The sequence below is a fragment of the Accipiter gentilis genome, chromosome 32 (assembly GCF_929443795.1).
Source record: "Accipiter gentilis chromosome 32, bAccGen1.1, whole genome shotgun sequence".
Taxonomy (NCBI): Eukaryota; Metazoa; Chordata; class Aves; order Accipitriformes; family Accipitridae; genus Astur; species Astur gentilis.
In genome coordinates, this window is record NC_064911.1 from 5,693,798 (window position 1) to 5,759,831 (window position 66,034).

The 66,034-nt window shown below is 41.4% G+C and overlaps 1 long non-coding RNA gene across 1 annotated transcript; it reads right to left on the reverse strand.

Moving 5' to 3' along the window:
* Positions 1-10,411: 10,411 nt before the first annotated feature.
* On the reverse strand, positions 10,412-56,463 carry LOC126053211 (uncharacterized). Its single transcript, XR_007510309.1, has 3 exons — positions 56,132-56,463; positions 12,335-12,579; positions 10,412-10,486 (listed from the first exon to the last, which is right to left on the reverse strand). It is a non-coding gene; the product is annotated as an uncharacterized LOC126053211 (long non-coding RNA).
* Between the last annotated feature and the right edge of the window lie 9,571 nt (positions 56,464-66,034).

A 66,034-nucleotide genomic window follows, 5' to 3' on the forward strand; every position in this document is an offset into this window, starting at 1 on the left:
TATCAAGGTTTAGGTGTAGTGTTTCCAAGACTGGAGTCTTCTGTCCTGCACATAGTCATACAGGCAGTCAGGCAAAGTAGATTTAGGGCTAGGTTTAGCAGCTAATGAAAAATGTTGTCACACACAATATACAATAGTGTTTCACTTTTTGATCATTTGTCATGCACCATTCTGGCCTGTGAGCTGCAATCTGAAGACTGAAGCGTCTCCCAAGGCAAGCAGAAGGGATAAAAGCAGTGTTTGAAAAGTGCCTAGAATGCTGGGGAGGATTCTTCCCTGAGATGTTTACCTAAATACCATTTTTATCTATCTTGGAGGCATTTATTTGGGCATTATGTTGTTCTCCGTGCAAGCCCAGGAGTAGTTTTTAAATTGTTGTTCCTTCTTCTTGTTATGCTATCACTGTGTTAACCTGACTAAAATGAAGGGAACAACCCTATGGTACTTCATCTTCCTTCCCTTTAAATAAAAAACCTATGAACACAGAGAATTAGAAGCCCTCCTTCTCTTGCCTTGTTACTTTGTGCTTATAGCTCAGTGTGGGGTAGTGGGCCTTTTTCTTCTGAGATATTCCTAATAATTGCCACAAACTTCTCCCACTAACAAGGCTGGATTTCACAGCAGAATTTGGTTGGAAAAGCACCACAGCAAAACCTGGGACACTGTCATTGCCCGTGGGAAATGCTCTTGTATCAGACCGAGCGTAGGCAGCCACATAAGGAACCAGAGGGCTGCACAGATTTGTTGCACAAGACAAGTGTCAGCCCTCAGCATGCAAGACCTCGGTCCCTACCACCTCCTCTTTGCTGAAACGGTTGTGGTTGGAAGCTGTTTACATATATTAAGTTTGCAATCAGCCCTATGTAAAATACCACCAGATTGTGGTCAGTGGTTGTATGCAGACTTTGTCATTTTGCTTACTGACCACACGTTCCCATTGATCAATTCTAAATTGGATTATTGTTAGGTTTAAAAGCGCCTCAACAGCAGAAAGTGGCGGTGGAGACTGGCAAAGCAGAGATGGATAGCAGAATAAACAGGGAAAGTGACAAGATTTCAGACTGAATTGATCACTGTCAGCGAGTTAGTGGTCAGCTGTCTGACCTTTGGTGCCCAAACCAAACATCAGAATAATGTTTAGACAAACACATTTGATTTTTGAGGTAATGGGTATGTCAACTAAATGACAAACCTTAGAAAGGTCAAAGGGATATCCATTTTTCAGACTTTTTTCAAGCATTAATCGTTCATTTGGGGAACAGTGTCTTTCTAAGCTGGGCAGAGAAAGAACTTCACTTTCTCTGTGTGTGCGTGTGTGCTCATAGGCACGGAAAATTGTTTAGCCACAGCCACCAGCCCCATCAAACCCAGCCCGTCACTAACCCCTGCCATTCACAGCCGCATTTTGCTGCACACAGAACTACCCTAAGTGCAGCGGAGTCCAGATTTTGGGCTGTGAAGGAGGCTCAGCAGAGCTTTAACCCTCCCACCGTTCCCCGTAGCAAGTGTGGGAAAGGCAGCTGTGCCGACCACCCGGGTGAGACCCGCGCCTTCCCCACTGGCACTGGGAGATGCCTACGGCACAGCGCGGCACAGCACCGCTCAGCCCCCCAAACCGGGCTCCCCCCGTGCCTTCTGCGCCAGCCCCTAGGGGCTGGTAGGATCTTGTGGCATGTATCTTCTGTACAGCGAGAAGTAGTAAATGAAAAAAACCTTGATAGATTTAGAAGAGGTTAATAAATAAGAAAGCCTAAAGGGACTGGCATGTCCTTGTGGTTTTGCAGTCCGGGATCTGGTCTTTGCTGCTGCTGTAGGGACAGTGCAGGGAAAGACACAAGAATGCTGATGATAAACTAAGAAGAATGAATAAAAATGCTAATCCAAACAACAAGAAGGCCTTTGAGATTTACCATTACTGGCTCTGGCTCTCAGACTGCTGTTTAAACAGTCTCTACTTACCTTTGTCCTCTTTTTTTCTAGATAATTTTCTTGACAAGGTGTGAAAGCAGCACAACATGTTCCTACAGAAAACACCAGCAGGGTCTTTTTCATGGTGTGTGTATTAGAAACACTTGGGAAACAAATTGTTTTTTCTTCTTCTTAACCGATTTCTTCACACATGCACCCTGCCCCCAAAAACCATTTGCAATACCATTGCCGTACTAAGGAAGGAAGAAATACTCTGGGACTGGGAATAAGAAGCACAAAGGGAAAGCGACTGTGAATTAAGAACAGGAGAAAGTTTTCCCAACCCTGCCATGAATTCCCTCTCTGTTGTTCTCTCTTCACCTTTCACTCTTGCATGACAACAGCATTATCTGTTACTCACCACAGAAGGATCGGCAGCAGCTACCCCCCTACTTTCAGCTCTGTGCCTGATTCCACTGTCGGATGCGAGAGGGTCAAATTCATCCTTTTAAAGTTCAACTCCACCTATTTGGATGACAGTTCATGATGATGCAGGCAATGCTCTTCACATGAGTTACTCTGCTATGCACAGAAATTCACCATATCCTGCATGTAATACCACTCTTCCAACAGGTAGGAAAACTAAAAGCAAGTTTTACATAGAAAGTGAGGGAATATTTGCTATATCCTAAATAACCAAATTAACTGTTTATCTTCAGGCATATAATATATGCCTGCGAATGAGAAGGAATATTTTTAATTTCATATTCTCAGTGCCTTGACATCTAGGCCCTGTCCTAGCTGCTGTAGCTAACAAAGTTTCATAGTAGAATTGACCAAGACAGAAGTTTTGTTTGGCAAGAAGACTTTAATCCAAAACAGAACATTATGAGACAGAAATATTCTTTTCTTAGAAAACTGAAACTTTACAATGCAGTACTTTTAAAGGCTGTACAAGGTAATTTCTCACAGTCTTGACATAATCATTCTCATAATCATGAAAATCTCACCTTTAAAGCATCATTCTCTGAAGATTATCTGTTTTGGCAAAACTTTTGTATCAACGTTTTGCGCACATTAATAATTGGAGAGGAAAACAGTGTTGAGAATAAGGAGTTTCCTCATTATTACTCCTACAGTCTCTATGTTTCAGCATAGGAATATTTTACCATGGCCAAGTGTTAGCTGAATTTAGCTCAAACTAAGAGGGAAAAGAGATGTAAATACTCGATATGAGATTCAGTGACAGGCCGTGACTTTTATTTATATCATATATACCTATATTTACAATCAGGTGTAGGTAGCGTGCACTGCAAGGGTATATGGAGCCCCCATGGTAATCCACAATGGGCATTACAAAGTGTTTCTTGTCTGTTAAGGGACTATGTTGGCAGAAGAGGTAAGGCACACAGCTTACTGGATCTGAAGTTTTCCAGCAGTTTTTCTAAAGCACAGTTTCCAACAAAACCAGATGGACCCTGGAGGTAGATGGACACCAAATTCAGATTATTACTGTTTAGACATGGCCTGTGGCCCTGCCTCCAGGCCCACCTCATCTCCACCCTGGTTAAGCACTGAAGTTGCACTTTTTGCTGGCAATTTGGGTCTGGTGGGGGAGGAGTTTCCCCAGCCTCAGTGCTGGCCCCAGCACTTCATGGGTGCCTCACAGTCCCTGAACTTTCCATCACGGAGCCTTGGTCACTGAACTGCAAGGCCCAGTACCTGCAGGCATCCTTCCTTGCCTAATCCTGGATCTGCATTTGACCACAAATGCTAGAATGTCTGTCTAGAAAAAAAATACATTCCATAAACATCCCAATATGGTTTCTCAAAACTTATCTAGGCAGATTACCCAAATCTTCCAATTTTTCAACTAGATCTCATAAGCGGGTGACTTTCAGAAAATGTCACAGTGAATATAGACCCTGCATACTCCTTGTATGTCCTAAAGGCTATAGATAAGAAACATTGAAAGCCCTATGATAATGGCACAAATTTTCATGTAGTGAGACATGCTAAAAGATGAAACCAGAGTGCAGTACTCCCCTTGATTTATTCAACATGGCCATGGTCACAAGGTCTGTGATAGCAATATGCCAGGCCCTTGAGTTGCTTTGTGGCCATCTGGCAGGACCAATGAAATGTCCTGATTCACTGGCCTCCCTATGGGATGGTGATATCTCGCATTAACAAAGGGATCCTTACTTGAGATTTCCCATCAGCCTACGGTGGTAATTAATGTCCCTGGGCTGCATACACTTGCTGGTGAGTTAAATATTGAGGGGTTTAACAGATGTAACTAAGCAGTGTGTGAAACTTGTCCTTGCCAAACTGAAACACAGGAGTGTCTGTCTGGATATCAGGAAACAATTTTACTGTGAGTGTGACTGAGGACTGGCACACATTGCTCAGGGAGGCTGTAGAGTCTCCGTCCTTGGGGAAACTTAAAACTGTCTGGACACAATCCTGGGAAACTGGCTGTCGGTGGCCCTGCTTGAGCGGAACAGTTGGACTAGATGACCTCCAGAAGTCCCTTCCAACCTCAGCCTTTCTGTGATTTTGTATCCAGAATACCAGTGAACTCTACTCAAGGCTGGAAATCACCCCAAACTTTCCACCAATTCAATTGCATGATTTTAACAAGGGTCTACAACCCGGCCTCTGCAGCACAGTGCTGTTATGGAAATAATTGACTCCACCATGGCCAAGAGTGTAACTTCCATCATCATACATTAGTCATCATCAGGACTACGACAAGCCTAACCATTAGTACCCCAAAAAGCCCTCTGGATCTGGAGCCCCCAGCAGCAATTTGCATTATAGGAGATCAAACTGACACTCTGAGTTTTCAGGCCAGATTTGGCTAATCCTTGTCCATTATGCCTTTGAAAAGGTCCTTGCAAATACAGAGGCTCTGTATTGATTGTCATTACTTGTATAGTGGCTAGTATGTAGCAAAGCATAGTGTAATATGAGAAAAAATATTGATTTCAAGAAAGTTAATATTATTAAAAGGTAGTTGTATTAATCTCTTTCTTGAATTTTAGTTGGGGGTTTTCCTCTTAGAAAATCAATGAAACTAATAGTCTTGTTATAGCAGGAGCACTTGTTAGACTATTTTTTCACTCCGACGCTTTTAAGTTATGTTAAGAGCAGAAGAGCTGAAAGGCTATAAACTTATTGACTGGGACTTAGAGGACTTGAATGACTGAAGGCATTATGTTCATTGTCTTTTTGCCACCTTATCTGGCAGAGAAAAATTTTAATTAAACAGAATTTGAATTTTATCTGGTTTCTGTTTGCACCAACAGTATTTCAGGGAAAATCTCATCACTCCAATTTACTTCAATGATACTAAATCGGATTTGTGTGAGGACTCAAGCATCCCCCAAAAAGAGTCAACCTTACACAAACCTACTTCTGCCAATGCCTGGCACATAGAAATAACTGATAAGTAAATGTTTAATACTTCACTTTATAAATCCAGTTTTCTATCTCAACAATTGCTCAGATTTTTTCCATAGTTTTTGTTGTGTATATAGGAACAGCTCATTTCACCTTCTCACCAATGCGTCCCTGCATAACTGACAAGACCAAAGCCAGATACAGTTTCAGCTGAAAATCAAAATCTCCAAGTTTAGCAATAAGCCGAGTAACCCTACGGTGGTGTCATAATGACCAATTTCTGTCTTGACTCCAACACAGAACCTGCCTCCTTAGCCAAAAACTTCTTTGCCTCATCTTTGCATCTAGGTTTTCCTGTACCTATTTTTAGTGAAAACAATTATATAGACAATAGATAATAGGTGTGCTAAAAGTCATTTTCACATGAAATATTGTAAAAATAGAGGCAACTGTGGGTTCTGCCAGTCTCATCTCATGAGGCAAGTGCCACAGATGCAACCATTTTATGTCACCCTTTCCCCCAGTCTCCTGCATACTCAGGTGTAGAAAATAACAGCAAAGAGGGCTGGCAGAGCTGTGATTTTTCTGGTTGGCCATCTTTTGTCACAAGACGATCATATGGTCTGTAGGCAGAATGACATGATAAAGCTGATTGATTGCTAAAATAACCGGGTCATGGAAGCTACATATTGTGATCTTCACCGAGCACTGTGGTTGAAGTGTCAACTAATACAAGTCATGGAGGAGCTTTCCAAAGGTGTAAACGGATGTTAGCTGCCTAGGCCCAGTGAAAGGCTGTCTCCCTGTGGCTGTTGTTTGTCAGTGAAACCAGTCTCCTCCTCCTTTTTCCTTCGTAACACTCTGCCTTGTAACTCTGCCTGATCTCTCTAAATCTGTCAGTGCAATTATCTGCCATCAGCTATATACTATCAACAGGAAATAAGTGTGCTCCATCTGATAAGAGGAACACTACAATAACATAATTTGGAGCCAGATGAGGCTTGACAATAGCCTATCTCCCCTGCCTTTGAAAATCAAAGGTATAATTGGCAGAACCACTTCCCTCATACCAATTTCATAGCCAAGTAAGTGGTTTGCTCATGTGTATGTGCACTCATAAGCACCATACACACCCTTATACTGAAAACTGGTCAGTTATTTTTGAAAAATAAGGTGATAAATGGCTCCTGATCTGAATCATCAATAATTAATTAAAAAAAAAAAATCTTAAAAAACCTTCTGCTTCCTGCAGTGCAAATTAAAGTGTTTCAAGATGCAGTAATTGCCTACAAATTAATTTATAGCAAAGATAAAGAGGGAGATATCATACTGTTCTTTTAACATGCTGTTTTCTTGCAGCCATCTAATAAGAATGTCTTGCAATGAACACAGTATGTAAACTCATGGCTATCAAAGCCGTACACACCAGTTATATTCTACACCCAAATTGCTTTTCCTGAGGATTTGTTGGCACAGGAGGTGCTGTAGCCAGGGCCAGTGTGTGACAACCTGGGAGAGTGAAGTGTATGGCCTTTCCAGTACTGATTGTTCTGCAGGGCCAGTAAAGCTGACACCGTTACACCAGAAAGGAAAGGAAGGCCACAGACAACCCTTCTTTTTTCTCTTATTTCCCCTACATAGTGGACCAAAAACTTAAACTGGAGGGATAATAGATGCAGTCTAACCTCTATGACCAACAGCATCTTGGAGGGTGCCAAGTCCATTGCAAAGTGTTGCCAAAATCTCCAGCATTTCCAGGAGAGTGTGCCTCTCCTGGTGCTCCCACACTCCCATGAGCGCATATTCAGTCCCTTCTCAGGGGATGGACAAGCTTCAGGAGCATAGTCTCCATTTTTCCTCTCCTCCTCCCTCTATGCTCACATTGAGCAGCTTGGCTTTCTCACTTGGTGATTGAGCAGGGTCACCAGAGCACTCCCTGCGGCAGCTGACTGGAAGCCAGGTATAACACGGCACAATTCTTATCTCCCACACGCGTCATGCTGAGGACACGAGGGATTAAGCAGCACATCCCAGCCCAAGTACTTTTGGTAGCATGTTGGGCCCCTGAGCCAATATATGTGACACAGTCCACCTTCGGACATATGTTTATGCCGTGACCCTTGCATGGACCTGCAGGGCTGTGGGCAGCTCTCAGGACACTTCCCACACACCAGGGGCCTGACAGCCCCTTGCTGTATGTACGAGGCGTGTCTGACAAAACACCCTCCTTCCATCCAGCAAAGCAGCTTTCCACTGCCAAAACACTGACAGTGCAGGGAGGTGAGGACAGAGGAGGATTAGCCATGCACCCATCAACTCAGACATGAGACGATGCCTTCTTCCACTGTCCTGTCCCATCCCATCCCAAGGAGCTCCACAAAGCACTGACACAAAAACCAAAGAGATCAGGCTCCTGGTGTGCAGGGATTTCACCTCTATGTAACATCTTTGGCTGCTGTGCGGTTAACCCCCACCAGAGCAGTGGCAGGATCAGGCCTGTGGCCAGTGGCAGGTTGCCCCAGACCTGCTGCCCAGGTGCTCATCCAGGGAGCCCCAGTTCTCATCTAGGACAGGAACTCCAGCTGAGGTGAGGTCCTTCTTTTTTTTTTTAAGTAAATACATTGAAAACACAAAATATGATTTGCAACCTGACTGTGAGTACCTTTATTGCTATCCCATGCCCGAGTCCAATAAAGCACACTACTAACCCCCTCACCCTCTCCCCATTTCTCCCCTGCCCCAAGTAATTAATTCCTTATGTCCACTGATCATCAAGAGACATGGTGCCCTTTGCAAAGAAAGATTTAGCAATATTAATAGTGCTCAGTTGCCCAATCTCTCAAGGGCTGCAGCTAGAGCTGGCGGGAATATTTTCAACAAAATGTCGTTTCATTAAAATATGTTGTTTATCAAAGCTGAAATATTCTGTGGAGACATACTGGTTTTGACAAAGATTTCTGAAGCCCAAGGTTTCAGACTAGAAGCATAGGGAGGCCTGTATCAAAACCTGGAGCTTTTCAATCTGAAAATAGTGATTTTTGACAAAATTCCAAGTCAGAAAAATGTTCTAAAGGTTTTGTTTTCATTCCAGTGTGGAACAAAAGAATTTCTGGAACCTTAAAAGTTTCATGACACTGAATTTTTACTCTCTGGGAAGCTCCAGCAAAAATTCTCTTCATGTGAGGTGATTCTGAATGAAACATAGGTGTTGATGTTCTTCTGTATGTGTGCATGTGTGTATTAATTCAATTTATATTGTTTATGCTTTTGTTTGTTTGGGCAGCTGGTTTCTGTAGCCATTTGTTAAGGTCTTGCTGTGGATCAGCTGCGAAAGACAGAATGACAGAAGAGCAATACCCCTCCCAGGAGTGGGTAAGAAAGAGAGGTCATTTAAGGCTTCCCTCCCCCTCCGCCCTTCTCCTCCCTTCTGTTCCCTATTGCTGGACTTAAGATTAATACTTCACGTGAGCTTTGGTCTCCCAATAGGCCATCTGAGGTCTTTTGCTACCTATGGCATGATCACTGTCTGAGTCGGGGGGGGGGGGGGGGGGGGTGTTTATTACTTTTCTCAAAATGCTATGATAGCTGAATTGATACAGAAGAAACTGGGCATTGACTCTTAAGTTTCAGCAGTGGATGATATGTGTTGATGGGTAATCATAGCTGTTTCTCCATTATGATCTGCTGGTTCCATTGTTCGCAAAGTTCAATGTACTTGACAACAACAAAAAACCTGTTCTCGAACATGTATAGTATCTATGCCATACTTGCAAAAGAAAATTACATAGCTCAGCAAGGATAGAAAGGATCATGGTTTAGGAAAGTCCATAAACCCTGTTGTTCCTCAGAAGTCCTGCTGAATTCAAAGCTTAAATATTTTCCCTGGACCAGGACCATGTTATGTTTTGTAAAATGGATAATACACAGACACCAGATATTTTTAAATTTGCCATCTCTGGAAAGTATTTTAATACAGTGATGGTAGTTAACATTCTTATAAGAAAAGGATGTCATCGACTGGGGAAAAAAAAAATCAGTAAGGGAAAAGAAACCATTTAAATGAGTTTCAGGAATTTCCCTTACTCCTGGATGCCTTTGCCCTTTACTTGTCCCTTAACAATCAGAATTATTTTAAATATGTCCTTCCACCATGTTGCTCTTTGAAACACTCATGCAAAGCAAAGGGGAAACAGACTAATATACCATGAAAGGATGACCATGAAGCTCATTAATCACAATCCACTGCCCAATACACAGTCTAAACAAGAGCTGTATTAAAATAAGTATCCTAAAAATCTTCCTTTTTTTCCCAATCATATTAGTACATAAAAATTGAACTGCTAGAGGATTGATTTTTAAGTTGATGATATGTCTTTCAAATGACCTCTGTTATGTATTGCAGTAATATTTACTTTGTCCCTTATCTTGACAAGTTACCCATAATAGCAGTGGTACAGCACTATAAAGTATTTCAGTAACACCTTTCTTTTAATCCTAACAAAAGCTTCTCCCAGAGTATTTATTTGGGCTGCTTGTTCCTGTAACTGGCAGAGCAGAACTGTTTCCAGCACATCCCAGAAGCCCTGACCAGCCCTTTGGACAATATCTCAGCATTAAATACCAACACCATTGACCCTGTAAAAAGGTTCATTTTATCAGTACCAACCTCACACTAACTCTATAATCACGCATATGGTATCAAGCCAGCATGCCGACTCAGAAGCACATTAGCAGTGGTAAGCACACAGCAGCTGGCAAGGGTTTCCACTGGCTGGGCCCGTGAGCACGGGAGTCCAGTGCAGAGGTTTCAGAGGGCTGGAGGGAGGTCAGGGACCCCTCTGACCTGTCTGCCCCTTCTCATCCCCAACCCAGCTTCCTGCTTCTCTTTCAAACCACTGTTGACTCACTAAATACACAAAGACATACCTCCACCAGTTTTCTGAGATGTAAAGGGTGGGCCTGGACCACAACCCAGCTGTGGACACTAGCCCTGAGCTGTGTGAACTTTCTGGGTCTCACCTTGGCAGCTCAGGTCCGGTCCTAACAAAAATTATATCAAGCTCTGCAACAAGTTTACTTACTTCTTTCTTCCTTTTTCCTCTTTCTTTATGCCTTAAGGATTTCATTGACTTGGCTGTTCTTCCAAAGGAGTATTTGCTGCCTTTTTGTAGATCTGGAAAAGGAAAATTTACCCTTGAAATTTTCCAGTCCTTACAAGATCATAAGATTCTCATATTTCTTGTCTCCAGAAAAAATGAAAAGTTGTCCCTGAATGCAAATCATCCAGTAGCTCCAAATCAGAAGGTTGGCTGCTAACAAGTCAAAGAAGAGCTATCTGGGTGCAGATAAGCTAGGGCTGGAGAGAGGGAGGAATCATTTAATAAAACATTGCTGAATCTGTTCATCTTCCTCAGCACAGAAATTTTCTTCAAATATCTGGTACTCCAAAAAGGAGATAGTCAAAAACCTAATGCTCAGAACATTTCATCTACAGGTCTCAAGACACTTCAAAAACCTTATTCCTTCCACTTAACAACAGTGAAAATGAAGAATAACTATGATCAGTGTCTTTTCCACTGATAAAACAGTGAAGGCGGCAAAAGCCCCGCGTCCAGTTCACATGACCTGCAATGGGCCAAGAGAGGGTTAGACCAATGGATTATCCTCAAGAGATTTCCTCTGAGGAGAGAATCCCAGGAGAACTAACTCCTACAAACACTTTATGCAATAAGCATATCAGAGGGGAGAAGACATTATGTCCAACTCATCCATTCTCCCGGGTGGTGGCTTGCAAAAAGGCTACGTACACTTCTAGCTCCCAGCGTGGGTGGCTTCTGCAAACAGATGAGGCCTAGGTTTAAAATATTTGGAAACTCCTTTGCATATTATGCTGTAAGAAAGATAAGACATTGTCTGTGCAAATTCTCCAGGACTCTGCAGGCTGCACATCCATGGGGGCTGTGATCTGTACAAAGCAAATAGCCTGTAGATCTCATCTCTATTAGCCCAGGTTTAATGTTCATCTGGTTTTGTCTTATTGTCCCCCGAGACAACACTGTTGGGAACAAATCCTTTAAAGCTTTATTGGTTTTGTGTTTCCATTGTTTCCTTGTCATGGGTCTGCTAGGCAAAACTTTTCTTTGACAGTGGCTGCTTCTTCCTAAAAGCTTATGATTCCTCCTTTCTGGACCAGCAGGCTCCATCACAGCATTTCTCTCTTGTAATTGCCTTGGGCCAATTTCTTCTAAAAGAATTAAAAATGCAAATCTAATATCATAATTGTGTAATATGATAAGCCTGACAGCTCAATCAATACTATCCCCCACTGTCAATAATACAGCTCCAATGCACGTTTGTCAGACCTGACCAATGTCACTTTATCACTGGCACTGTGGTCCTTCCACATCTATAAGATATGACATTTTATTAGTAGGTTCCTATCAATCAGATCTAATTTTTGCATCATAGAAATTCATTTTGTCGTCTTGCTGCCTGGCGGCACTGGGGTTGTTCTTTGAGCCAGGCGTCAGAGGCTTGCAGACATAGGCTTCCCCAGGCTCCCATGTTACAGCCCGGTTGAGGACTAGGACTGACAATAGCACACTTGGGTGTCTTCATTTTCTAGCCACAAATGACATGGGGTTAGCAGCAAAGGACATGGCTGGTAACCACTGCGGAAAGGGAAACCTGTGGATCAATAAGAGAATGCCCACTGGTGCTTGTACTGTTGGGTGTATCTCTAAATTAAGGAAGATTTAATGTGAGAGAACTTTTCACCCCCTGCTGAGCCTACAAAACCCATTCCAGACAGTACTTTGTTACTCAACAATGCCTCCAAAGTAGAATGTTTCTGAATATGTCAAAAGGGCTGCTGATCCAAAATGGAGGCAAACCAGAAGACACAGTAATTGTATTAACAAAGAAAACGTTTTTTTTCCCACCCAGCCACAACCACAATAACTGAAAGCAAAAGGACAATTTGCATTTTTCTAAAGTCCACACCCGGCCTCCATAAACATACCTCTTTCTGCTTGGACTTGCTTTAACATGCTACATCTAGGAAAGGTCCTTTTTAAAAAAGTAGGTTTTAAAAAGGCTTCTTTAAAATGTTTCATTCTGCTGTGCTTGGATTTGCTCTCATCGTAATCCTTTAATGTCCCTCTGACTCTGCTGACCCCTGTAGAATTGTACTTGATCTGTCCCAAGAATTAAAAATGGGTCTGCTGGGCTTCAGCCTGGACTGCACTGGTAGAAAAGTTACCCCCTCTGGAAAAAAAAATAAAAAAATGTTAACACAGAGTGAAAATGGAGTCTGACTCCTCAATTCTTCCTCTGAGCTCTGAAGCTCAGACTGGCTTGAACAGCTTGCTATCCCACTGTTATATGTATATATAGTATTGTCTTAGTCACCCACCTCAAATAAGATATTCTCGTAATTTTAAGCAAAGAAGCCAATGTCAGCACTTAAGTAAGAAATTTATGAGGTGAACATGCTTGTAAGGTTTATGCCTTGCTTTGGAAAATAGTTGTTTTCTGTTGCATCATTATAAACCTGACTGACATGACTTAACATCATATAAGCAGGGTGAGCAATAGCAGGGCAGAGAAATCCAATCACCCTCCCTTCTTCTGCGAGCACAGGGATTGCACATAAAGTTGTAAGCAAAAAGCCTAACTCAGGGCATATGTGTTTCACTGCACAAGAACAGACCCTGGGCAAGGAAGTTAAAAAAAGACTCAAGCAGAGACAGCCGCATCCTGGAGGTCAGGAAGCATAGAGATGAAGAGAAAGCTGCCAAAATCCAAGTTTAGTTAAACTTTGTGAAGGAAAGGAGAACAGCAAAATCTTCAGTTATATGAACAGAAGAAGAGTGAAGGCTGATGAGAAGAGAAGCAGGGCCAATTGCAATGTTGAGGATGGATTAAGGATTAAAAGTGATGCAGATAAACTAAAAAATGTTAAAAGAATAATTTGCCTCACACTCGGTAAGGATCATTAAATACAGAAAACTGGAAAATAAAGGATAGATAGCTAATGGGAATGCATGTCCAGGAAAAGAAATGGCCACTCTTTGAGATGAAAGCAAAATACAAAGATCTTCACGTCTTCCAACTGGAGACATTGCAATGTCCATCCCAGAATTCAGGAGGAAGAGGCAGGTGAAATGGCATACAGTTGCACATTGTTAGGAAGGATTTTTAATAAACCTGTCATAGCAGTGATCATAGCAAATCTTCAGAGAATAACAAATGCATCACTTGAGGAGTTTCACCCCTTCTAACTTAGGTTAACTCTGGGCTCATTAGTCTGACTTGAGTACTATGTAGAGCTTTAAAACAAATTTTGAAGGAAAGAATCATTAAAATCTTGGAAGAAAATAGAAAATGTTATTAAATCAACATGGTATTTGAAAAGATAATCTTTCCAGACTAATCTAATACCTTTCACATAATGTGATGACTGATTTATTCAGTTTTAAGTCAATGGAGCCTGCTGGATCTATTCATCTTTCAGTAAAACATTTGCTTGGTGCTGTATGGGAAGTTATTAGGTAATAGGAGCAGATAAAGATTATTAGAGAACCATAAGAAGCTAGTTAAAAAGAGATGATAATGAACTCTGTTGAAAGAAGAATGTTTGGATTGCTGGGAGGTTACTAGGTCTGTAACGAGGACCCAGTTGGGACAATCTTTTCTGCTATTCATTAATGACTGGTAGAAAATATAGCATGTGTGCTAGTAATGTAAAGGTAGGAGGGTTAGAACATCCTCCAGAGACAACTGGATTACCTTGATAGTAACTGTGTTAAGAAGAAATTTTGTGATCACATTTGTGAACCAAATAAAAATGAAAATTAGTAGAGACCAACAACAAGAAATTCGATAAGAATTAGGAGCTTATCAATTAGGTAAGACATAAGGTGAGAAATCTTGATATATTAGCTATTTAACTGCAAATCACCCAGCTAATGTGCCTGTGGAAAGGCAGGTGTGACCCAAGTACGTATGAGGAGAAACACTACCAGGAAAGATCTAAAATATTTGTGGCAAAATTTTGGACTTTCACTGAGTTATAATCTCCAATGTCCTTCATGTTCTGGCCCTCGTCTCCAAGGCCGATTAATGCAGCCTGGGAGATTGAAGGTGATTAAGGGAAGAGGAGTTGGGTTGAAGGACTTCTGCTTCTGCCCTGTATATATAGGCCATTGCAGTTTTCTTTATGGCACACCCATGAAAGGTGATGCTCTTGTAGCCGTCTTCTTGTCTAACCTCATTGTGCAAAACAAAGCAAATCCAGGCAGAGCTCAGTCCTTTTTGATCGTCCCCCATCAGCCATGGCCAGACAGTTGCCATTACCAGGATGGTGTGGACCCACTCCAGTGCCCAGTCACTGTAATTTATTTTTTTGGGGGGGGGGGGGGGGGGGCTGTATCTGAGGCCCAAAAATAGTAAGAGTGGTCCTTCTATAGCATGGCACCAAGGTATTGTTGGACAGTGGGTGAGGGCATTAGTGGGAGGGATGCAAGGAGATGAACAGACCTGTTGAGAGGGTGTTGGGGACCATACTATACAGCCAGTGCAGAAGAGGCACAGCCTCATCTCTGCTAGGATGTTGGAGCATTGCCCTTCCCATGCTAACCCTGAGCTGTGTCTGGGAATTGCCTGGAAAAAAACTAGTGCACTTGGTTGAGATGATGCCAGTAATCAGGCTCACAATTTGCTGGCATGGATAGTTGTATTTCAGTATCCAGGAACCACCTAGCATGCTTCATTTTACCAGTGTAGGCATTCTTTTAACTTCTCATGAGTGAATGAGAAACACTGTAGTCATTACACATTACAGGACAGGTGAGGTGCAAGACGCAATTTGCTTGACATAGCCTTTTCTTTATTTCCCTTAATCCTGCATCTCTCCATTGTTCGGTGAACTGTGCTCTACAGTCCCCATCTTTAGACTCAGCGATAGCATTGCATTTTCCTTTGTGTACTGCCTAACACAGAATAAGTGTATGGAGGTAGACAAGGGCTGATTTTATTTTCCTGTACCTCTGCAAGTGGAAACATAGTGTAACAACGTCAAAAATCAAGACCATCATATCTTTCTACAAGGGTACAAATAGGTCATATTATTAATGTATACATATTAAAAATGGCTTTTCCCAGTCAGAAGGCACCACATGGCCATTAATATACTTATGCTATCTGTTCCCTAGCAGACCACAGTCATGGTCAGCTAGCTGCAGATGAGCCTTGAAGTTTCCAGGCTAAACAGAAGAGTTATGAGCTGAGAAGGAAACTAAGAGAATGAAACAAAGTAAATGAAGCAAAACAAGGAAAGAACCAAAGTTGTTTACCATCTTTTATCTTTTTGCTTTACTTTGACTGAGATCTGGGCTGATATTGTGATGATACTGCTGCAACAGCCACATCAGCACAACGGTTCTAAACATCACAGCCACGACAGCAATGAGAAACAGTGCTCACAGCAGCTGGCAGGCCATGGGAGGGATATGCACCTTTTAGACCAGTCACCCTAAGTTGTCTGTCTTTCTGACCAGCAAAAAAAAAAAAAAAAAAAAGACAGCGCTGTTCATTTGGGGAAATGAGGGTGCAAGTTCAGAAAAACTCTTAACAAACTAAGAGTTTCAAATTGTTCTTGCCATGGGCTTTGCCTTTCGTTACAAACCCTAAGAAATAGGGGATGAGAGGAAGAAATTCCCATTCTGTGCTGTTTGGAACAGCGCAAGTATGGACTGCAAGATAACCCCAAATGAGGCTAAGTACATGCATACTATCTCTGATAGTAATGTCCGGTTGTAAAGTCAAGTTTAGATGAACTCTAAATGTAAAAATAATCAGAAACCAATGAAATGCAATCTATCAAACTAGGAATAATTTGCAGTTAAAAAAACCTTACTTCTGTTGTAGTGGAGAGGACAAATATACAATATTCTCCCAAGAAGAAGGCATTTTTTGTTCTCTAGTTAGGCTAAGAAAGCCTCGTTATTTGTCATTCAGAAGTCAGAGGAAGGGTGGATAATTTGTAAACTCTCTCATTTTAGAAGCTTTTTCAACATACAGAGAAATAAAATTTCAAAACCAGAAAAAAAAATCAAATCCAAGGAACTGCAGCGACCCTTACAGTGGCCTTCCAGTACTTAAAGGGGGGCCTACAAGAAAAATGGGGAGAGACTCTTCAACAAGGAGTGTGGTGATAGGACAAGGGGTAACAGTTTTAAACTGAAAGAGGATAGATTTAGATTAGATATTAGGAAAAAATTCTTTACTGTGAAGGTGGTGAGGCACTGGAAGAGGTTGCCCAGAGAAGTTGTGGCTGCCCCATCCCTGGCAGTGTTCAGGGCCAGGTTGGATGGGGCTTTGAGCAACCTGGTCGAGTGGAAGGTGTCCCTGCCCATGGCAGGAGGGTTGAAACTAGATGATCTTTAAGGGCCCTTCCAACCCAAACCATTCTATGATTCTATGACCCCTGAATAGTTATTGAAGAAATAAAACCAAACAATAATTTCTCACAGCTTCTGGGTTACCATCAGAGATTGGTGTTCAGTCACCTTGAAAGCAAGAAGTGCATGAGTCTTGAAGCTCGTCTTTGCTCTCTGGGAAGAATTCAGAGAATTCAGGATCTGCAGATGAGACTGCCACAGATGCAAGTTATCATCTCTCTGAGGACTTGCAACAATCCAAACTATGGTATTTAAGAAATATATCTAGGTAGCTGAAGCACCTGCTGTAATACAGTTCTTTGCATTCTAGGCTCTGCACTTCTGCGGCACTCTTTTTTAGTGTCATGCTAGATCTCCTACAGTGATCTCCTCTTTTGGCCAAAACACAGGAAAAAGAAAATCCTTCAATTCCAGTGTCACTCTAAGATGATCTGCACTCAGAAGCAAATCTTTTTCTTTCTTCACAACATGCTAGTGCCAGAGGTCAAGAAAACATACCAGAAAGCTTTGCTTTGGACTGGTGAAATAGTGTTTGGGATCAGCCCATGACACCATGTCAGTGCTCCTTCTAAACAAACTAAAACATTCCATTGTTGTTAAGTCCATCTCTTGCATAGTATATATGGGAGGAGCACATTAAAGGAGGGAGGGTTGTGGCAGGAAGGTCATCTCATCAAAGACATACCTGGTGTTGTAAGAAGGCCGCCTTAAGAGAGGTACAGATTTAGGGACCCTTGGATATCTCATCCATTTTCCAAGACATGGCAATGTTTGACAGCAAAGTTTTACATTTTATGGGCATGTGCTGGTCAGTACAACAAGTTTTGAATATCTATAACAAGGGTGGGTTTCCACCCAAAAAACGTCAATATGGATCTCAACAGTTCCTTTCCAGAGAATTCTACATACCACAAGTTACTGAAAATGTTTTACTGACATTCGTTTTCCCTTGTGTTTTGCAATGGCTCTACTTTACTCTACTCATTAGAAAATCAAAGACCTAAATTTTTAAAGTCACTATATAAAATAGTCTTCAGTTCTTTACACAAAGACAAGACTTCTGGAACAGCTTTTGTTAGTTCGTTGCTGAATATTTGCCTTCAGTTTCCTTGACTTGTAACTATCTCTTCTATAGGAGACCCTTAACAACCCTGACAGCATTGATTTTCAAATGTATGATTGCTGGTGAAATATTAAACCCTATTGATTTGAAATTCAGGATCAGTTGCCTGTTAGATACTCTGCATATTTTGGGGATGGACAGTTTCATTTATCAGCTCTTCCAATTGCAGAATAATTAGAACTCCATCATGTTCCTGATTTGAGATGTAGAAGTTCCCGTCAGATTACAGCATCTGCAATATGAAAAAGTGTTCTATGCATTATGTTTACTAATTGGTCAATTTATCCTCCCTATGAAGCTTTTTCATTAATTTCTCAGGAAATATATTGGAACAAAGACATCCATCCTTTCATCCACTGAAATTTCACATCGTTCTCTCTTCTTAACCCATGGAAGAAGTAATAGGACCATAATGGAGATTTCCACGATTAAAACAAAAATCAAGGAGAGGATCACAAGCATTTGAAACAGAGCTGAGCTAGCCGGGAAATGCCTTTTAAGGTAGGTCAGAACTTATGTTTAGAGATGGTGAGTGAAACTTGAGTGACACTTGTCATAAAACTGCTCTGTGAAAAGGACATGGTGATACAAAACATCACAAAGACACTTACTGTGGAGGACTGAAGGGAGTCCTGACTAGGCTGTCCTTTGGAAACTCAGATATACACAGCAACATTGACAAAAATAAGCATGGCTTATGGCTTCCATGCTAAGAAAAACATGTTGGCATTTACCTGTCTCTGTCTCCAAGGCTTGATACTCAAGGAAGGGAGACCTGACCCACTCAGAGCAAGTGAAGTTTTGCTGATTATTTCCATGGGGACAGGGTTTAATCTTTAGCAATTATTACAGCAATACTGAAGACTTTACCCACCTAATTTATTAACTCTGTCTTAGGAAAATATACAATAAACTAGATTCTGCCATTCTGCCTCACAAATGTCATGGAAGATTTGTGATGAAAAACTCTGTCCCTGAAAAGGTAAAACCTTAAACAGTGTTTGGATCCTAGGAAGTGATAGCTCAAGGCAAAGCTATATAGCATTGCAAGTCATTTGGAAGGGATGGGTATAAGTCCCATATGTTAACTTCTCCCAGGCCTCCTGACTCTGACCTTACTAAGTACAGTGTTTGTTTTTCTAGAGACAAGTTTTTAACAGAATGCTTCCTCCTGGGCCCTGATGCAAAAGTGCTGACACTTTTGGAAGTCAGCACATTAGTCGGTAGGTAATTTTTGCTCTGTCAAACCTAGAATTTGTGGACACAGAGATGGGGCAAGACATGGAGGGATGGAGGAGGTGAGAAGAATCTGTGGTGGACAGCGATAATAAACACAGGGGAAAAGAATTAAATCAGAGGAGGCAGTCTGCAAAAAAAGGAGAAGTTCAACATATATTACATTCCTGTGAAGGAAGCTATTTTCAACTTCAGACGGGGTTTTTGGTGTGAGGAAGAATGTTTATTTTGTCAACACACAACATCGTGCCTCAATGAGTCCTATATAAGAGCAACTATAGGATCCATGGGTTTTAGCAATATTTTCAGTTGAAATTCATCATTCTTTAGTGCCTTTAAACAAAAATTAGTTTTCTTTTTTGGTTTATATTTCTGGAAAGAAGCTGCATCCAGATTAAATTCATGAACACAAATTCATACAGTCCAAGCAGATAGGGATTTCCAGACCACAGATGAGTCTGATCCAAACCTCTGAACTCTGTGGAACTTCTTCTAGTCAAAGATAAGAGCACTTCACCAATAAGTAAAACTCTTAGCCTGCTTCCAAACTTCACAGTGGTTATGCAAAAATTTTAGAGGATGAGAAATTGTATCTATGAATCAGCTGCAATGCTAGCTGTTGTCATTGATAAATACATATCTGCAGATATCTAGCACATTCCCTAAGAAGTGTTATTTTTCTTTGGTGTACTATACATGCACACAGAGAATAGCTATAAAAAGAGGGTTAATAATGAGATGCCAGTTTACTCTCCTTCTTACTTATGCACACTTCCAGTAAGGACATAAAAGTGGTTTAGGATAAATCTTCTCAACAGATAGGACCAGACTTCATAAGTATCCTACAAGAATGAATTAATAAATGAGCCCATAATTTCAAATTTAGACTATGTTTCTCTGGGGAGACTAAGGCTAACCACCCCCCCTCCATTAGTTCTCTCTCCACATTGAGTCTCCACCTCGTGCTGACATTTCTATTGCTTTGCTGATTTATGACTCTTTTTTTAAACTTATTTCACTAGGAAAACAACCTGACTCAGTTCAGCTCATTTGTATCCATTCACAATCTTTTGGTTTTCCCCTAATAGAAAAATCCTGGTATCGCTTTTCACAAAAAAACTTCCTTTCCTTCTTACTCTATTTGATGTATTTGCCTGTGTTTTTTTCTGACAAGGTGTGATGAAGTGCTCACTGCATCTCCACAACTAAGGTAACAATGAAATGTGCATTATGTCCACGTTTTTCTTCCACAGTCTCTCTCTCCCCAGCAAATATTCTCAGAGAAGTCATCCTGATCACCAAGCCCCTAAAATCTAGCTGGTCTCTCTGAGTGTCAAACATGCATTTGCTGTCTTAAGTGACATCTAATAACTATTTCCATAACACACTGCCTGAAAGCTGAGTAATTAAGACCATGAATATATATTTTATCACAAAACCCCCTCTCTTTTTACATTGACTAGTACCAACAGACAACCAGAAACTTTTTAACTCCTGTATAGAAGACAAACCCTTCAAGATATCTCAGGTTGAGTAACAGATGACGTTTTAAAATTGAGACCAAAATGATAGCTTTGTAAGCTGAGCAGGGCTGAGGGTCCACATATGGTGCAAGGCACACTGGGGAGCAAGGTCGGTGGAGGATGTCCTGCAGGAACGCTGAGGTGGAATCACATCCATACACACCTCCACACTGGTGGGCACCAGGGCAGTGGAGACTCCTCTCCACAAGGTCTCTGTGCTGTCAGAGTGAGCTCTCAAAAAATGCTGTAGTTTTCAGCCATCGACTATTATATTGAATTAATATCATTCAAATTCTGTGAAACATTTATCTTAATGCCTGCCCATCTATATCTCATTAAACAAGCAAATGTGGAAGTGTCAGGTTTCTGAATCTGCCAGTACTGATGTCAGTACCACTTCAGGAATTGAAAGCCAGTATTTTCACCCTGTAAAAATGTTATATATTCAGAGTCTAGATTTATAAATAAGAAAGTAATCCTTATATTACTATGACAGAAGAGTTGCTTGCCTACTAGACAGCACTTTATAAAGAAACTTGGGGAATACTTGCCTAAATTTGTGGCCTCAGACATATATTTAATGTTAAATCATTCTCACCGACATTTTGCATCATAGAAGACCTCATGGTGAACACATACAGAAAAACTCTCTAATCTGAGCATTAAGTGCTTTCACCTTCCCAGCCAGATAGATTCTGCATGAACGTAATTAGATACCTAACGATACAGAAGGATGCAGAGTCCCATTTATGAAGGAACCTACATTTATAGGGCTATAGAAGTCACTGTGCGAGTGAAGGGAGTTGAGAAATACAGGGATTGCCTAACGTGCAGCAACAGTGCAGGGACCCTGGAATTGCACCCTCCACACTAGTAACAGCAGTTGGTGCAGCTGAGGGCTGCATGGACAAGCCAGCTCAGATACAGTGGGGCTGAGCTTGCGGGGTGCGGGACCCCAGCTGGGTGCTGTCTGCTGTCACCAACGCCATCCATATGCAAGTTTCTGGATGAGAATTCACTATTCTATGCAGGGCATTAATTCAAAACATCACCAGTGAAAACAATTTCTGCTCTCTAGAGGGAGGGCTGACACACACCTCTGAGAGGTTCGAAGGGTAGGCAGAGAAACACCGACTCCTAGGCAGCCAGAGTGAAGAAAACCGGTGGAGGATCCGGCCACCAGTTCCACGGGAAAGAAATGTGATCACAGAAGCACTGCTGGGATCTGAGGGAGCTTTCCTTTAACTGACCCTCAGCTAGAAACCTCCTGATTGCTTTGTCTTAATGTAGAGGCAGCAGAGACAATACATCGTTCATTATGTCATTTTGGTGTTTGGCTTTTTAAAATATTAATGAACAGTCTAGGCCTTCCTTTTGCTGACCACTGAAAACAGCCCTGTTCCCCTGAGTAAACCAAGGCTGACTCTTTAAGCCTGTGATTGAAATTCAGTCAAACCTCTGGGTGAATGGAAATCATTTGTTGCGTGACAGTGACATGCAGCAGCTCCTTTTTGTTTGCAAGAGAGCTCAGGGATTCTTTGTCTATTTATTGTCATCAGCTGAGGACACAGTATTGATGGTTACCCAAAACTCGGTGGCTTTGGAGAGGGGAGGCTGTACCACAGCTGCAGATTTGGCAGAGACAGCACCTGAGTCTGAACAAAAAGCATTTTGTTAGTTTCTGTTCAACAAACTCTGCACAGAACAAGGCAACCCCAGCTGTTTGGTCAGGAATCAGGGAGGCACGGCCAGGATGATTGCAGATGATGGGAGAATAGATATGCCAGGGAAGTATGGCCCTATCTAGCCAATCCCTCTGATGTCCTTCCATAAGTGTCTGCTACCGGTCGCTCTCAAAGACAAAATACCAAGCTAAAATGAAGCATTGCTCTAACTCACTATGACAGTGATGATGTTCTGGGCAGCAAAGTCAGACTGAGAGATAGGGAGGTGGGAAGTTATCTGCCTGAAAGAAACTGTTATGTAGAACAGGGAACAACTTTTTTGCATGGTCCTTTTCACCCATCACTGTCTAATCAACTGTGGTTGAACGCCAGATGCCCACCAAAGCTGTTCTGTCACTCTTCCCCCCCCCCATCTGGACAGGGGAGAGAAAGTATAACAAAGGGCTCATGGGTCAAGATAAGGACAGAGAGAGATCACTCAACCAATTACCTTCATGGGCAAAACAGAGTCCACTTGGGGAAAATTAACTTAATTTATTGCCAATCAACCAGAGTAGGGTAAAGAGAAATGAAACCAAATCTCAAAACACCTTCCCTTCACCCCTCCCTTCTTCCCAGGCACAGCTTCACTCCCAGATTCTCTACCTACCCCCCCCCCCCCCCCCCCCCCCCAGTGGCACAGGGGGACAGGGAATGGGGGTTACAGTCAGTTCATCACACATTGTCTCTGCTGCTTCATCCTCTTCAGGGGCAGGACTCATCACACTCTTCCCCTGCTCCAGCGTGGGGTCCCTCCTATCAGAGAGAGTCCTCCACGAACTTCTCCAGTGTGGGTCCTTCCCACAGGCTGCAGTTCTTCACGAACTGCTCCGGCATGGGTCCCTTCTACGGTGTGCAGTCCTTCAGGAGCACACTGCTCCAATGTGGGTCCCCCACGGGGTCACAAGTCCTGCCAGAAAACCTGCTCCAACGTGGGCACCTCTCTCCATGGATCCACAGGTCCTTCCAGGAGCCTGCTCCAGCGCGGGCTTCCCACGGGGTCACAGCCTCCTTCAGGCACCCACCTGCTCTGGTGTGGGGTCCTCCACAGGCTACAGGTGGAGATCTGCTCCACCGTGGACCTCCCTGGGCTGCAGGGGGACAGCCTGCCTCACCAGGGTCTTCCCCACGGGCTGCAGGGGAATCTCTGCTCCAGTGCCTGGAGCATCTCCTCCCCCTCCTTCACTGACCTGGGGGTCTGCAGGGTTGTTTCTCTCACATGTTCTCACTCCTCTCTCTGGCTGCCATTTCTGTGCCCCCTGCAACTTTTTTCCCTTCTTAAAGATGTTACCACAGAAGTGCTACCACCTTCACCAATTGGCTCAACCTTGGCTGGCGGCAGGTCCGTCTTGGAGCCCGCTGGTATTGGCTCTGTTGGACATGGGGGAAGCTTCCAGCAGCTTCTCACAGAAGCCACCCCTGTAACCTCCCTCACTACCAAAACCTTGCCACACAAACCCAATACACCAACACAGTATGAAAAGCCAAGAGGATGATGCTAGGGAGAAGATCAGCTAGGAGCAAACGCACTTTGCAGACATCTGTTTCAGTTTGTAGGCTGTCTTTCAGATGATCTGCTTTTTTGCCTCATCCATTACCAAGCAGCATAGTGTTTGACACACACAGTGACATGCCCTCCAAAAAATCTGCAGATCAGATTTGTTTCTTAAGGCCCCCTGAATGGGCAATTTATTTCTTCATGGAACTGTTTTACTCCTGATGCACACATGCTGGACTTCTTACTTCAGAGTTGCTCGGTCAGCTTTCTGTTCCAGCAGCCTTAGCAGACCCTACCTAGGCAGGCTGTATGAAGCACAGTGCAGCCACACAGAGACAAAAAGCAATTCCTGACTCAGTGAATTCAAAACGTTAGCCTGTCATGAGAGAGAAAGGTAGACAAAGTAAACAGGACAAAGAAGAAAAAGCAAAGTGTTGGTGAAACAATTAGTAGAGTAGCACTGTATGTTGCAATCTCAGCATAACACTAACGGTCTTCTTAAAAACAATTGTTTCTTCTCCTGCAAAGTTGATGTAAAATCTCAGATAGATGCCAGAATGAAGACATTTCCTGGGAAAGACTCAACTGTGGTACAACTTTTCCTCATTTAACGGTAATTGCCTTGCAAGATCTTTCTGCAGAAAAAAAGATCTCCTGCTGGAAAGCCCAGTAAGATTTTCACCAGGATTGAGTCTGCTAAGAAATCCCACATCATCTTTTTCTCTTGCATAAATATCTTTTCCAAGTTAAAAAAATATAAATAAATAACTAATGCAAGCTCCCCATTTACAGCTGAGACTGAGTGTTTGTGACCTTGAGTCCCATAGAGGTTAACCTACTCTGATTAACTTTCCCATGTTATTCCATTAAATAAAAACAGTTTTGACACCCAGAGACTAAGGCATCCTAGAGATAATACAATAACCTTATGCAATCATTCCAAATTGAATTGCAATAATTCATTTAGGTGACCATACATATTTGTTATGTGTAATATGAAACATTGCAAAATGAAATCAATAGAAATGTTTCTTGTTAATGAAGATATACTGTGCTGTTATGTGTGGGGTTTGGACTCCATATCACAGAAATCTTATTTGTATTCTAAACTCCAAGATATCATACTAGTTAAAAATGATGAAAACATTATTTTTGAATGATATGGCTGGACAGCTGGAAAATTATATCATGCATTTTGTTCCATGCCTTGTTCATTAAAAATGGAAGTTCAGACCACGTAACATCACTGGGAGTTTGGCTGTTTTCTTCAACAGCACGACAGGCTTTACCCTAAGATTTTTAGGCATTATTACTGGATTCTCAATGAAATTTATACAACTGACATGGATGTTCTGTTTTTGAAAGTTGTTGATAGAAGTATACCCATTCTAAATGGTAGATTTAGAAAACTAAACCTTACAAATATTTGTGATGCTGATTAGTTCCTATGAAAGACAAACACAGTATTATGTGTATGAATCCCTTCCGTCTCTTCCACATGCTGCTTTGCAAAACTCTCATGGAGCAAAATCAGTTCAAAAAAGTCCCTGTCCCTCTCTCACTAAATAGTTTCTAGCGCTCCTGGCTCTTATAAAAGCCATACAAAGAGATGAAAAACACTCCTACCATGAACTCTCGCTGCCTGCTTGTCAGCACACGCAGGTTTACCTTGATGTACAGAAAAGACCTTCATGACTTTGCATTTAGCTTCAAAGGTTGGGAGTCAAATTACTCTCAGTGTATTAGGCAGTGCACAGGAGATTGAAGACTCTGAAGACACCAGCTTCAGGCTCAGCCATGCAGATGCAGAGCTGGGCCTGAGGTTGTTAAACTCAGCATGAACTAAATCTGAGCTTATTACGCAGCAAACCCCCCTTGACAAGTTGCCTGAATTACCAGGTCTTGGCTGTATGCCAGACAGGCCAATGTGAAATGCAGCTAGATGTCTTTTAGTGCCCAGGCTACTCTGTTTCAAACTACTTGGAAGATCGCTATGTTGTAGTATGGACATACCCAGTGTCTTTGGCATAGCCTATTTCTGCTCATACGGTCTTTGCTCCGGAGATTCTTTGAGCCAAAAATCCAGGGGATTAGCAGAGCTGTATAAAGGGGATCTCTGGAAAGAACAAAAAAAAAAAAAAAACACAAAAAAAACCCAAACAACCCTGGACACAGCAGAATATTTAACAGCACATATTGCAAGCTGTCATCCATTTTCTTATTAGAAGCATGGGATGCCTTCATAGTCATTGCAAATATTTAGACAGCATCAAATTTACCATAAATTGGCTAAAGAAGGCTCCTTAATGCCCTAAGCAGAAACTTGTAATAAGTTCAGACAAGACAACACTGGAGGGAAAGCTGAGGCAAAGATTATAACTTAAGGGTAGGCAGTTTAAATTGCACAGAAGAGCTCTTCGAATGTAATGGAGAGCTATGGACACAGTGATTAAAGGAGGTTGAACTCTTTGACCTAGAAAATCAAATTGGTGACAACTCAGTATGTTAAACTACATTAAAATTTATGACATTGAAGAAGAGGATCAATGTGTGTGTGTGTGTATGTTTGTATAAAGCCTGAATTAGGAGATCTCTGGAGCAGGGGAAAGCAATCACCTGCAGGATTTTCAAGCATCTGAAGAAGCAAAGGTTCCACATTCAATTACTGACCCCAGAATGATGCGAAGGTCTCTTTGAAAGGAAGAGGGAAATAGACACAATGCCTTGAAAAAGAAAACTGTAAATGGTCATTAGAAGGAAATATCTGAAGAAGTTTCACAAAATAGCCATAATGGCTTTTCTGACTCAGGCAAACGACCCCGTGACAGCAGTAACCTCTGGCTACGGAACAGGGTGCTGTAAACTCAAACACCTTTGCTGCAGTTCAAGTGTCAAGCAGGCGTTTGTGCAGTGCAAAACAAACTTACTGTAGAGCTAAAAACTTATGATGAAAAGCAGTGTATTACAGCACACTTTCTTAAAGCAGGTTGTTCTTTTTAATTTCAATAATGATTTCTGAAATTAAAAGGATGCTGTCAAGGTAAAGTCATCTCTCAGTATAAGAAACACAAACCATGTACATTCTAATAGAAGTCTTTTTTTATTTCAAAAGTGGACATTAAAAACAATTTCTTTTTCAGTGGGTTTGCCTTTATCTTGCATTTTCATATCTTTCAGTCTGAACTAACAGTTCTATTTCTGTTTATAATCAACTCCATGTTATTTCTGATGGGGAAAAAAAGAAACTCTTATAGCCCTTCCCAATGTCACTTGAATTTCCAAGGGAAGCAAAGGTCAAAGTAAAATACAGGGAGTGACTCTTCCCTGTGCCAGTCTGATATTACTCTAAAACTACTCCTCAGCTCCATTTTGTAAATCAAAAAAGGGGGAAACTAATAAAAAGCAGACACAAACCCAAATCAAACCAACAAGAAGCGTAACTGCTCTGAAGTGACATGACACAGAAATCATTAAATGTACTCAAAGGGCTGCTTCTCCCTGCTCTTTAGTAGACACAGATGGACACTGGAATTAATAAGTGTCCTTTACTCACCACCCTGGCCACCACTGTCAAGACACACAAATAAAACACAGCGGCAGTCCCTGTCAGACATGGTTTCTACCTGCAGAATTTACGTGTTTTGTTCTTTGTCCAAAAGTGAAGAGTTTCAAGAACCTTTGTTCTTTTCCAGGGTCTGTCTCTTACAAAAAATTAAGAATGTATTGAAAGCTGGGATATTCACCATACTTTTAGGGGAAAGCGTCCAAAGAATTCTTTGGAATCCAATGAAATATTTTCATGTATGCCAAGTGGGTCACAACAGTAACCCCACAGTGGCAAAACAGACAGTTGTTACTTGCCAGGGCTGATGCTTGGAGGTTGCTCTGACTGCAAGTGGACACTTGGGTTAGAGGTGGGCTTCCTTCTACAGTGCCTTGCTTCCAGGGGCAGAGTCATGTCCTTACACCAGAAACAGGCTTTGAAATCTGCCAGTGTGGCTCGCTGCTCTTTTTCACCCAGTCCCCATGTGTATCCACTTCCGTGGTCAGGAGCTGAAGTCCACAGGCTTTTACACTGTCATGCTTTCCACTTCTGGCTCTTACACTGGCCTTCTGTGAGAGCTAGTCAGTACTACCTCAGCAAGAGTGACCCTGATAGCAGAGCTGATGTGTTTAACAAGCAATAAATTAAGAGTTTAAGCTGCTTTGGCTGAATATGCTTACATCTAAATGGCACCTTTGCAGTGCTGAAGGAATCCTTCATAATGATGAATGAAAATTCAATAAAGATTACAGAGCCAGAAAGGGAAAGAGAGCGTGTATGACTGCAGTATTGACACGCAGCCGGCCTTCTGCTCTATGTGCATCCCAGTTGCATGTGGATTGGGCTGAAAGCTGTGGCAGGTATTGGAAAGATGCAATCAAGGCACAGCCTAGCAGTGTGCAGTGGGTGAGCGAATTTGGTAGTTTGTTATGGTGATTCATTTAGAAAAATGGCCCCACTCTCAAGGAGACTTAAACTGGGTCTAGAATGAAGAGTACTTGAGCCACTAGAGGTGGTAAAATGAGTCTGGATTTTTCTAGGTAAGTATATTCAGCTCCCCTTGTGCACCCACTACAGGATGGTGTCTGTGTTGAGATTGTATATAGAAAAAGTGGAGCTCCTAATGTAAGAGAAATGCTTGGCCTTTACTCTCTAACTCCAGCCCATTTCCACAGGAGATGCCAGCTCTTGTTAACACTTAATGAAGAAGGTACAGGTGAAGACTTGTCCTCACCCCAGCTTTTATAAGTGAAACCATTAGAACAGTGTTCCCCAGTCTCATGGTGACAAGAATACTAAATCAGGGTTTGCAATATTAAGTTCATGAATTGATATGAGGGAATAGATCATACAAAAGACCCCTTCTATTGTGTCCTCATCCTCCTCACAAGGGGAATTTCATTCTTTTCCACACGGAAAAGACTCCCCTCAAACTGTTCGTACTTCCTCTCAGCTGCTCAATCATTGTCCTCTCCCATCAGCAAAAGATGTTTCTAACCCAGTCTGTCCCAGCGAACCCCAGTTCTCATCCACTGTTTCCCATACTTCTTCCTCTCTGATTTTTCCTCACAACCATCAGTCCAGCTTCGGACTTGTGACCTGCGCTTTATTTCTCTCCTTGCTTCACCCACACACAAAAGCGGATCGGAGTGGTCGCACACATTATATACCCGGCACGCTCCTTTAGCCTTTCACCGTGTTGGCCTCTTTCGCTCCGACTGTGCCGAAGAGCGGAGCTGGCCCCTGGCCACCAGCCCCCGGCCCAGCCGGGGAGCGGGGGGGGGTGCCGGCAGCCGTCCCGCGTGGGAACTGTCCACCGGGAGCCCGGTGCTGAAGGAGCCCAGAAACACGCACCCGCCCGCCCGCCGCTGGGCCCCGAGGGAGGGATGGCCTCAGCCGGCAGTGAATGGCGACCCTCAACTTTCTAGGGGCTGGGAGGGTTCTCTTGGTGCTCCCCTCCAAAATGTTGCCTGTAAGCTACGGGTAGGCTCTTCCTCCAGAAGGCAAAGGTCAGAAAAGGTCCTTCACTTCAGCGTTCCCCCAAACTTTCAGAAACGTGTCTTCTCGCCAAAAATGGGGAAAAACTTACCCCTACAATTCTGCCATCTGGTCTTCTGGGGCTTTCTTAATTTAAACATCTTCTCTAGCCTCTCATTACCCCTGTACATGTTCTTAGTTTGTTGGGGATTTTTTAGAAACTCAGCTGTGGCTTGTCATCAGGTGTTTGCATGACAACTCTTTGTATGGAGCTAGTTTACGCTAAGAATATGTAAGTGAAAATGTTCATTCTTCCTTGTGTGTGGCTGGCACAACATTCTGTTCTGCCCAAACAGATAGCCTTTCCTCCTCTGTTCCTCTTCATGGTTTATTCTCTGCTCAGATCTTAATTTAAGGAAAAAAATAGATTGGATTTTTCTGTCAGCAACTCCTCCTGACCTCTGAGACATCTATGAGCCAACAAACAGGGACATTCTGATGACTGAACAAAATAATTTTCAGCTCTGGCATTTTAACTATTCCATAGTGTTGTTACAATATGGAAGAAAAGCTCTCCCTTTCCCCTCCATAACTTTCCATGTCAAATGGCCTACAAAAAGCTTAACTAGTGTTCCTATTTCATGGCTGAGATCTAAAGATCCAATGAAAAGACAAATGACCTGCCCAGTATGTTATTCCCTTCACAAGCGCTGCCTTGCCAGCATCAAAGATATACCATTTAGTTTGGGTTTTAGTTGTTATTCACCTCTGGCACTGATGTGAAGTCCTGCAATGAATCATTGTTTAGATAGCTAAGGTTCTACCTAGCACCATGTTGTAAATATTATGACTAAGATGTATCAGAATGGCCAAGCCAGACCATGCTATTACTTTTTTTACTCTACTCAGGCCACTGGCAGGTGATTAGGTGATGTTTCTTACCATAATGGCTGCTCCTCTGCTCGTGTAGACTAACATAGCCAGCAAGGTAAGTCATAACAAAGGTAGATCACAGCACCCACATAATATCTGTTTCTTTCTTCTCTCATCCTTTTGGGTTTTTTCCCCTCCTATTGATTTGCATTATGGCCAAATATTAAAAGTCAAGATTCGGAGACATGAGAAGCAAAGCATTTTCTTCTTGCCTCACTAGCCCTTCTTCCCATGTGATTCAATTCCTTTCAGTTCTATTTTGCAAAGTCATCTGCTCTGCTGCTGCTTTTTGTGACACTATTCGTCAGCCGCATAACTCTCACAAGTAGAAAAGATGGGCAGAAATACTTTTCTCCCCAGGATTTATCAGTAATTGATCCACGTTCAGCTACTTCAGCTTCCAACACTTTTGCTCTCCAGCATGTTTCTTTTTCCTACTGAATTTTTCAGGACAGTCATTTCACATGGGGATATTCTATTGAACGCTTTGGGGTCATTGCTGGAAAAAAGTAGAGTGTAGGCACTTAATAAGGACCTTGGGAGTTTGTCTTATATTTGCAGGGGAGGGGAGGTTCTTGGTAATTTGTCCTACATACAAATTGCAAAATTACCATTCTTTTAAATTTGTAAGAGTCTGAAAAGCATAATATTTTCTACAAATCCTTCCAATGTAGGTTGCCCTGGTTTCATCTGGGGTAGAGTTAATTTTCTTTCTAGTGCCTGGTATAGTGTTATGTCTTGGATTTAGTAAGAGAATAATGATAACACACTGATGGTTTTAGTTGTTGCTAGGTAGTCTTTATACTAAATCAAGGATTTTTCAGATTCTCATGCCTAGCCAACCAGAAGGCTACAGGGGCACAAGAAGTTGGGAGGGGACACAGCGAGGACAGCTGAGCCAAACTGGCCAAAGGGGTATTCCATACCATGTGACATCATGGCCAGTATATAAACTGGGGGGAGTTGGCTGGGGCAGGGGCAGATCATTGCTCTGGAAGTAACTGGGCATCAGTTGGCAAGTAGTAAGCAATCACATTTTGCATCACTTGTTTTGTATATTCCAATTCTTTTATTATTATTGTCATTATTATTAATTTCTTCCTCTTCTGTCTTATTAAACTGTCTTTATCTCAACCCACAGGTTTTACTTTTTTTTTATTCTCTCCCCCATCCCACTGGGTGGGGAAGAAGTGAGCAAACGGCTGCGTGGTGCTTAGTTGCCAGTTGGAGTTAAACCACAACATAGGTAAAGTACACAGAAAATGTCTTTATTATTTCTCATTTTTATTTTACCCATATTTTACAAGACAAAAATCTGAGGTTCTATCTGGAGGGTTAGAAAGAGTTCAAGACAGGATGGCATTATTCCTAAGAGAAGACATTCTGAAAAGGAAGAGTAGATTTCAAGAGAAATTTTGAACTGCACCAGAACAGGAAGGAAGTTTCCATACATAGTTCTTCCCCTCCTTTTTAGGGTCAGTAGTTTCAGTGAGGAACCCTCAGTGCTCAGGGTTATATCCATGCATCCAGTGCTTTAGTATATTAAAAATGCATGCCTAAATTGTTCCCAGCTCTTTGGCAGATCTTCACATCACCTACTAGAAAATTAAAAGCTTCCCTCGTCTACTGTATGCATATGTCCAGAGTGTTAATTAGCCAAGATCCAGCTATTCTAAAACAAATGTAGAGAGGTTCTGCATTTGATGGCAGACGGAAGGAGTCATCTGTTTGACTCATTAAGTACACCCCTATTAAGTAATGCCAGCTACAGCTACACAGCTGGCTAGTATCAGTGCAGGTCTAGGTTACAAATGAAGCTCAGAGGACTTTTCATCTTAAGAAAACATCAATGCCCAAAAATAATTACCTCCAAGAGAACTGCATACATAACTATTTTGGAAAGTTATTTCTCATATCATAAGGCTGGAGGTTCAGGCATTCAATTAACTCCTACCCACAGAAACAAAGTCTGTTCCAACAGCAACATCAGACTTCACAGTACACAATAAAAGGAAGGACCATTTTAACCAAACAATTGTTTCTCAGAGATCACCTATAATAATTCAGCATATGTTTTAAAATGTGTTCTACAACCCTGCCTTCAGGGTTCCTATCAGTGTCATGAGGAACCTTGTGGGAGATGCAAACAGACATTAAGGCTTGAAAAATTTACATAAGGCTAGACTGTCCTTCTCCTGTGTACCTATGGCTGATATGTGCACAAGTAACAGAGGCTTTTGATAACTCACAGCCATATTAATGATGTCTGGAGAAAAGAAAGATCAAGGATATATCTTTGCCTCGGATGGGTAAAGTACTTTTAATAGAGTCCACATGCATTGCTTTATTCAGGGCTCTGCTTCAAGGCAGATTCAAGGCCAAAATAGGTAAAACACTGTAAACAGGAGGAAAGAGATCTATACCCTGTTATCTGCCTGCCAACCACATAGTAATAATGGAGATCATAGTCTCTAAAGCATGTGGCACATATCTCTACAGTTGGGACTTTTGCTCCAGAGCGAGCCATTTTCTCTCAGCTTTGCATCTTCTTTTTCTTAAATCTGAGTTTCCCTCACAGAAATTATTTCCAGGAAACACAACAGCTTGCCTAAGTTAGGAATTTATTTGCATGATGCTTCCTCTCTAATTGAGACAGGACCCTAGTGAGTAATTCAGCCCACCGAATGTTTGCATCACCCTGTACAAGTACCTCTTTTCACTGAGCATAGGAAAACTTCAGGTGATAAAGTTTCTACTTAGGATGCCTTTGTGAAGTACCTCTAAAAGGGACAGTCTTCTTGTTTAAGGGCACAAAAGAAAAATGAGGTGGTAGAATAAGAAGATTAACCCGTGTCTTTGCAAGTGCCCTAACAACAAGATAGGAGGAATCATCTTTATCTCAACATGATATAGCACATACATTTCACTTGAAGGAACAGCATAAAAGTGGCAATGAGAAGGAAAAATCCATTTATTTGGTGGTGATTAATTTTATCTTGATTTCAGATAAACTGGCTGAAGGGCAGAGCTCAAAAGGTTGTAGTGAATGAGGTCACAGCTGACTGGCAACCAGTCACCACCGGTGTTCCTCAGGGTTCAGTTCTAGGGCCGGTTCTGTTTATTATATTTATCAACAGTCTGAATGCAGGAGTTGAACGCACCATTAGCAAGTTTGCTGATGATACCAAACTGAGAGGTGCTGTTGACTCTCTTGAGGGACAAGATACCTTGCAGAGGGATCTAGATAGCTTGGAGGATTAAGCAATGATTAATGGGATGAAATTTAACAAGTCAAACACTGGATTCGTACACCTAGGACAGAGTAACACCAGGCACAAGTATAAATTGGGAGAGGAGTGGCTGGAGAGCAGCCCTGCAGAAAGGGATCTGAGGGTGCTGATTGACACCAAGCTCGATACGAGTCAGCAGTGTGCCCTGGCAGCCAAGAGAGCAAACCGCATACTGGGGTTCATTAAACATAATATAACCAGCCAGTCAAAAAAGGTGTTTATCCCACTGCATTTAGCATTGATGCAGCCTCACCTTGAGTACTGTGTGCAGTTCTGGGCCCCACAATTTCAGAAGGATGTGAAGGTCCTTGAATGCACCCAGAGGAGGGCAACAAAGCTCGTGAAAGGGCTGGAAGGCATGTCCTGTGAGGAGCGGCTAAGGAACCTGGGTTTGTCTAGTTTGGGGAAAAGGAGTTTAAGGGGCGACTCTGCTGCTCTCTACAGCTTCATGAGGAGGGGAAGTGGAGGGACGTGCTGATCTCTTCTCTGTGGTATCCAGGGATAGGACACGTGGGAGTTGTTCAAAGCTGCTCTAGGGGAGGTCTAGACCGGACATTAGGAAGCATTTCTTTACCAAGAGGGTGGTCAAACACTGGAACAGGCTTCCTGGAGAGGTGGTCGATGCCCCAAGCCTGTCAGTGTTTAAGAGGCATTTGGATAATGCCTTTATATAACATGCTTTAACCTTTGGTCAGCCCTGAAGTGGTCAGGCAGTTGGACTAGATGACCATTGTAGGTCCCTTCCAACTGAAATATTCTATTCAGTATGCCAGGTAAGCACACATTTGTCTGATTTGCCAAGCTGTTAAGCAGCTTGTCCTCCTTGGGTATGTTGACTCAACACATGAAGACAAGGTTCTGGTATCCCTCGGCAAAAGCTCAGCTAGAACTGGCAAAAGCTCAGCTAGAACTCAGTTTGGCCACTGTTGTAAGAGACAACAAAAATTTTTTTACAAATACGTTAATAATAAAAAGAGAGCCAAGGGGCACATCTATCCTTTATTGGATGCAGAGGGGAACATTGCCGACAAAGATGAGGAAAAGGCTGAGGTACATAATGCCTTCTTTCCCTCAGTCTTTAATAGTAAGACCAGTTATCCTCAGGGTAGTCAGCCTCCTGAGCTGGAAGACAGGGACAGAGAGCTGAATATACCCCCCATAATCCAGGTGGAAGCAGTTAATGACCTGCTACACCGCCTGGACACTCACAAGTCTATGGGACCAGATGGGATCCATCCGAGAGTGCTGAGGGAGCTGGTGGAGGAGCTTGCCAAGCCACTCTCCATCATTTATCAGCAGTCCTGGTCAACAGGGGAGGTCCTAGACAACTGGAGGCTTGCCAATGTGACACCCATCTGCAAGAAGGGTCGGATGGAGGATCCGGGGAACTACAGGCCTGTCAGCATGATCTCAGTACCAGGGAAGATTATGGAGTAGTTCATCTTGAGTGCACTCACATGGCACATGCAGGACAACCAGGGGATCAGGCCCAGCCAGCATGGGTTCATGAAAGGCAGGTCCTACTTGACCAACCTGAACTCCTTCTATGACCAGGTGACCCGCCTAGTAGATGAGGGAAAGACTGTGGATGTTGTCTACCTGGACTTCAGTAAGGCCTTTGATGCTGTCTCTCATGGCATGCTCCTTGAGAAGCTGGCGTCTCATGGCTTAGACAAATGTACTCTTCGCTGGGTGAAAAACTGGCTGGCTGGATGAGCCCAGAGGGTTGTGAATGGAGTTAAATCCAGTTGGCGGCCGGTCACACGCGTAGACAAGGCACTTCAGGACATGGTTTAGTGGGCATGGTGGGGTTGGGTTGATGGTTGGTCTTGATGATCTTAAAGCTCTTTTCCCACCCAAGGGATTCTATGATTCTATGATTCTCAGACTGATGCCAATGCTCACCACATGCAGCGCAGAGGTACTAGGCGAGAGCTACTAGCCTGGGTCCCAAAAGCCATATAGCCCTGTTAGCAGAAGGCTGTGTCATAATTGTAACAAGCCCATAATCCCTTCTTCACTTTTCACATCTCAGTCACCCACTATGGGCATGCTTTAAATTAGATATTATACAGACAAACAAGAACATATGCCTGCCAGTGCCACTGGGGCACCCTTTTAATGTTGTTAAAACCAAAAAATGTTAACTTAATTTGATGACAATTTCTAAATCTAATAGATGTGCATCTTCACTTGCAGCAGGCTTTAGTTAACTTGTATCCTGGGGAAAGGTTAAGCATTAACTCTTGGGTTGTGATTGGAGGACTCCAATATTGGGATTTCATTAACAAGATTTATAGGAGTATTCAGTGACTGCCATAGTAATGGTTGTTATCAGTCTGTAACCATAGAAATATTTTCTATATTTTATCATTAAAGTCAAATCTCTTCTTAAATTCCAAAGCTGAACTTATTTGCAAAGTAGGAAGCCTGATTTAATGAGAAGTCATGACTCTAATATTATAACACTAACTCTTCTTTATCGTGAACCCTACTAACATAAATTAAATTAGTCCTAATTTCAAAATGCCAAATTCTGATGGTTTTTACACAGTTTAAAGAGTGCTTACCTCAACAACTCCAACCAATTTCCAGTGGAACATTTTAGTGATTGAAAAGAGAAACATTCAGATGAGTTAGCCTAACTCCCTGCATGCAACAGATCGTACAATCCATGGCACCCATTGTGTTCTGCTGCTGTGGTATTCATGGGGGGAGAAGGGAGGTGCAGCACAGCATGAACATGTCACCATGTGGCCCAAAACTAGTGCCATTAGTGAATGAAGCATCGGCAGTGGACCTGACACAGCTCCCTTAGAAAGCACCTTTCCTTCGTTTGCCACTGATGCTGTATTTTACCCTGACATATTTATCATCCTATTTTCAAAGTTATATTATTGTCATACTTATCAAACTGAAGCTTCAGCACCTTTCACTTACTTCTTGGAGAATTTTATTCACACTTGGGAAGTATTTGTTAACTTCTGGAGAGCATTTAAAGAACATAACTATGTCTGCTCACAGAAACTATTTTATGATGTTCTTAATTTTTCATGTGCTAAAATCAGTAGAATTTATAAATGTTTTCTGACATGTCACAAACATCTTTAAGTCCTAGCTGTATTCCACACAACTTGTGGGTATAGCTGGGGAAACTTTGTTCATCAAAAAGATATGTGCATGTGTAAAATCTTCCCATGCTTCCTACTACTCTTATCTACTGACTCACATATAGCTGGTTACTAAGTTCTGATGTTTTAGGAAGAAGCTCTAAATGATTTACTATATCTTTCCTTGCCTCTTTCTTCTCTTAGGCTCTGTCACCATAGCAAAAATACTGAAAGTAGTGACAAGTACAATATCAATAAACATAATAATAATTGATTTCTGGGAGATGAAAAATCTGAAATTAGTGGCAATTTCCCCCAAGAGTGTTGTCTGATTAATTTAATGTTCATCTTAGTCTTTCTAAGTCATTCTAATACTGCTTATCTGCTCAGCAAACCTTTGTGATGTGTCTGTGGGCCAAGGCCCAAAAGAAGGTGAAGTATTATTGCACATTCCAGCATTTTTTAAACTGGAAGCATCTTCAACCAAAAGATAAAAATAAAGGCTCATGGAGATGCTAAAACTTGTGAGTTTGTCCTACTTTTTTTATTTCAGTCATTTATTTCTGAAGAAAAAAATATGCCAATGTCTGACAGGAGCAGTAGTACACAACATTGTCCCATCTCATGGCTGCCACTCCTGTACCCGAAGAATTATCTGAAAGTATGAGCTGGTCTCAAAGAGCATGTGAGGAGTGATGGTGAAAGATGAGCTTAGACTGGAACATATGCAAAGAAGTGTTATCAAGATGATTAGGGTGACTGGGAGCCTGGGAAACAAGTGTAGATTTAAGGGACCTCAGCTTTATAACATTGCTAGATGAAGGTTATGCAGTCCTGTAGTTGTGGTCCACAAACTTCAGGAGGGAGGAAAAAAGATGTATGTTAATGAACAATGTTGGCACAAAAAGAAAGTGTGAACTAGCAAAGATTGTGTTTCAGCAAAGAATCTCAGTAAAGTTTTTACCTGTCACAGCAGGAGCAGTAGGAGAGGAAAGATGTGACCAGTTCCACTAATATGAAAAGTGATGCAGTTGCCCGAGACAGTTGGGGATGGAATGGTTGGGAAGCATCAGCATCTGTGCATCTGGGAATGACTCAACAGTTTTCCATTGCATGATGTTTCCTGATAAGCTATATTGGATTTCATTGCTGTTGCTGTTGCATTCTGACCAAAAAGTGTAGAGAGATCTCAAGCAGTACCACAACACTACAGTCAACCTTTGCAGTTAAAGTCCAAATACAGATTACAATGGAAGGATTCTGTGAAATCAAGAAATCACTGCACAACACAATTCTGAGACAGAGAAGTTTTCTTAGCAGCCTGTTGAAGCCATTAGTGATTCAGACACCACTAGAATACTTCATTACTGAGAGAGACAGCATTCATATTGTTTAGGTGATGGCATCCTTCATCAGTCCTTAATAATATCTAAATTGAGCTCTCCTTAGTGGGCTTCCTTTCTTCAGAAAGTAGGAAGAAACCCTGCACTACAGGAACTGTAGTTAACTGCCTGATTCTTTGCACCCAGTGTGGTTTCAGAGAGGAAATAAAGAGCATTTAGAGTGACTGAATCACATCAGATCTTCCAGACATCCTCATTAAGCTGTTATAATGAGGGTTGTGTTGTTTTCTTCATTTTCTCTCAATAGTGTTAGCTGGCAAAGACTGATGCCTTTAGCCCTCTAATAAATTAATTATTAATGTAAGAGTTAATAATTCATGTTAATTGGTACTATGAGCTACTTTCCCCAACAAATGTGAGCAAAGGTCAAAACTTGTTAACAGCAGAGGTGAATTCTATTTTTAAGTTTTCTGTTCCGTAATATATCTGCAAAATCAAGCTATAGCTTGTAAAAGTTAACTGTATTTCAAAAGACAAGCCTATACTGAGGGCAAAGGTCTGGTCTATTCACTTGGTTTCAAAGTACCATTAACTGGGCATTTGCACTGCCTTTGTCATAGCCAGATACACAGAGAATTTAGGATTGCCCACGTTGGATCATTCAGAAAGTATCTCGCATGTTGCCAGGACAGCACAAGCCTGAGCATGGAGCAATCAACAAAAAAGTAGACTGAGAAGATGTCAATTACTGAAGCGTCAGGATGTTATTTTAATACCATCTGGTAAGTGCATTACAGCACTGAGTATACATGTTGCCTTTCCTGAAACAGAAGAACCTGTTCAATCAGCATGGTAATTGTGAAGTTTACCTTAGTGGAAGATCAAATAATTCTCTATAATTATTCCTTGCTGCTCAGATAAGACAGATTCGCCACTCATTGTATGAGGTGCAGTGCTTTGATCACTGTCCTCTTAAATGCAACACAATTTCATGTGAGTGCCTGTCCCAGCCCCATGCCCTTCATCTGGAACATTAGAGCTTGAATCTGCTTTTAATTTGATAGGATGTTTGAACAAGGCCATGTGCTGTCGCATGTGTTTAGCAACCAAACGTTTTCCCATGTAAAGAATAAATCCACAGTCTTTCTTCAACAACCAACAGGAAATAATGTTTTTGTTTGTGTTTTGTTTATAAAACAGAGATTCAAAAAAGCAAAGTGCAGAAAGATATGTGTGGACTTTGGGAACAGCTTAAAAGCAACAAACAAAAAATATGCTTTTAATAAAAATAATCAGCTTTTCTTAATGGTTGTAATAATCTATTGTAAGTAACTTATATAACACAAGGCTTTCACTGTACTCATTAGAACTTGGCAACTCATTTTTTGGCGTTTAAACATGAGAATGAGATGGGACTCCATCCAACATCCACTGTCATCAGTGGGAGTTCTTCCACTGACTTCTGTGGGCACTGGATCCGGCCCCTGCTCAGCAGGACATTTCTTTCTGGGAAGAAAAAGCAATCTCTTTGGAAAGGTTTTCCTTTATGACATGGCCAATATAGCTATTTACTCTCTTCTCATTGTTTTGCAAAATCAAGCTGATGTTTTATAAAGAGAAGAAAGTACAGCTCAGGAAAAACAAGTATAGTTTTATAACACTTTGTTCTATTAACAGGAAGCGTTGCAAGTACTGATTGAAACCATCTCATGTCATCTGACTTCTGTCAACTTTTTCACTATAAGCATATACCATTTCCATAACATAACTGAAGTACAATTAAGCACACTATGGGAAAAATAACAAGTACATGCAGATATTTCATTGCTGCCATTATGTTATTAAAATATGAAAAAAGTGCACAGATGTGAAGCCACTGTTACACACACTGATGCTGAAGAAACAGACTGTTTCTCATTTCTTCCAATGGCAAATGCAGAGCTTGTACTGGCTTGAAAATGCAAGATGGGACTGCTGACTTTTGCACTCAGTAACAAGGATTCATCCTTGTGTCTAGCAAATAACAGGGACAATCTTTGTCACTAAGTGCAATTAACAGCTATTCAGCATGTGGCTTGGTGAAGAAACTGAAGCAAAGTTCCTAGCAGTACGGTATTAATCTTTTGATTTACAGCAGGACTTGGTTTTCCTCACTCTGTTCTTGAGGTATCAGTTTGACATGCTTCACAACCTAACCTATCCCTGGATACTGGTTGTGCAGTAACTACAGGCCTGTTCTTTTATAAAATCTGGTTAAAACCAAAGACGACCTTTTGGACAAGATGATATGTCCTGTCCAAAGTCTCACAAACTGTGTGGCAGGCCAAAGTACTTGAGCTTCCCAGCTTGCATGGCTTTCCTCTTTCTGGTACTATATGGAAGTGTCCCAGATTTCACCCAGGAATTTGACAATGTGGTGAAATAGACTTTTCTGTCTCCAGAGTCTACTGGTGTCTCAGCTGTCCTTATACTGCAATAACCTCAGACTGGAAGCTGCTGCCTTCTAGTACATTTTATGTACTGTGCCTCCCCAATTCCGGATTGCCCTGATTTGGGTTTGTGCTTTCAGTCGGTATCTTGATGACAAGTGACAGCACATCCATAGGATAATCTAATGTGGCTTTCTACAGAAGGCTTGTTTTATGAGTCCTTCCACTCACACCACCCGTTTGTAGTAGCCACTTGCAGAGGAATTTCACCTTGACCTCCTACCCTCATCCTCTGCATTGCTGGGGCAACCTTCCTGGATCTGGGGACAGAATATCTGGAGCTGGAGGAGAAGGTTTGGACTCTGCCTGTATCTTGCCTGTTGTCAGAGATATCACTTGTGTTCAGATTTGCCCGACACATGGCTATGGGCAACCTCCAGAGAACAGGAGGGAAAAGGACACTTGGCCAGCACTGAACTCAGGATGAATCCACGAGTTTACCACTCTAACGTATAAGCGGGCCTAGCAGAGCTGAGTTCTTTTAGCCTTCATTGCAGCAACACCAAAGGCCAACATGAAGCTGGCTCATGGCACATGCCAGATTTTGCCCTGCCGTAAGGCCTTCTTAAGGCCTTTTCTTCTGCTGCTACAGGGGAAGTCAAAGGAGACAGAAATTGCTGTTGCACGTCCCATTGCCACACCACTTGGCTTGGCATCTAACTTTTGCAAAAGGTCTTTCCTCCTGCTCTAAAGAGCTTCTCATCCATTTACATCCCCGTGTTTTCTGCAAACAGGTTATAGCCCTGTTTTTGTGATTGCCTGTAAAACAAGCAAACACACGCTCTTGTTGAGTTTGCAATCATTTCTATAAAATGCTTCAGCAGGTGTGCTTTTTTTTTTGCGTTTTAATATGAACTCAAAACAAAACTGTTTCTACATACAGATGTTATGAAAGTCTATCAACAATTTTAGTAACACAGGCCTGACAAAGTGAAAGCTCTGCACTGAAAGCAGGCAAATACTTATATTTCATATTATGATGTTTGCAGTGAAGCACCTTTAAAATAAAATGCAAAATTCTTTCCACCATTCTGGCCTTTTTCTGCTACCATTTTATGCTCTGGCTGTGCCAAGTGTGTACAAAGTACTATATATTATCTATTTTATTTCATAGCTCCTTAAACAGCATTGCGGAGGTGTAAACATTGAAATCTGGTTCAAACAGTGATACTATCATCCAGTTAACAGGCAGTGTAATTATACTAGGCACCAGTCTACAAAGACAAGGACTAGCTTTTGGCTGGGAGTGAGGTCTCATTTCTTTCTCTACCTCAGGGCCCATCCTAACGTGCCATGTCACTGCAGTACAAATCGAGAGTGGAGCCTGCCATGTGTACAGAAAAGCACAAGCAAAACAAAATCCCGAGCAAAACTAAAGTCCATGTGATGATGCCTTACCCTGACTCATACTCAGCTCTATGTTAAAATAATTTTTTCGTCCTCCTTAGTCCACATTAAGCAAAGAAGACTTTGAAGTCAAAGGAACCAAAACTCACAAGGAAAAAATCCCACAACAGACAACTTGTGAAAATCCTGCAAATACTTACTAGTAAGTATGCACATGTGTGGGAGGCTACAAACACAATTCTCTTTGTAGGCCTGGGATGTGAATCAGTGGGACTATTCATGGTAGAGGTACCACAGTAAGTGTTTGCAGGACCTGTCCCTCTGTGTCTTCTCTTCTCCACTATCAGTTCCCCAGGCCTGTAAGTGTTACTAATGCACAACAAAATGTAGCTCAGAGGGTGTTTAGTCAGGGAGATGAGTAGTTTCTTGTTCTCTACTCACATGGAAGGAAAAGGGACAGAGCTAAAAGGCTAACGTAACAGCCTGCTCTTGGCATCGGCTGTTGCTAATTTTCTTTGGCGTGCTTTGACTACCTGTCTGAAAGGCTGCTGCAGTGCAGGAAGGAAATTTTTCAAGAGATTAAACTATTATTGTTTCCTGTGTGGCTGTCTTCACTGTATATGAAAAAAAGCTTTAAGGGCACTTGAAAAGAGATTTGTCTGAATAGCAAAGTTGTTGTGATTCATCCCCCGCCTGCCTCCTCAAAGAGTCGGGATTTGGCCAATTTCCTCAGGAAAGTGGTTGATTAGGGCCCATGGATTTATCCACAGCCTACATATGAGATGTCATAAAGCTGATTAATGGTAAACCCTCCATCATAGGAAGCTCAGAGTTTAGTACAGCTATTTTCAAGGGCATGGAAGGAAAATAAGTCATTTGTATTTTTGCCAAAATGCTTCAATGTTTAAATGGCTCTTTGTGCTCCTGGCAATTAATGCTGCTGCCTATCAGAGGCTGGTGTATTTTCTGATTTTACAAGTTTGTTTGAAAAATTGATTCAATGTGTTTCAGTGTTTATGTAAGAGGATATTGTGGAATTAAAATAAAATGTTTCCACAAGACCAGCGTTTGTTGCTATCCTTGAATCTAAGCATGATGTTGGAAGCTTTTTTATGCCCCTTCCCAAGAAAAAGTTCACCTGGGTTTTCCCCAGAAGGCAGTGCTATTATAGTGCAACTTGATGAGTGCTTTGGGAGATAATTACCTGACCTGACAAAGAAAACCTGCACTGAGCCTTTGAGAATTCACTAAATGTTCCAAAACATGAGATTTTCTTATACTTCTCTTGTCTGACACTTACTTCCTTTGTCCAATCCTTCTTCCCACTAATTTCAGTCCTAGCCCTCACTGCAGGAACTATTTGCCAACTCTCACATATTACTTTGTTATTTAACTGTATGGTTGGGCAAAAGGAAACACAACGAAGCATGTACACAGACTTGGGGTTTTGGTTTGGTGGTTTTTTTGGTGCTGCACTCAATCCTCTGTGAGCTTGCAGGGCAGCGTTTGTAAGTGTGAGACATTGCAGGAAGTATGATTAATCCCCTGTAGCATCAGAACAGAGGATCAGGAAGGTGGGGAGCTCAGCTGCACCGCATACATTTGAGAGACCGTTATCCTTCCCTTCTCTAAGCACTTGCTCTGTTAAAGCAAAACACCTGAAGGTGGAAAGCACAACTCTGACCCAGTCTTAGGGCCCTCATGCTAGAGCTGCTTTTAGGGAAAGCAAACCCACCACAGGTCTTCCACCATTGTGTGGGACTGAAAATGTCTCTGAAAAACAGGACACATGCAAAAAATACTGTGCTGACTAGGTTGATCTATAACAGCAGGACCAGCTTGTATTAGAAAAGATCTCTGTAGATGAAAATCCTAACAAAGCCACTCAAATAAATCCCCCAGAAGTACCTAGTTCTGGTATTCGCAGAGATCAGAGACCAATGCAGGTAAGAAGACAGCATCCCCAGTCCTCTCCCGGGGAAACATTTCTAGTACCCTTTCCTGGCACTGCTGACAGCAAAGCAGCTTTTTCTCACACGATGAAGTAAACACTTTATGCCAGGAATAGGATGGAGGAAACCAAATACATCTGGGCATTGTGCAACATTATGCAACATCTGCTAACAGTAACTAACTTGGGAAGAAAAAACAGAGGACTCCTGGTGAACTGGTTTCCCAACTGTATTTTTTCAAGATATTATGATCCAGTTTCCTCTTCTTCAATACTTCAGTGTTTTGTCCCTAGCCCTCCTTCCTCTTCTTATCACACTTCTTTTTTCATAGCTGATCCCATTACCACCAGCCACTTCACTGCCATCATTCCAGTCCTTGCACCCATTTCCCCTGCTCCTCCTCTCACAACCCCCTAACCAGCATCTAAGTATTTTCCCCTTTCTGTCTCTCAGGCTCTCATAACTCCATCTTATCTCCTCATCTCACTCTCACTTCCAGATTCTCTGCTGTTTTCCAGGTCTTGTTGTCTTCTTACAGCCACAATGGGGCAATCTGCACCTTCATCACAACCAGAAATGGTCAAGCCACAACTCAAGCCACTACCTCTGCGTTTGCCACCATTACTACATTTTTACATGTTAACTTGCTTCTGTGATGTCGTCGTAAGGGCTTATTCTACACATTTGTTGAAAAATGTTGAATTTTAAGAGAAAACTGCCCAAAAATATTGATGGACAACACACGTTGCAGTATAGCTAAGATGATCTTCCTTTCAACGTATTTTACAACCTTCTGCATACACCCAAACACCTGAGCTGGTCAGCAAAGCTGCATTTCAAGCTCTTCAATTATATTAGCACTCAGAATTCATGAGCCAGGCTGGAAAGATCACAAAGGGCCTTGGTTTGGATTGGCCTTTTAAGAATAAAAGTCAGTGCTTTGCTTGGCTCTTCACCTTTTCTCCTGCAAATGTACAAGGCTAGAATGCTATTGCCTTTGTAATAACGGCAGGACCAGCTGCCATGAGACTCTGTGTGCACTGGTGAGCATAGGTGGAGTTGATAAAGACTTGGTGTAAACAAAGTGCGAAAGGTACTTTTCAGAGGATGTGTCACTGGGCAAAGATGGTCTTATCAGAGGCAGAAAGATGGTATCAGTAGAGCTGGTCTCTCAAATAAATATGTGATGTAAATAATAACATATGTTCTCAAGGCTTTGAAATACCTGAACTTTTAGCAAGGTCTGCGGCCTTTCAGCAGTTCCAACACAGCTTAGATTTTCTGGCTTAGAGTTCAGGACTGAACTCCAATGTGAAGTAATAAAAAAAAAAAAAAAAAAAAAAAAAAAAATTAAGACTACTACAGAGACTCTATTTAGAGCTTCCTGGCAGCAGGCGAGTAGTGGGGGGAGCTGTTTATCTTGACCAAGGATTTCCTTAGTCATTTATGAAAAACATTCTCTTTGTCAAAGATGGCTAGAAGTCACACAAAGAGTGGCACTCAGGAGGCTAGGATCACCAGGGCGTTGCTGGCAGTGCTGCATGCCCAGACAGGAGGAGTATCTGCTGACTTCAAACCAGGGCACTTGACGTCTGACAACATTGACAACACTGACGACGATGAGCCGAGAGAGGGAAAAGGTTATGCAGTTAATATTTTCCTGTAGGGAAATGTCATCGCCACCCACCCACTAGGCAAATAAAGATCGTAACAGAAGAGGCACAAGCAAACTGGATTACCAGCCCTTGCTGTTTGCACTAAGGGTTACAACTAGAGCACAAATGGGAAGTTATTTTCCCAACCCAAAGACATTTTTTAGGAGGCAAAAAGAGCCCAGACTTTCATGACAAGCTAGTGGGAAGAGGATGCTCCATCAAAATAGCCAGAAGCCAGTCACTCACTGCACAGCTTCGGGATGTGGGGAATGGGAGTTTTGTTGCTTGCTCCTCATTCACCTGAATCTCAACTGATCCTCAAACATTGCTGCAGAGAGAGCTGCCTCTCCTGCTCTGGGAAATAGCAAGGTACTTCATATAAAATGCATCCACAGGGCTTGAAAGAAGATGCGTATCATTCACTTCAGCTGAGATCCTGAATTACCAGGCAGCTCTGACATGCCCAGCTTTAGGTCTGACCAGAGAGTCTAGCTTGGACCTCAGTAACTTTTCTCATTATAAGTGCTTTCTTGAAGTTGGTCCTTTCTCTCTAAAAAAAAATGTCTGATTTTAAGACTTGGACGTGTTTCCTTGAAACCTTTCCTACTAACTTGTATTCTGGTTCTAGAAACATGCGCAAGAGTCAATTTCCTTGCACATGGTTTCACTGGGACTACAATAAGCCTTGGGGCCCACTCCTGCAAACAAAGGGAGTTTCTCCATTGTTTGCTCTGTAGTCTGGTTTGGGCTGAGTGACCAAAATAGCAGCATTGAACATGCTGCTATATGTGAAAATATAGAAATAGCTATATTTAGCTTTTTCAGGATAACCTACTGACCAACTTCAGCACGTGGAAAAATCTCCACAACTCAGCACTCACATAATAAATCCACTCTTTTTAATATATTAGTAGGAATTCTATAAACGCATAGCAGATGTTATGACCCTTCAGAAGACTGAAGTCTGAAGCAGCTATAAGAGAGTTGCCAGTGGTAACCTATTTTTGTTGTGCAGAACATGCAAAATTTGCTACTATTCAGAAATTCTGTGAGTAGATCCTCACTGGAGAAAAAGAAAACTGTAGAAACTGTGTGACATTCAGGAATAACACACCAGGGCATACTGAAGGGTTTCTGAAATCGAGCGTATCCTATTTTCTTGGATTTCATGGTCATAAACAGAAAATGTGGCCAGCTACCCCAAAACTAGTTCTAGCTTCTCCCCAGCATTCTAATTTTGCAGCTAAATGAAGCGCTCCCCGGCACTGCATTGTCACAAAGAAGATTTTGGCTAAAGCTGTCTCAGCCTTATTCAAGAATACTGTAGAATTATTCAGACCAAAGGAGCAGATGAAAAATACTTTTTTCAGGTAAGAGGCATATGGAAATAATTAGAAGGAAAATATAAAGAGACATCATGTCAAATGCAAAGTTTGCCATCTCTTCTTGATCATCTGATTAAATTTTATAGTCAACAGATACTGTGAGATGTTACAAGAAAGAAGATTTCATTTGGATCACATTTTTCAGACACTTTCCTGGTATTTGCCACCTGTTTCATTAACGTAATGCTAGAAAAAAGAGACTGCTAAATTGAGTCATCAACAACAGAAGAGGAGTAGTAAAAAAAAAGATGTAACTTGCTGGTTTACCCCAGTCCAGGACAAGTGAGAAGAGAGTAGGTGTTTTCTTATATCGCAGTATTGGTCAATTGTGCGTGCCATGAAAACAGCACAGGACATCTTTAAAGCAACTGGAATAACACAAAGTTCCCACTGAGAATGAAAGCTGTTAGCATGAATATGGCAGTGACGGCAGCTCTGCTCACCCTACCGTGAGTACAAAACCAGGAAAGACCTAAGTGAGGCATTTCTCAGAGCATATGATGGGTGGGCCAAGAAAGGCAGGGTGTGATGTGGTATGGGATTGATGTGACATGAAGTAACGAGAGTTTCATCTTCACTGGCCTAAAGTTTGTGCTGGCCCTTCTGCAGGATCAACATGAAGACAGGATCCTCCGCAACCTTGGCACAGAACAGAGTCCAAGTATGTTTTGTTGCAGATAGTTTGTTGAGCCTTGCTCTAATTAAAAGGGGAGTAGCAGCCCAATGTTTACCTATTGCTTTCCATGCTAGGAAGTGCTGGAGACATCTTTCAGGAACACCTCCATAATTTGCAGCAGGACCTCTGAATTTGACAAGCAGATGGTCTCCAGCTCAGGCTGTGTTTATACTTGCTCTTGTCTCCACTGCCTTCTTTGCCAGTCCCATACACAACCATTTTCTCCTGTACTTTCCTCTCCAAGGTGTCTGTCCCTTCTCACTCATTCTCTCTGTTTATTCAGTCTGCGTAACTGAATACCTGTGACGTGTGCTGTATCCCATGTCGATTCCCTGTTTTCTCTACTCCAGCTGTGTGATAATTAACTTTCCTTTTTCCATCTTTCTTCACTTCACCCTACCCACTTGTACCTGTGGGCTGTGCTTACCAGAACGTTCCTGGCCGTGGAGGGGGAGACTGGAGCTGCTGCCATTTCTCTGTCCTTTGTTCCCTCCTGGGGAGTGAGGGTAGGCTGGAGCTAATTGAATCATTATAGATTTGTTTAGATAGACTGATATATAAGGGGACACAAAAATAATATTATTCCTGTATTCTAATGCTGCCAACTATTTCTAACGTAACACATGGGGAATCAGTTGTGTAGATGAAGTATCTCATGGTAGGCTACAGTGATACAAAGGCTTTGCCAGCATTCATTTCAAATCACCACCTTGCCTCGCTCGGGGCCTCACACGAGATCGCTTTACCACCGTACCTCCCACCAAGCACGGCCTGCACCATGCCATTGCAGTAGATACTCAGTCCTTCATAAGGCAGAAGGGCAGGTAAACAGAGCGCACTGTTAAGTCAACACTGCTCTGAACTGCTGTTTCTTTAGAAGGACTCCTATGGCTTTGCTAAATCCATCGATCCTTTCCCAATTAGCCATACACTACATTTCATTCTTGACTTAGTTTCATAAGAGTGATTGTTCTTTCAGAACCATATAAAGCAAGATTCCAAAAACAAGCTTATTTTATTAAGCTCAATTATTAAATTTTCTCTGGCATTTGCTGTTCATATTTGCTGGTAAGCATTTATACCTTGATATTTTTTGAGTTCATGTGGAGTTTAACAATATGAATTTCTTATCAGTGAAAAGTACTGTGTTCATTGGCGGAAGCCAAGTACATGAAGAATTAACAGTTATCAAACTCCAGAGGGAAAACAAGTTCTGTTAGGGTCTGTTGCCAACTGTCATACTTCCCTCTGCAGACATGAATTTCCCTTTGTTGGCCATCAGCTGCAGCCAGTCTCCTAACATTCATTTCCTCAGCACACAGCATAGTCATGCAAGCCCTAGACCCCGGGTCCCAGTTCTCTTCCTACATCAGTCAAAAAGAATATTTATTTCTGTAGAACTGGGGTTGGAACCCTGACCAGAGAGAGGTGTTTCAGCACTCTTCTGACCACTTACACTTAGATATGCACAGGATCATTCTTTTGGACAACACCAGCTTTTATATTTGTTGGTAATTTGACTGACTAGACAGCAGAATATTTAACCAATTAGTAGCCACCTCTATGTTCCAAATATGGGGATCTTTGTTGAAATATTCTTTTACTGTCTTCTTTATAATTTCTTCTTTCAACAAATAGGCAAGATTTTCTGGGGAAAAAAAAAAAAAAAAAGGCAGACAGCTGATTTCCATTAAACACTTTTCATTAAAAAAAATTGTTTCATCAGAAAAAAAATTTTCCATAAAAAATAGTTGAATGGAAAAAATTCTTTACCAGCCCAAATATTTTCCCACTTTAAATAAGTAGTGTTTGACTTATTCTTCTGGGGATACCCAGTACAGATTTAACTGTTTTATTGCCATATCAGAATATCACAGATCTTTCCAAGATAACCAAAAGTCATCTTGAACATTGTAAACCCAGCCCAACTTGTTGATTTCTTTTCAGTCATTTTTAACATGTACGTTGGAGAAAGACACTGCCTCAGATGAACTAGAGCTCACACTGAGACCTGACTACTCTTCTTTGATCTAACCCTTTGAGAAGCTTCAGCAGCACTCAAGATGCCCAGAGGAAACTGATTTCTCTCTCCACTATAGTAGGATATACAGATATGACAAAGCTGTTGATGCAGGTGCTCAGCCCAGCCCTGTGTCTCTTCTCTTTTCTGCCAAATGCCTTCTTTCTCTTCCTTCCTTCCTTCACATTCCTAATTCACAGATTACTATGTATTTTTCATCTTCTTTTCCAAATTAATCTTCTTTCCAAAGTTAGAAAATAAGATCTTATTATAATTTGATAAATATTAAAATTGACAAAATTTACCAAGCAGCACTATTTATAGATAGATAGATACATAAATAGATAGATGAACTATTTTTCTCTGTTATTCAAATGAGAAATAAGCATGGATCTTTGATGCCACTACATGATAATTGCAAGGAAATGCTGACTTTTTAGAAATAACTGCTGTTTATTTCTGGACTGTGCTATAAGTTTTGGTAATGATCTGTCAGACTCCATAATAGCATGCAAAGTCTTTATAGAAATGGAATAGTGACTAGCTGTCATATAACCCGGGTGTTGCACATACCAAAGAGCAATGGTGCTAAAGAATGAGAATAAAGCTCTAGACAGCCAAAACTGATTAATTTTTCCTCTGAGTTGTGCAAAAGATTTCAAGGAGATCTAGAGCCAAGTTTCTCAACAGTTAGTCAGAAAAACGGTGCATTCCCTCCTCTTACTTGCTCTAGCAAAGAAACTAGTACATTTATTATGTAAGAGGGTAGACCGAAACAAAAATTATACAGAGTGCCTAAAAAAAAAAAAAATTAATTCAGATGAGTTGAGAAAAAAACATGCTGAAAACTGTCTCTAGTGTATATCACCCTATTTAATTTTAGGTTTGTCCTTCTACCTCAGTACATCAGTCTTTCCTTCTTGCCCAGATAAGAAACTCAGCCACACTAAAGAAAATAATAAAATTACATCCTGCCTGACCCTGCAAGCTATTCTACCTGTAAAACACTATTTTTACAGCTAATCTTTGTTTCAGGATCATCCCATAAAAATTTACTTTGAAGAAGAGAGTTCAAAAACTCAAAGCGATAGCAAGGTCCTCCTTCCTTTGGCATACAAGTGATACAGGTACCCAGACAGATCTTACTGGGATTATTCAAGTAAATAAAGAGACTCCTCAGGGGATCCAGTAACACAAGAGTAGTTGGACCTTTCAGCTTAAAGAGTATATTCACATAAGCAGATTCACTTATGTGCATAAGTGTTACATGGACTAAACTGAACGGTTATTTAATCCAGACTGCTTTGGACACGTTATACAAATTTTAGTCAATGCACATTACCACACTTGCTAAAAAAAAAAGTGTTTAAACAATGAGCTGAAAAGAGAGAAGAACATTTATGCTGTCTACGTATTACACACTATGTGGTATCTACTGGCAAAAAAAAAATCTTTCACAAAGCCAGTGTTTTGCAAAACTACATCAGCAATATTAATCATTTTTCAGATGGCAACTTTAGTGTTCTCTATTTCAACATGCCAACAAATTAGCTTCTAGTGTTCAAAACAAGGCATCTTTGAGCCAGTGAAAGATCTTTTTCTCCCCAAAAAATGCTCTTTACATGACTAAAACTGTGCTGGCAGAATAACTTGACTTTTCCAGATAAACTGAAATAAATATATTGCAATGCAATTCTGCAGTCTGCTTCCCAATGTGATTAATCTTGCATCTTCATTAAATAACAAAGGGACAGATTTCCTGCGTAAAATCAGTCAGACACAATTCTGTAGAGCAAAGCCTAAGAAAGCCATAGAAAAAACTGGCTGGTTTTGGCTGAGCATGAATGGTAGGTTGCAAGACATGCTGAAACACCATTCATTATTTCAAATGAAAATACAAGGGTATACCTAAAGCAATTATTAGATAATTACTTTTTTTTTTTTTTTTTAACTCAGACTTCTCATTGGTACTGGATTGTCTGCAACTGAGTGCAGCATGTCACAAAATGTTTTTATCACCTAGCTTAGTCCATCTGCAATACAGACAGACCCCAATCTATATGAAATATAAATGCTTAATTTTAAAAGATCTAATCCATCACAAAAAGATACGTTATAACATTGTAATCAGTGAGGTTTTGAGGGTTTTTTTCAACATTGTAAGTATAATAATTCCTGTGAACTGAGTGTTCAAAGAAAAGTAGGCACAGCAAGAACAGCTAGAGCAAGAATCTGTGGGATAGACATGTCAGCAGAAGACCTTCATACTGTGTCTATCCAAAACCATCCAATTCACTAACCTGTCTCCAACATTGGCCAGCAGCAGGAGGTTATGAAACGAGGAGAAACAAAGCAGGTCAGACATACAGGACCCTTGGTGTACACTCCCAGTCACATACAGTTTAGGAACTTCCTGAACTATACATAAATTTTGTGTATCATGACTTAAAAAACCCCCAGACTTCTGAAGTTGACAATATGCACAAAAGGTGTAAAATCTGGACCTCTAAAAACAGCAAGGTATAGGTTACCAAAGCATTCAGAAACTAATCTGACTGAAAAATATTGAGAGTTTCAAGGACAGCAATAAAACCAAATGACTGGGTGTTGAAGACTGCTGTGATGAGGCATAATGAAAAGTGAAGGGGAAGTTAAAAAATTATGGGGGTGTGATTAGAAAAAAAGGAAATTGCCTTGTGGAAATAAGTCTGAAAAGAGCATGGATTTACAACACAGAAGATTGAAGAGAATTGAGGATCAATCAAGCAATAAGAAAACATGTCACTGCCCTTCAAACTGAGGAGAGTTTGCCAGTGCCTCTGATTTTAAATATCTGTAGATCATGTGTGCATCTTCCAGCTCCCATTAATACCAGTGAGAGCCACCAGTATATATCTTCCACCACTCGTATGATTTATCCATACCTTTTCTTCTGTCATTGTGTCACTACGATTTATCTTACCCACTACTTTTGCAATGAAATTTATTCAAGAGGAATAGCTACAATTAACATGGGATCTAATACATTCTTACTTCCATTCTACTGGCACAAGAATGAGACATCAAACTAGCAAATGTTATTCTCAAGAGGGTGCACATATGTTTATAGCGTAGTATAAAGCCAAAACACTCTCCTCTAGGCCTCAGGGGCAGGGTACAATAGGCACATTTCCTTGTAAAATACTAAAGGTTTATAAACATGAAGAAGGGAATGAAGCAAAAGGCAGAGCCATGTGGCATCTATTTCCGTTGAAAATTAGATAAGTGAAAGTCAGTATGAGACTTCTGGGAAGAAAGAAAATGCACATAGGTAAAGTCTCTTGTCACAATATTACATGCAATGAAGGGTAAGCTCTATATAAGAAACAAATGAATACTTGATTGTAGACAACCCAAAACATTGTTCCAAAAATTGGATTAAACTTGTAGATACCAGGAAAATACAATCTCTTGGCATCTAAAGGCAGCTTTCTCCTTTAGCCTAGAGTCTACTTGATAGTTACCTAAATATACCAGCAGGCATTTCTGACATGTCTTTGCTTAAATGTGGTTATATAAAGTAATACAAAAATAAGTTTTGGCTTTCCTGCAAATGTGCATAATGGAAAGACAAACATTATTAAAAAGACCATCATTTTTAGTGATTAAAATAATCCACAACAGAAAAAAAAAATCTTCTGTAACTTTCCAAGTTCCCATTTATCATAGTTTTGCAAAAAGAAGCCACGGTAATTTCATTTTTCTTGACTTCTATTAAAAAGATCAATACATATGATTCCAAAGAGTCTCGGCTCATGAAAAGATGGAGCTAGTCTGTAATCACATCTGAAAGTATTGGTTGTCATTAGCAGTAAGATTGATCTGTAAAGACAGTCAGCCCAGAGTGAAAGTACTTAAAAATTTCCATTGGGCTATTGCTGAACAACACTGCCCAGCAACCTTTCACCTTGCAGATAATTAAATACAGATAACGAATTACCATATTAGAAGGAAGAATTGCATTGGGGATATTCAATAGATGCCCACTTTAGTAAAGCAGTTCCAAATCTCTGAATAATGATTTTGTTTTGTGCATAAAACCTAATGAGCTCGGACAGTATAAAGTCATTTTTCAACAGGCATTTAAATCTGACTTGTCAAATAAGATATTAATAAGTCACCTGAGGTACAAGAATTGCTAATGGTCTTGCAGCATGAACATTGCAAGTCCTCATACCGTCTTGGCTGTCAGAAGAGGATTGAGTGGGCCTTGCAAGGCAGAGCCTTCTGCTAGGAGTTGGAGAGGAATTCTGGTCCTACCGAAATTCATTGGCTTGAATGGGGGTGAAGAACGTCCCCTGCACATGACCTACCAGCCTGCAGGTGCCCCTGCCATGCCCCAGGAAGCCTCTGCACTGTTGCTCTTCCCAATCCACGAGTGATCTTGGAGAACAATGGAAAGAGGCTCAAGAATATTAGGCTGAAGTGGGGGGGTCAAACAGTCATTTTCAAATTGATCTGTGGAGACATCTTTATAACTGCACTGTCTCCAAGAAACCGCTCAAAACCAGCAGGTAGCTACTTTTGGTCTTTGATTCCCTCCATGCTCGTAGCAGTGTGACTTTGAATCGTTGAACAGTTTGGTCAGGAAGGACCTCTTGGAAGTTATCTGGCCCAACACCCCTACCCATACCATGGACAGCTTTGAACTTAGATGAGGTTGCCAAAGACCTTGTTTCACCTGTGCTTTGAATACTGCCAAGCAGGAGGATTTCACAGCCTTCCTGGGTACCACTGCCAGCATCCAACCACCCTCATGGTGAAAACTGCTTTCCAGATCTCCAGTCAAGAGTTCCCTTGCTGCAGCTTGTCTGTTGTCTACCCACGGGACCACGTCCCGGCACAGCCTCAACCTGTCCCTGTCCCCAGGGCGGTGTTTGATGCCTGGGGCTGGGGCTGCCCCCGGTGCCTCCCCAGCTGCCCTTTCTCCTGGCTGGGGCAGTGGGATGTGCCCTGGCTGCCAGAACCTGCCCTGCTGACTGCAGATGGAAGATGCTCCAAGCTCACTTCCCACCAAGTGGTTTTGCTTAATTTGCACAAGCATGCAGCAAAGGCTAAGCAATCTTCAAGCTCTTCTTCAGAGCCTGCCCTTAGCTGTGTCCCTCTGCAGCTCAGCACAAGCAATGGGACAGATTCACGTCTCCAGTGAAACCTCCACAGACCCCAGTGGGGTTGGATTTTACCAACTGTTACTGGCTCCCATGCAGATCCAATGTAGTTTGCATAGGATCTTTTCAGAGCATAGAAGGAGACCTGTTTGCTTGTTTGAAACTGAAAACAAGCACAAATATGGCAAGTTCTTAGATGTGAGATATTGTTATCTTTGACTTCCACCAAAACCCTTGGAACAAGATGATTAGTCAAGGACCAACAACCTTAGAGCGTTAGCAGCTTCCTCTGGGCAAGGTAAAGGTCTTACAGTTGAGGGAGAAGAATTGAGAAGACAAGAGAAAAATCTGATAAAAGATGAAATGTCAGTGGGAAAGGAAAACAGCTGGGGGGGGGGGGGGGGGGGGAAAGAAGGTAGTTCTGGAAAGAGAAAGAAAGTCACAGTAGTCTTGGCACCTGCCATGATTTGGGATGCTAGTTGGTCAACGCAGAGCAGGGGTTCGTGACTGCCTCTACAGGGTCTAGGGCAGAAAGTCATCAGGAAGAATCTTCATTTAGTTATGGAGAAAAGCACAGACATTGGGCTCCTGAAATCTATATGTGAACCCATGAGCCCAGGTGAAAACAATGCACAGCCAAGGAACACCACATTTCCCTTGCCATCCAAATAATCCCAGAAACATATTTATAAAAGCTTTACATGACTGCTTCATGTAAGCAATAAGCACAGTAAATTAAGTGTAATTTAGAGTATCCACATGGTTGGTAAGTCTGGGAAGGATATTCTCAAGCTTTTTGCTGAAAACACTGTAACACAAGAAGAGCTATTTTTTACTGCTTTTAAATAAAATAATGCAGGAAAGTATGTTTTTATGGAAATGCCGTAATGTAAGGAATGCTGTTTCCTGGTGTTTCCTGTAAAAATGTCAGAGAGAAGGTGTTTTCTTATGTAATTCCACTGAAGAAGAATGAATCTGGAAAGGCATTATTATTCTTTCAAAAACCAGAATTATATTTCCCTTCTAAAATGTGGTTAAAATTAGATCTTGTGGTATTATTTTGCTTCTACCAAAAATTCATCTCAAATCTTTGACAGGAGAGCATGGTTTCAGGCAGCACTTTCTAATCTTCCGTTATCTCTGAATGCTGTCACACCAGCACAGGAAAAATAAATACAGTTTTGATTCAAAAGCTAGTTAAAGCTGCTACGTAACAGCAAAAAAATACTTACCTCTCATGATATTTGCAAAAGCCAGGCATTTAAAAGTGAGGAAATTAACAGATGAGGACATTGCTTGTTTTATATTGGCTAGTAGGTAAGTGTAAAAAGCTCAGACAGTTCAAATAGTGCCATCTGCGGCTGATTTCCCACCACCTACCTACCCATATGAGCCACTCGGGAAACTTTGCAAGAGCTTGTTTCAGTGGATGGTGTTACAGCAATGCTCTTCAGCCATATCCCGCGCCCAACATAACCCGCAGGCTGTAGCTATAACTTATTAAATGCCAACAGGTCCTCTGCACTCTGGCAGTAACAGTGGGCACAGTGACCTCATCCTCGAGGCTTTTGGAGTTCAGCTTCACCATGGTCAGAATTCAGGCTTGTTCCCATTTTGAGGTTTCCTGAGCAAGATCCTGCTTCTTTTGATTTCAGTGAGCTCAGTAACTCATCCACTATTCGGTCTACTTCAAGGAATTAGCTATTGCACCACAAAAAAAACCAGCCTTGGCTCTTAGCTGTGGAGTGTTTCTCTATTGCTTTATCCTTAGTTTGTTATCATAATATTTTTCTTTAGAAATGTTATCTAGTAACTGTATTTATCAACTGACACAGGAACTTGATAAGGAAAAAAAAGAGTCTAAAATTGGAATAGATGTTGCAAAACAGGAAAAACTGGAATGCAAGATTGAGTCTTACCAAAATTAGGCTTGCACATGGCCCTATCAGTCTGTGCCACTAATGTGTTCATAGCTGACTGTTGTATTTCAGGACAGTTTTATTCTTTGTTTTTGGTTTGGTGTTACTTGATGAAATATTTTGTACCTAGAGTCAGAATGATGGTCCTTCTGTTGTGATGAAATGTTCACTTCTCCATAGTTGAAAAGATTGATAATTGTGTTTATCATGTGGGTAGTGTGAGATTAATGATCTTCTAAATTATTCATTTCCTTGCTCTTGAGTGCTTGAGTTTTGTAAATTATGCGATGGGCTAAGAATGTTATGTTGCTTAACAGTCTTAACTGGCTTTTCAAACAAAGAAAGGGGTTTTGGCATCTCTCTGGGTCTTAAATTGTGTCTTAAAATCCTTTATGCAAATAAAAGTATTCATTTTCAATCACACATAGCAGTACAGAAAATACTAATAGCTCCTTTGGAGACCATCTTATTCAATACTGATCTGTCTGGAGCTCTCCCCTTATCTTACAGGAAAACTTGCCACAAGACTAGGGAGGCAAATAAGTGATCTTGCACCAAACTTTATTGCATGCGTCACCTCAGGCAGCTACTTGTTCTCCATCCTAAGTATACAGCACAAGGACAGCCTGGGTTAGTCCTTTCACTTTCAGAAATATGTCTTCGCCACATATGGCAAGGGACACTTTTAATAGTTGACAGATTTAGAAAAGGTCTTTCTAGACTTCCTAAGCTACAAAGATCCAAAAGAAGCCAACAAGATCTAATGGACATAATTCATAACTTTGCCCATTTAGAAGTTACCAGTTTTAATCCAGAAGGATTCAACAGCCTTGAAGTCCCACTTTCATACAACTGCCATTTTTAGCAGTGCACGTATAAAATAAATTCAGAAGCAGGAGGCAGACTGTACACAGTACTAGCACTAGCGTGGTTCATGGTTAATAAGCTGCAAGAGCCAGAAGTGCTGCAAGCTGTTCCCAGTGAGGTGCGCAGGCAGGGCAATGAGGGGAGAAGACGGACTTTTACAAGGTGTTTGAGTGCCACACCGATTTCTTTCCTAAGCAACATAAACATACATTGACAGTTTTAAAGTGAAGTATCCTACAGGGGAATCTGAGACAACTTGCATTTTGTTTATTTGTCTGAGAGGGCGAAACTTGCACGGTGCCACCAGGGGCTTGGAACAAGGGCTGTTCTGGGTAATCCCTTTGTCTCTTAATTTGGATGTAGATGTGCATTCCACAGTCAAAGTCCAGGCAATGGCTGAAGAGAAAATTGCACTGAAAACATTTTTCTTTCCCTAAAGCAAGCTCAGGGAGGAACATTTATTTAATAAAATGGAAAATCAATATAATTTTAATTTTAAGAAGTCAGAGCCAATGCCAAGCTGTCCTTTAAGGAAGCTTGATAAGAATTCATGACCCTTTTTTTCCTTTGGTAAGAAAAATAAAATTAAAACCAGCATTGATTTAATGATTCTCCTCCAAGTTTGTTTAGAGCCTGGAAGTTTTGTTCATCACTGTTACTTCAGTATCTTTGTTTTACTTCTGCAAAACCTGCTTGATCATCATCATGTATTTACTACTTCAAATTATTTGAGATTTTGAATTTATTTATGCAGAAAGAAAAGAAGGCAGCACGATTACTGCAGAGTTATATACTCTGTGGGCTGTAACATGTTCAACAACTTAGGCATTCCAGCAAAAAGTTCAAATCCATTTGATTGACATTGTCAGAAGCAATAGAATAGCTAGTTCCCAACAGAAGAAAAAAGAAAAAAAAAAAGAAGGAAAGTAATATTTAAGGTGAAATTACACTGGAACTTACTTAATTCTGTTGTTGAAAGATGCTGCACTCAGACTGGAAAAAGTGCAGAAAGCAGTACAGAAAAGTTTTATTTCCCTAAGACTTGCTAGTTTGTTTAGCAGTTCTTCACATTTCCATAATAGGTGTCTGATAACCATGTTTCCTACAGGACTTTTTATTGTCATGGCTGATTGAAACAACCTGATTGTTAGACATGGGCTCATTTATGCCCCATTAATCCTAATGTAGAAAAAAACAGTTGTACACAAATTTGGCCAAGCTATGTGGACAGTGTTCAATCAAGGATGAACCACTTTCTTGGCATCAACCTAACATCTATTTGGAGAAGGCCTACTGAAGGCGACAGAGCTGGAGTTGGAACATATATGGCTCTTCCCTCCCTGGAAACTTGAGGTCTAAATCTTTGTTGCAGTTGCTAGTGATATAAATAGTGAGTATGTTTACATGACTTGGTGCATAAAATCAGACACTTTGATTTCAAGTGCCTTGCGGGGCATGTAAAGAGAGGACGCCAAAGAATTTTGGCCTTCTGAATGGAAATGCTCTTAAATCTTTGGGACTTTAGCCTGGATAGAGTGATGGCTCTCATGGGTGAGGGAGAACCAATGCGTTGGATGGTGCAGGACTCTGAGTCACAGATGGCCTCCCAGGCTGTTTTTGAGACATTCCCCTTTTAATGATCTGAAGGAAAGCCACGGCCGACTCTCTTGCTTAGTGCAAGAATCTTTTTTTAGCAATATTAAAATCAACCAACCTAAGTTTTCATTGTTACTGGTATTGAACCACACAGTGGAAATTATCACACCCCAATAAAATCAGCATTAGTCCTTAACATAGCAACACATTGAAGAAGTCCACAATGACCTTAAGGCCACAGTCAAACACACGGATTTCAGAATCAGAAAGAGACTCTAAGAGACTTATTTGATTGTGATAATAAATGAAAACCATGAAAGCTATACAGTTAGTAAAATCACATCATATTGCTATCCAAATCCAATATTTTTAAAATAAATAAATAGGTAGCCCAATGCACATTGACTGAAAATTAGGTTTCTGGAGAGAAAGTATGAATCTAGACTACATCTTTAAATAATGTGTGTGTTTGTGTGTGTAAGTCATGATGTAATCTCTGTAGCACAGCTGAGCACATAGCCAGCTCTGTTAATTGTTTATTTTCCTCTGCAGAGGGCCTGTCTACTTTATTAGGCCAGAGAGTTTTGAAGGCTAGCGAACTGGCCCTCCCAATCTTAGCTTGCCTTTCAAGTAGTGCCAAGGTCAGGCTGCCATTGCTACAGACTGGGGTGACCCATGGAAGTCCCGATGCTCTTCCCAGGATTTGGAGCAGACTCCTCCCAAGCCCAGCAACCAAAGAAACTGATGAAACCATCATATGCACAACGTTAGAACTAACTGCTTTTCATGTGCAGCATTTTCTACATGTGCTGAGGTTTGATTGTGTACGGGATTTTTAAAAATGTGACATGGATGACATGAATAATTTTCTTTCTTACATGTTGATGAAGGAAGACAAGAGGAATATGGTTTAAGTGCCTTTAACTGCTTTTTCCTCTTGAGTGTCAAATTAAGGGTTGTCTGGTTTCTGATAAACTCCCCTTCAGGAAGGAAATTTGATTAGTTTCCAAGGGTCTATGTGTGTGAGAGAGGTAGCTTATCTACCAGTCCTTGATATTCGTTATTTATATTCACTTGAATCTGGAGCGGAGCTAGTTAGAGACCTAAAAGAAAATTATCTTATGCTGATATTCCCTAAAAATTGACAGTCTGCTGACTTTATAGGAGTCAGGATAGCAAGAACAACATGCTTGCTATAAAAATAAGGGAGCAGAGCCATAATTCATCCCCCTCCAGTCCCACCACCACAATTAACCAGGGAATGAGAACGGCAATGTATCCTATGCTTTACGAAAAAGAAGATGTTTTTTGTGACCAGCATGTTGGCATGAGCGTTTCTGTGCTGAGCTGATTATGGAATACCATCTATCATGCTCGGTATTTTTGCTGAAGTGATGGAGATGTGTTAGAGGAAAAATTTTGCAGAAGTTGTGTGTTAAAAGTTATATGCAGGACTGAGTCTTTACTCTACCTGACATGCAGGTATTCATCTTCACTCCTTACTGAGACAGGCAGCATCCTTTTCCTCCAGGGGAGTGCTCATACATATACAGGCTATTCTTGTAATTAATGAGTCCAGGATAAGTTATAGCAGTGCTTTCAAAAGCCATGTCCTGCCAGAAGGCTTCCTGAAGGAAATATTCATGCCTGTAGTTATTTTTTTCTATATTAAAAGAATTTCCTTCATATATAGGATTTTGAGGAATGTTGATATGGGGCAATACTTGAGAACTGCAGATGGGCTTGGATGCAGAATGAACACGCACATACGTGTGCTGGTTATACTGTGTCTCTAGGCTCGAGGATGACAACCGGACTTACATATCAATTGACTTTGAAATTTGTGAAAGCAGGCAGATTTTTGCAGCCCTTAATGTGATATAATGGCATAGATTTTAAGGCTGTCAGCCCTTTTGATGCAATTTAATACAGGCTGGTTAAAAGGAGCAATAGGAAATCTATGTGAGCAGTTTCTAGCTGTCAGCTCCAATTTGCCATGACAGCCCATGATACAGCCAGCCTGCAGTGCTATTGAGCAGTTTTGACCATCTCCGAAAAGGGTTGATTTGAATGTGCATGCTCTCTGGTCTCTCCCCTAGAAAGCTACTGGTAAAGCTATCCAGTTCTCCAGCAAAAGAGGAGCGGAAAAAATCCTGCAGCCCCTGGGAGGATGCAAGAGAGCAAAGCTGGGCTGCAGCCAGCAAACAGCTCCCACCTGTCGGTGGAAGTGGTTTCCGTGCCTTCCCTATGCACAGGGGTGCCAAGAGCCAGAGAGGTCTCTGTAAACACACTTTATCCGTCGCACAGCATTGTACTCTTGTTGTATTGATAACATTCTTATCTACTGTGCCTGTTTTCACCCCATTTCATCTCTTTTCCTTTAAATCTAAGACAGTTTTTAAAATGTGTGGATCCGGTCTTTAGACAGGTCCCTGACAATAATGGAAATTACTCAGGTCCTACACTCTGGTATAAGGGCCAGGGACTACTCCTGACTAACAACCTCGAGTTCTCCCTTGCTTTCATGAATATGAAGGAATTAATTCCCTACAGTACTACAATAATTATTTTTACATAAGCACAGAACACAGTGCACATCATTCATTTTCCTTGCTTAAGGGGTAGTGTAATGCCATACTGCTCTTTGTCCATTAGTTACAGCCTGCCACAGTTAACTTTAAAATCAGGCTTTGGCACACCATATAAATAATAATACATTTATGCAATTGAATGCCTACGCAGTAATTCAATCAAGGGAGTTCTACCACCGGTCATAAACTGCTTAAGCTGTTTGACTCTCAGCTTAAGACATCGACAAAGGTCTTTGATTGAATTACAGACTTAGATTTACCTGCACATCTTCTATTATTCAATGCTATCTATATATGTGGTGAAACATCTGATACAATGAGTAAATCTTGAACTGCAACCAAAATATTGCTATCTGGGTGAAATCTTATGACGCTGACATCAAGGGAAGTTTTACCTTGGACTTTGACGAGACCAAGCGTGCAGCCCTTTTGCCTTTAATAGCACTGTTGTAGTTGCAGCTGTCCTATGATACAGCATTCATAAGGGCAGATAATAGCTTCCATTAGGCCAAATAATTTTGAAAAAAAAAGGGAGGGGGTAAATATGTGGGCGTACAAGATCTCCTTTAGGTCTGACAGAGCCTCAGAGAACAATGTAATGAGTTTAAGCAGGGAGCAACAGCTCTGAGTATAACCTAAGTGCTGCAGCTTGGGAGGAAAGCTCCTGACCTCACTCCAGCAGAGGATGGGATGGCACGTCACAGGGACTGCACCAACAACTGTACTGAATCCATGAGGTGTAGCATCTTAGAGTATTAGTTTCCAAGTTTCTCTCTTTTGAAGGTATCGTCTAGGTCTTCTCTGAGGATCAGGACTGAAGCAACTGTATGCAGAAAATGTTTTCTTGGAAGGTGTTTCTGTCCCCTATTGACTGTCTGTACAAATGGAGTGGCCATTTGGTTTCACCTATGTCTTCTCCATGGGAATAATTGGTATATATGGTGAAATACATTACATTCAGGTACTTGTATAAGAACCAGCTACTTAGGCATGTCTGCTGTGAGGAGAATTTTTTTTTTTTTTTTTTTTTTTTTCCTGAACAAACACAGTCATAAGCTTTGATGACCTGTGTGAATTTAATGTATCATTCACTCATGAAACACTGCCATTTTAGAGGAGCACTGCTGTCCCAAGGCCTCTTCACCAGCACAGAGGGTAGAAATGGCCCTGAGAAGTATCCAGCGCTCAAATGGCCTCCTTGGTATAGATTTCCTTTAGCAGTCCTAGACACATCCCAGTCCCAATTCCCAGAGCAGGAGCATGTCAGGACAAGCTGTGGACTGGCCAGGAAAAAAAGGAAAGAACCGTTTTTTCCCTCCCAAAAGAGCAGTCCTCATACAGACATCTCCCGAGCCTGAGAGAAATAACACAGACATGTCAAAATGTAGATTTGGAGAGAAAACTTATATGGCCCCTAGGAGTTTGGCTTCCGGTCCCTCAGACAGATCTGGTACTCATATCAATGTTTATTGCCAAATATAGATTAACAAAACCAGCTGCTCCCATCGCACGTGTGAAACAGGCTGTCGCTCAAGGCAGGCGAACGCTTCGTGGCTGTTGCTCGTGTAAGCAGCTCTGGGCCGTGAGTGGATACTTTCCATTTTGCCATTGGAAAGCATCGTACCCTTCCAGTTCTCCCTGCAGAGCAGAAAGGGATGTTACAGAAGAGTGCCTGCGGTTTTAAGGCAGTTCCCTGTGCGGATGGCACAACGGGGCAACTGCAGCGGCCGCAGCAGCTTTGCAGCAGGTCCCCTCCCCAGCCGTCAGGTGCTGCCGCCTACGTTTTGATGAGCTCAGAGGAGAACGTTTGTTAGATGGAAAGCGTGTAAAAGTTGGGGTAGACCTAGCTTTTCATTAGCCTTTGGAGATAACAGCGAAAGCCTCTCCCAGAACTGACGTGCACCACCAACAGCACCAATGTCAGCAGGGAAATTTTGTCCCTAACACCTGAACCCCGTACACAAACACCAGCAAAATATCCCTGTGAATGTGAAGAGCTCTGCTCGGACCCTTTTCTAGCTGTGCAGTGCATAAATCACAGAAGCTTACACTGTTTCTCACACTAGTATCAGTAGATCTAAAGACAGAGCAAAGAACTTCTTGGGGTCTGATATACAGTATCTTCAAGTATGCCTCAATATTTCTTTTTCAGAGGAAACTCAGCAGAAAAGTAGTAGTACTGTGGTATTTTTTTAAGTCCACAATCTTCAGAAAAACCACATAACAGAAAATGGAATATTGTGAGCAGCCCACATAATTACACATGATAGATAACTGTATTAAAAATTAAACATAAATTATTGGAGGCATTACAGTGTTGGCACAAGATGAAAAAGGTGCTTCATATTACTGAAAGGTTTAGCTAACTGCCTGAAAGTTTGGCTCAATAGAAAAGAGACTAGCCTGGATAAATGGAAAGCATTTATTGTTTGAAATATGGATTTTAATATAGCACAGCACAACCCCAAAACATCAGTCCTTTTCAATACAGTTAAAGTAAGATGGATCTTGCAGATTAAAGTAGCCAGCAAGATGCTCTTTGGCAGTGAGAAGCAGGAGAATTAGAAAAGGAGTCTCCTTGGAGCCACCCCATGTCTTTGGGGGAGGATTCTTCACCTCTTTTTTAGGGCTCCCCAGAGTCCTGCCCAGCTGTTTTCTATTTGAGCGCTGGGGCACACCGATGGCCTCGGCATGTGAATGCCCATTCTGCTCCTGAGGACACCCAAGTGTTGGACAAAGGGGAAAAATCCTGCGTCAGGAGTAAAACAAAGCTCATTTCAGCCAGCCAGGCAGATCTAGAACTTCCCTAGACTGGATGAGGACATTGGCGGGAGTAGACGTTTTTCCATGGTTTTATACAGTTCTGTCACTGATCTAGAAAATCTTGGAGCCTCACATCAGATCTTTAAGGTCAACAGTATTTTATGAAGGACTGATTCCTTTCTGCATTTGGCATTGCAGCTTTTAGCAGTGTAGCCATCTGCATGTTCCGTTTTAGTAAATATTTTATTTTTCCATAATATTTTGTAGGTTTTAAATATTCATAAGAGTTTGATTTCCTGGAATTTCACTTCCAGCTCTGACTGGAAGTCAGTGACCAACTTAGAATTTAAAAAGTAGTTGAAAGCTGCAAATTCCTGGACAATCCTCAGATCGAATCTGGCTTCTGACAACAACGTGACTTTAAGAATATTGCTGGTCAGCTTTGAAACAGTACTGCTAAGTTGTTCATTGAAATTGGTAAAGGCAAGCAGATTAACTTCTGTACTAAAATCTCTGCTCAACAAGAATTACTGAGGAGGATTTAGCTGAAGCTGCTGACTAGTAGAAGAAAAAGAGTGGGGAGAGAGAGGGAAATGTGTAATGCTATTTTCACAAACAATTAATTTAAGTATTCAGGAAATCCTATGGTTTCCAAGTCCTTCAATGATCAGAGGATTTAAAATGTTTGTGAATCTGAAAGTGTCCTTGTGATTTTTAATATAACAAAAAAAAAACCCACCAAATAAACCAAAAAACCAGAAAATTAGGATCAAGTGATACTTAATATTTAGTCTTTGATATTCTTCTGGTATAAAAAATTTATCACTCAAAATGGAGCGGGGAGGAATGCAAGAACACAGTTATTCCAAAAATCTCTCACAGGTTTTTTAGCTTTCTCAGCTAAGAGCTATCTTTTTTTTCTGGGTTTCCACAGATCCTTGCCCAGTTTTCTAGAACAAAGGTAGGCAGGGACTATGATGTTGATAACTATTCCAAAATAGAAAACTAAATAATTTTCCACTCGACTGCAGGACAAAAATAGGACATTTTTGTCTCCAAGCTACTAGGTGATTTTTATATTATTATTATCAGAAAGGTTTTACAGAGAAAAGAGATGCTGTGGGAAAAAAAAAGGCATATGTTCACAGACTGTCCAAATACAGTAACTGGGACTTTTACCCCACAAACATCCGGTTTTTTACCTCTCCTGCTCCCAGCAGTCGGATTCCTCGAGTGCATGATACCTTGCCACAGACTTTGGTCTCTGCTGCCTGGCTTTGCTCTACAGCTTTGCTCTCCCCATGTCATCATCAGCACCACTGTGATGTAATTAAACAGTACATCCAGTGTCATGTGTGCATCAGCCGAGGATCTGAATGTGCTGTTTATTTGAGTGTATAAACATTTGTCTAGCAAGCTGGGACAGTGAGCTCACTTGTACCAGACATGTCATTTGTTCCTTGTCGTTTGTCCTGTTACTCATGCAAGTGTGACTCAAATGTTTTCAGAGAAAAAAATAAAGATGTGAGACTGATGTCTCACCCTTCAGAA